The 72,089-nt window shown below is 39.8% G+C and overlaps 1 protein-coding gene and 1 pseudogene across 1 annotated transcript in view; both read right to left on the bottom strand.

Annotated features, from left to right (window-relative positions):
* The window catches only part of Oprk1 (opioid receptor kappa 1), a 17,904-nt gene extending 16,982 nt beyond the window's left edge, over nt 1–922 (bottom strand). Inside the window, exon 1 of the mRNA XM_027398939.2 lies at nt 666–922. Within this exon, the coding sequence (XP_027254740.1) occupies nt 666–922 (257 nt within the window). The remainder of the gene's footprint in view (nt 1–665) is intronic.
* Nucleotides 923–20,604: 19,682 nt separating this feature from the next.
* LOC113833779 lies at nt 20,605–60,097 on the bottom strand (annotated as a pseudogene).
* Nucleotides 60,098–72,089: the final 11,992 nt, after the last annotated feature.

Below are 72,089 nucleotides of genomic sequence, written 5' to 3'. Positions count from 1 at the left end.
GTGCTGCATAAGAAGACTGTGTCAAAAGCCAAAGGCTAAACAAATAGCTCAGGGGTAGAGTGCTTGCCTAGCATACTCATTGGGTTTGATCCTAGGCACTGTGAAATCATGCTAGTGGATATTCACAAAATAGCATGTTGGTTTTCACTTCATAAGTCACAACACCAGTCTGATGAGTCACAGAAAATTCTGAATTGTCTCCACTGCACTTAGTGGGCCTGGAATTTATTTAAAGAAATATTAACACAGGACAGTAAAGTGCTTCAATCCATAGCAGGTAAGCAAGCAAAGGCTTACATAGATGTTCTCTTTTCTTGACCAGGAGATGACCTTGTGATCAGAACCTGGGCACTTCTCCCAGTGTTCTCTCAGCAGAGGATTGGAGACTTTGCAGGTAACTCTTAACTCCTAAAGGTACCTCGGATTTACCCTGTGTGAACCCCATAGTTCCTGTAAAAGCTCTCCCAGGAAATTCTTTTAAGATGTCACCTTGAAGAACCTCCAGAACCCTGCATGGAAGAGACCCTACATCTGTCTGGCGCACTTCTACACCACACGCACGCACGCACGCACGCACACACACACACACACACACACACACACACACACACACACACCAACACCACACCACCCCTGCCACCACCACAACCTGTCCCCACACTCACCGAATGATGACAAACATGACCAGCGAATTTCCCACCAAGCCCACCACGAACACCACAGAGTAGACGGCGGTGATGATGACAGGAATGACAGGAGAGATGTGTGCAGTCTCCAGCGGCTGGTCCTCGGAGCCCAAGCTGCCATTGCTGTCCGATTCTACCCAGTTAGGGAACCAGGTGCTGCTGTTGGGAAGTAGGCAAGCACTTGGGGCGCAGGTGGGGCCTGGTTCCCCGCGGAAGATCTGGACCGGGGACTCCATGGTGAGGGTTGCAGCTGGAAAGCGAAGAATGAAGAACGGTGGCACCTGCAGGGCTGCAGGAGCAGAGGACAGATTGGACCCAGAGAGACAAACTTTGCCTGTGCAGGGGCGGCATGCAGCTGGCGGATCAGGAGCTTGCAACCCCTTGACTCAGTCTCAACCTCAGTCTGGGAAAGGGGCAGGGAAGACTGGCTTCTTGCTGGCATCCCCACCCCCACCCCCTACCTCCCCGCCCCACCCCGCTGCTAAACTGAGAGCATTTGCACCTTCGGGGAGCCCTGAGGGTACACGTTGCCTTCAGGCACTGTCCACTCCTGTGGCTGTCCCTACCCTGCCTGCTTGCACTTGCAACCACAAGAAAGTGGCCCGCTATGCAGCTTCACTGAGCTCAACAATCGCCCCACTATGCCTTGAAAGCCCCAAGCTCACCTCCCGATGGATCGCTGACTGGAGACGTAGGCTCAAGTCCACATCAGTCTCCCAGATGCCACTCTAGTTCCCGGGTGGCTGTTCTGCCCTGAGGGGTCCACGTCCCATCCTCGCTGCTCAGGACTAGAAAAGGCTCTGCCTGGTGGGATGCAGCCAAGAGGGCACAGGGGACCGGCAGATTGAGAGCAGCCACGCTAGCCCGCCCACCCCTCCCCCCCCAGCCCATCCCCTCCACACCCCCTCGGAACTAGCCCAGGCAGCCCTGGCTCTCACCAACTCCAACTTCCTCAGCTGCACACCTCTATGCTCTCTCTCCCTGGGCGCTGTGGCTTCCCTGCCGGCGGGCGGCGGGCGGTCCAGAGCTTAGCTCCCTCTGGTCCAGTTACAGATAAGAGCGCTCTGTGCAGTGACCAGAGCGCACGGGATCATTTGATTGCACAATGTATTGGAAATTTCGTGTCTTCATAGTTCGTAGAATCAGTCTCTTCTTAGGTAAGAAGAAAAGCCGTGGTAGTATTGAATTTTATTTGTTGTAGGATCCAAATAAAGTTGAGAAATAATCTAGTCAGAATCAAACAGGTCATACAGAATTAATGGTTTAAGATGTGTAAATAGAAAGTCTCTGTGCATCTGTCTAACTAGAACGGCAGGCTGCAAGTGAACTGACTTTACAGGTACTAACATTATCGCCTACAATTACTGCAACCTTACCCAGACCCCACTGCTGGAGCAGGACAATAACTATTTCTTATGTTAATCCTCAGCCATGAGGATCTTGCCTCCTCTAACAAATGCAGAGAATTCAAACCTTTGTGGAGAAACTGTTTTTATTGTGTGTTAGTAACTGACAATTCAAGTATCTCTGTCAGTCTGCTGGGTAAAAAAAAGACCCCGAGGGAGAAAAAATGCTCTGGTGGGATCCAGGGCTGGGTCCCAAAGGAAGACCCCAGAAGAGCCACCCAAGAGCGAGGCACCTGAATTTTCCCAAGTGTTCCAAGGTCTTAGACAAGCCAGGTCCACATTGTTTCCCTTAAGGCACAACGTACCCACGGGTAGGCATTTTAATGGCAGACTCTGCTCTTTTATCCATCAGATGATGATAGAAGGGGCCTCTTACACCTTCCAAAGCATGCTAAGAGAAGATTTGGCCATTTGTCCTCATAGATTACAAATGAACACATCTCTTCACTGCTACTGCAGGAAGACACTCCCCTTCACCAGTAGTGCTTCCAACTCCTAGCTCATCATCAAGTCTTTGGAACTCTCACTGAAAAGAGTGCTAGTTGTTTTTTGTCAATGTGACACAAACCTAGATGTGTCTAAGAAGAAAATGCCTCCATGGGAATGGCATGTAGGCAAGTCTAAAGGGCATTGTCTTGATTAATGATTGATGTAGGAGGGTCTAACCCAGTGCTACCTCTAGGCAGGAGGTCCCGGGGTGTATAAGAGTGCAAGCTGAGAAAACCATGGGGAGCCAGACAATAAAGAGCACTCTTAGGTGGCTTTGCTTCATTTCTTGTCCCTAGATTCCTGACTTGAGTATCTGCTCTGTCTTCCCTCTGGAATAAGCTTTGACCTGAGAGCTGTAAGCTGAACTAAACCCTTTCTTCTACAGCTGATTTCAGTCATGGTGTTCACCAGAGCAGCAGAAAACCAACTAACACAGACAGTGATGCTTGCTTCTGCAAACACTGACCTCCAGTGAAGCATGATCAATCTAAGGTTGTCCTATCCATATGGAAGATGGCAGACTCTTTCTTTATGTCTTAGGAATTTCTTCCTACCACAGAGGTGACATGTGGCCAGTAAACTAGCTCATCAAAATGTTTCCCTGGAAATGACTGTTGTCATTTTTTTTTACTGAGCAATACTGCAATTGAAAAGAAGTTAGAAATATTTTTCCAGTGAAAATATTAGTCAATCTATAACTACCATCTTTCTTATCTATTTAGTACTTACTTATCTGCCATTTTATGCATTAAATATGAAACTGCCTTTGTGCTACATACTTTTGAAGTATGTCTGTATTACCTCACATCTCTTTGCTCTTATTTACACATTGCCCACCCTCTTTACTTATATATAGGCCATTCACACAACTGATAATGTAGAATCTGGGTTCAAACATGACATTAACATGGGTCTGGTTATGCGCTTGTTGAATAGAACTACCAATGTGAACACACAAATGCAGAGCCCTCTTCCCACAACACACATGGAGGAGAGAGGTATTTAGTGAAGGCAGAAAAAAAGACACATTAATTAACAAGATATGCATGAAGTTTTAAAGATAAACATGTCTAAGCACTCATGTAATTTGAATAATTCAACCTTTTGGTTTCCCATTCTTATATACTTATGTTTATATTTGGTCCTCGGAATCTCTGGCCAATTGATTATGGAACACCACAGATAGCAAACTCTACAGATTCCCAAGTCATTTACATAGACAGTGTAGTATTTGTGTGTAGCCTGTGAACGGTGCCCCTTTTACTTCAAGTCATCTCTACATTCATCATAAAACTTAATACGAGAAAATGTACAAATAGTTGCATAGTGTTATTTAGGGAATGTTGACAAAATGTCTGTGTGTATTCAGTAGAAAACATTAATTAAAGGAAGGGTCCTTCAATTTCTGATTTCTCAGGTCTGTGACTATAAAACCTACCAATAGGAATGGCAGGATATAGAGAGTGGGGATGAAAGGACATCTCTGGGATATATTCTAAATCAGCAGGCAACTCAGACTGGACTTGTAAATGTAAAATGATAGGCTAAATTCCACCACTAGTGGGACACCTTTCCAAGTTAAGACAGCTGTTGGGAGATAGAAGAACACTAAAGCTAGTAAAAGTGATTTGTTTTATTTTTATCCTATTTCTCATCCTCTTTTAAATCACATTAAAACCAAAATAAAGAGATGTCAAGATAGAGAGAACACTGAGATGCCTGAAGATGTCCCCATTGCCAGGGGACCTGTTGGCTCTGAATGAGGTAAGCAAGGCTGTTTCTGTGGAGTCCAGTTCTCACGAGTATGAGATTTTATGATAATATTGGGTAAAATATAAAGAAAATAAACTACCAAATTGCTGTGCACTACTGCACACTTATGAAGCATGTATAATTAGCCTCACAAAGACTGAAGCTGGAGAGATAGCTCAGTAGTTAAGAGCACTGGCTTCTCTGCTAGAGGATATGTTTGCAGCATCACATGATGGCTCACCACTATCTGGATCTCCAATTCCAGGGAATCCTCTCTGTGGATACCAGGTACACACTTGGTGCACAGACACACATCCAGGCAAAGAACCATACACATAAGATATTAAAGTAAGTAAATAAATATACTCACTAATACTCTATGCAACCATCATGGTGAGACCTACAAAGAAAGCACTTTTACAAAGAAAATGTTAGCACTATGAAGCACCTTGAGTGACGGGCAGCTTTGACATTTCTGCCTGAAAGACTGGAGAACTCCCAGGCAGCTGTGAATAATTTGATTTCTCTTGACTCTCAGGGCACATGAACCAGTCATGGATGCAGAGGTAGAGGGTCAGTGTTAAGTCCCAGCTGAGCTACTACAGCCCACTACACTAAGCCAGGGTGCAGGCAGCACTAGCTTCCCAGTGTCCCCAGATGGTAGAAGAAAAGGCAGGTCCCAAGAATGTGACAGCAAGCTAAACAAAACCAATCTCTCTAAACCGTGGTGTATGTTCAGGTGTGACAGACTGAATTTAAAAATTAATGAGTTTATGGATAATTAATGGCAATTATGCCAACTTTGCTAAGGGTGCAATGTGGGAAAAAACAGGGTAACTGATAGCCAATGAAGTAAGCTTGTCCAAGATTTTTTAAATGGCTTCCTGTTTAGTGATACCTTGCTTACATCTTTCAGTACAGTGTCACTATTAATGTACAAATCCCTTGTCTTGGGAATGAAAGCATCCCCTGAGATGCTGTCCTCCTACTCTCATGCGTGCAGAGGAAAAGGAAGACAGGATACCAAGAATTCACAGGCCGTAAGAGAAGTTAGGGGCATCATTCTGGGAGAAGCAATATTGAAGCTGCCACTTGATGGTTAGTTACTATCCAGGAGAGAGGGGAAATAGGGTCTGGATACCTGAACTCAGGTCATCATTCTTGCTCAGCACTTTACCTATGGACCTAGACCTTAGGCCCCAGGTGTGGATTTTGACACCCCACTTTCTTCACTTTGGAGGGGGTAAGTGGGGCATCCCATACTGAATCAGCATGTTCACTGTTGTGACTAAAAGTCATCTCTGTGTGATGAAAGATCCCTCCCATCTTCTTAGACATAGGCCTCGATCTTTTACATTAATTCTCTTTGGGGAGTCAAATCTATTCATGTGAAATGTGTTGCCAGTCATGTGTCAGACAACAGAATCGGGAGTGGGAGAAACTGTGGCAACATGATGTCAGAATGGCTTATGAGGCATGTCCTGGTTAGTTTTTGTTAATGTCACACAAGCTAGAGTTAACCTAACTGGGGAGAGGAACTGCAATGGAGAAAACACCTCCATTAGATTGCTGTTGGCCAGTCTGTGGGGGCATTATGTTGATTAATGATTGATGTAGAAGGACCCAGCTTACTGTGACTGCTGCAACCCTGAGAAAGAGTTCTTGGGTGATATAAAAAACAGGCTGAAAATGAACAAGCCATGGGGAGCAATCCAGTAAGTACCACTCCTCCATGGCCTCTACTTTAGTTCCTACCCCTAGGTTCCTGCCCTGCTTTAGCTCCTCCTGCCTTAGCTTCCCTGGTGATGGTCTGTGATTGGCATGTACAAGGCAAATAAATCCTTTCCTCCCCATGTTGCTTTTGGTCGTGGTCGTCATCATATCAACAAAAAAGCAAAGTAGAACAGGACATTTGGACAAAACTGGCTCAAAGGCCATCAGAATTATCCATGGTATGTAGCAAAAATAGGGATCAAAATGTGAGAAATATTTTACCAAGAAGAAAGGGCCCAGAGACAGATGTGTGGCAATGGCGAAAGAGCCTGCTGGGGTGTGGAATTTGCTGAGTCACAAATGCTTCATGCTGCCATTGTCAGAGCTGCAGCCCCAGAACACTCCAGCACAAAAGAAATCAGGCTGGCTGCAGGAGAAGTGGAAGGAGAGATGGAAGGAAGAGCCACTCCTTGGCCAGAGGAAGCCAGCAAAGCTCTCCTAATGGCCTAGGAGAGGGATGGCTCCTTACTAAAGCATTGCAATTGCTGAGAAGATGAGGAGGAGAGTGTAATTTCGAGAAGTATTTAGGGAATTAAATTGGTAGGACCTGTAGTTCTCAAATGAATTTGGAAGCTAGGGAGGCTAAAGAGCCTAGAATTACTTTAGGATGATGCTTAGGTAACCAGAAAGAAAACTCAGGGAAATAATGCGAGCTTTGGTTAGAACATAAAGAGCTCTGGCTTTGGAAGATTGGGTTTGAGGCACCAGTGACATCCTCTATCATGTATGTGATGTGGGAGAGAAGGTTGAGTGTAGTCAACACTGAGCGTGTTTGAATATAGGATAGTAAACATGGTTTTCCGAAGCTGGAGCTGATAAGACAACTCTGAAGGTGCTGCATTGACAGTGACCTAGCAGGGAAGACTGATAAGGAGTGGAACTGAATACATGGAGGAGAGAAACCCAGAGAAGAGAGATTTGGGTGAAGATGAGCTCATCAACACAAGAGAGAAGGTAAATAAGGTATTTGACAAGGAGGAAGTCACTGGGTGCCCAGCATTATCTGCAATTTATATTAGGGTTATGTCTGACCATTACAGCGGGAAAGGAACAGATAATGAAACTTAATGAAAACTCGAATGTGGCTTTCAAGTTCTCTACTGAAGGGGGTCTCACAACAGGGCAGGCTGGGTGATGGTGGCTGTTAAGTTTCCCCCCACCCCATCAGTGACTAGAAGTCATTCCTCATTTTATATCACTACTGTGGGAACACAAAAGCCCACATGGATGTGGCAGTGACAGAGTGGACCAGTGCTCAACATTGGAGGCAAGGAGTGCCCTTGCTCTGCCAGGGAAGGTCTCAGTTTCTCTGGCTGTGCATTGGGCTTCCAGGGCTAGGACTGGGAATAAAACAGTAGCTTTCCTGTTTGCCCAAAACTGTGCTTCCTGTACATGAAGCCGTTGGTTTGGACACAGCTGGAGGCTTTTGACTTTTTTGGTTTCTGAGAACTGAATTGGAAAAGCTTAAAGAACTAGGCCTAGGCTTTAGAGAACAGTATTGTCTTGGGTCTCTTAATGACTCATTTCTGTCATATCCTTGAACAGCTCAGGAGAGTGTGAAGGACTCCCAAGAGGATACTCAAGCAGCCAATGGGTGATAGACCTTCCCAATAAGCTTTTTGTTGGTATGAAAGTCTCAGTGAAGGCAGTGGTCCACACTGTCCACTCTGCAGAGGGAAGGTATCTCAACTCATGATCATTCCTTCTCCCAAGCCTAAAACAACTAGCCACTCAGTGCTTTGGAAAATCCATGGTGGATTTTGTGGACACTCTTAAACTCATCATCTCCACTATCCTTTATATAAAGAATGAGCAGTATTTTAACTTAATTAATTTTCATATTTATGTTGATTACTTATGTTTTCAAAACAATTTCTGGAATCTACAAAGATATATAGCCTGATGACTTGAGAATAGCAACAGGTAATATGTTACATCTCATACAGAAGTGAATGCCAGTGAAAGGTACTAGAAATGGTACTCATAGACTATTGGAATGTGTCTGGAATGTGGCATTACCCCCAGACAGTGCTTACACTTAGTTTACCAACTTTGTAATGCTTCCTTTTTCTTTTGCTGTATCTATCATAAAACAATGTTATGACCAGTAATAGACCTCAAGGGTTAGTAAACCAGGAGAAAACAAGCTGGTGGATCCCTTCAAGTCCTACACAGCACTCTATACATTTTTTAAGGGCCGATAAATTCACTGAGCTTAGCAGAACTTAAGATCTCAGGACTCCAGACAGGTCACAATAATCTGAAGACAGAGTTTGTCCAAAATGTTACTTATTTTGCAACAAATCTCATAATTATTCATCTAGTACTGAGAGTCTAGAAGCAAAAACTTCCTGAATGGAATAACCCCTTGTTGGTGCTGTGAGGCCATTCTGACTGACTCTCATCTTATGAGAAAAGAACTCTTCCAATTTCTAGTATTTTACTACATGTGCCATTAAAATTAATGCTGTAGACCATACCTAGTGTGGTGATTTTAGAGGATCAGAGCACACTTCTGCAAACTTCAAAAAAAGGGAAAATATTTCAATAGCCTACAAGCAAAAAGAAAGAAGAGGGAGGGAGGGAGGGAAGAAGAGAGGGAGAGGGGGAAGAAAAGAAAGGGGAAGAGAGAGAAGGGAGAGTACAGGATCTCGTTGGGTGAGGCAGGTGAACTCTGTTGGTTTTATTCCTGTTTTTCCCCTAGTTTAACAAATACGCAAACAGGGACATGTGAAGACGTGAAGGAGTAGGTTCTGTGAAATACCACTTTCAGCAAAGAGAGAAAAGTAAACAAAGACAGAACCTATACACACACTCTTGCACTCTCAATGATTCAGAAACCCTGGAGCCAGCTTTGCTTTAAAGATCCCCTTTGTTCTAAATCTGTGGAGCAGATTAAATCACCTCTTTGTGGCCACGGTAATAAGAATATCATCAATTTCTAAAAGCTTTTGATTTCATCAAAGCTCATCCTACCATGATAACTCGTTTGGTTATAATATCTTCCTGACCTTCATGCAGAATAATCCTACTGTCTTTTTTTTTTTTAATAAAAGTAGACTAGGGAGAAGGGAACTGGAATTTTCATGTAAAACAATCTTGTTTCTAATTCAAATAAAAAAATCTGAAAGAAAAAGGGGAAAAAAAAAGTAGACTACAAGAAGTTAAGATACACAATCCTGACCATTTAATAAGTGGAGGAAGTAGGAATAGAAACTGTCTTTGAAGTCCCAACCCAGTGACCTGTCCACCTTCCCAGGTTGCATGAAATGCTTACTTCATATGAAAATAGGCGGGCATAGGAGTACATTACAATCTGAGGAGAATGGCAGTCACATAGCTCTGGGCTGGGCCCCCAGTATTTCTTGGGAGAAACTTAGTGATATTTATGAACCAGAGACTAATTTCCACATGGAAGCCATTTTCAAAAGTTGTGACAATGTGAAGCACCACTGTAAAAGAAATGCATTTAGACAACTAAGGAAGGCCAGAAATGAATGATCAATTTTAGTCATTTAGAGGGAAAGCATTAAAACACATGAATACTGGGGTGTGTTAATTTAGGAGAAAATAATCGACATGAACAGGATTGTCTAGCATGTGTGAAAAATCACACCTAAAATTCTAAGTGTGGTAACATTTATCAAGCTTGGAAGATAACCATTAAGAAAATTCCTTTATAGCACAGGATAGGCAAAGACTCCTTTTCATTGTTATAAAAAGAATAGTTGTTCTGCTGATACACTCTCATGAGCCACACGTTAACTCTATACAGAAACTGATTAAGTTCAGCTCCTTCTGCTTCCATTGTTACCCTCTCATATCTCCATCTGATATAAGTCACCAATTTGGGGCATCATGTACACATGCTTCCTGGTATGAGCATATCCATTACTGGCATGTGTTGTACGTGTACCGAATGGAGAGATTCCTGCAATCAGACACGATCTTCCTACCCATTTTAAAAGTAGTTAACTTCTTCAGAACCTTCCTCTTTGTGTAACCAGTCCTTCAGAAATAGAAACATGGGCTGTGTTTGAGCCTTGAGAAGCTAAAACAGGAAGATCAAGAGTGAGGCCAGGCTGCGCTAAGAGCAAGACACTGGCTCAAAAGCACAAGAACTGAAAACACAAAAATGTTGTACTATTTTGTCTGCTTCTATGTGGCACACAGCTGGGAGTGTGTGTGTGTGTGCGTGCGTGCGTGCGTGTGTGTGTGTGTGTGTGTTTGTCTGTGTGGAGCTGATTTAGATAAAGTAAAAGTGGTGTATTGGAAACATTCATTAAATTAGGGGCATCTTTGAATTGCTGTTAAAAAACTGGCACCACTAAAAATTAAATTTATAAAAACTTCATTTCTCTTTTTTGTTTTTCTAGGTTTTTTGTTTGTTTGTTTGGTGTTTTTGTTTGATTGCTTGTTTTTTGTTTGTTTTTCTGATTATTTCATTATCATCCTTTCCAGAAGTTCTCTCATTTTTTTTTTTACATTTCATGTTTGATGCAGAATTTAATAAATGAGATTATTTTAATGTTTGTAAACGTGATACTTTCTGCATTTTGACTTCTAATATTTCTTCTATTTTTTGTGGTATTTTGACCAAAATGTTGAGGTTGTCTGAACTTCTTTCTCTTCCTTCCTTCCTTCCTTCCTTCCTTCCTACCTTCCTTCCTTCCTTCCTGTTTTTGTTTTGTTTGTTTGTTTTTTATGATATTTTGGTTTGGGTTGGCTTCTTTTATTTGTATATGTTAAAACTTTTTCTGACAATTAATAAAAGAGAAATATAAATGATTCATGAGCTTTTATAAAGATATTTTCTTTAGTTCTCAGATATAGATTAGCACCTGGCACACTTCATTGCTTGTGATATTTAGTGTCTCACATGCGTGCAAGTTTACTCTATTTTTGACATGGGATATAATAAGGAAACTAAATTCTTTTCACTAAGTAACTATCCACTGCTCTTCCTGGGTTTTCACAAGTTTGCTTCATGAACATACTACATCATTTCATAAGTTTTGCATCATGAATATACTGCATCACTTTGTTGCTGGCTATTCACAACTGTTTCATCTTTCTTGTGAGTGAGAAGCAAGGCTCAGATGTAGACCTTGGAGAGATGCATTTTGGAGGTGGGGAGAGAGACCAGAGATCATGGAATGAAAGATGCTGAAGGAGGCAAGGAAGTTAATTCCTCCTCTTAGAATCCCAGCCCTGCCAACACACTGATTGTATCTTGGTGAAACTGATACTGGACATCTGACCTCCTATAATGTAAGAAAAACCTTGAGTGGTTTACATCACTAAATTTTTAGCAGTTTGTAATAACAGCACTATAAGATTAAACAAATAAAAAAATTAACCTGTCTCTATCCTCCTTCATTGATCACCTTTCCTCAAGATAATTGTATTTCCTCAACACCTACAGTACAAAGCCAGGCATCATTCTTCTCCAGAGAGCTCCATGGGGCCTGACTGTGTACTAGAGCTCCTGGAAGCTCTAGTTAATGGTGAACCAGACAGAGGTGTTCCTGGAGCTTAAGATCAGGAGAAAAAGCAAGCTTGCCAGGATCCAAGTCCTCTTCTCTAGGCCGTTCTCCAGTTTTCCTGCTTAGCTCAGGGGAGTTCTCCTGAGGATCCAAGTCTCTTGATATCAATAAGATGTTGGTCTTAGCAGTAGGTGAATGCTCTTTTTTGTGAGTAGTGTGAACTATGGTGGAAATGATTCACTTCTGCACTGTGGCTCTGTCTCCTCTCTCAGTCACACCCTGGGTGACCCATGCCAAAGTCCTAATGGTGCCATATAAATACACACACACAGACACAGACACACACACACACACACACACACACACACACACACACATATATATATATATATATACATATATATACACACACAATATATATATATATATAGAGAGAGAGAGAGGGAGAGAGAGAGAGAGAGAGAGAGAGAGAGAGAGAGAGAGAGAGAGAGAGAGACTCCCAGAAAAAAAAAGAAAGAAGAAAGAAAACTGGGTCAAAGGAAGACAAAGTAATTTCTTTTTTTTTCCTTCCAGATTTTTTTATTTGAATTAGAAACAAGATTGTTTTACATGACAATCCCAGTTCCCCTTTCCCTCCCGTCCTCCCCTACCACCCCCCAACTAAAACCCTACCTATCACATATCCTTTCTTCTGTTCTTCCCCTGACTCAACCTTTCTGCTCCCTCATGACCTCTGCATCCTTCCTCTTCCCTTCTCATTCTCATAGCTCCCTCCCCCCTCTTCCCATGCTCTCAATTTGCTCAGGGGATCTTGAACCTTTTCCCTTCACCAGGGGACCATGTATGTCTCTCTTAGGGTCCTCCTTGTTTACTAGCTTCTCTGGCAGTGTGGATTGTAGGCTGGTAATCCTTTACTCTATGTCTAAAATCCACATATGAGTGAGTACATATCATGTTTGTCTTTTTGTGATTGGGTTACTTCACTCAGAATGATTTCTTCTATTCCATTCATTTTCCTGCAAACTTCAAGATTCCATTGATTTTTTTTTTCTGCTGAGCAGTACTCCATTGTGTAAATGTACTACATTTTCTCTATCCATTCTTCGGGTGAGGGGCATCTAGGCTGCTTCCAGTTTCTGACTATTTCAAATATTGCTGCCATGAACATCATTGAACAGTTGTCTTTGTATGAATGTGCTTCTTTTGGGTATATGCCTAAGAGTGGAATTGCTGGATCTTGTGATAAACTGATTCCCATTTTCTTGAGGAGTCGCCATACTGATTTCCAAAGTGGTTGTACAAGTTGGCACTCCCACCAGCAGTGGAGAAATGTTCCCCTTTCTCCACATCCTCTCCAACATAAACTGTCATTGGTGTTTTTGATTTTAGCCATTCTGACAGGAGTAAGATGGTATCTCAGAGTTGTTTGGATTTGCATTTCCCTGATGGCTAAGGATGTTGAACACTTTCTTATGAGTCTTTCAGCCATTTTAGATTCTTCTATTGAGAATTGTCTATTTAGTTCTGTACCTCACTTTTTAATTGGATTGTTTGGTGTTTTGCAGACTAGCTTCTTGAGTTCTTTGTAAATTTTGGAGATCAGCCCTCTGTCAGATGTGGGGTTGGTGAATATCTTTTCCCAGTTTGTGGGCTGCCGTTTTGTCTTGCTGACTGTGTCCTTTGCCTGACAGAAGCCTTTCAGTTTCAGGAGGTCCCATTTATCAATTGTTGATCTCAGTGTCTGTGCTATTGGTGTAATGTTCAGGAATCGGTCTCCTGCACCAATTAATTCAAGGGTATTTCCCACTTTGGAAGACAACGTATTTTCAACAAGATCATAGAAGAAAATTTCCCTGACCTAAAGAAGGAGAAGACTACGAAGATACCAGAAGCATACAGAACATGAAATAGATTGGACCAGAAAAGAAATTCTCCTCAACACATAATAATCAAAACACTAAATGTACAGACTTAAGAAAGAATATTAAAAGCAGCAAGTGATAAAGACCAACATATACTATATGACCAGTGTAAGATGTGTTTACTGAAAACTCAGAAACGTCGATGGAGAAAAAGTAAAAACATCAAAGCACAAAGAATGTTTCACACTTGAGGAGGTGATCTTCAATCTCCTTCATGCCATGGCACATTCTCATCTCCAAACCTATAACAGATCCTTACAAAGGCATGCCCTTCCTCTCTGCCTTCACTCCCAGGAAACTCCACAGAAGCTTTTGGGGATCCAAGACTTCCTCCCTCACCCATTCCTTTGTTTCAGTCACCAATACCTGGAGACACTGTGTATGTAGGAACCCACTGGTCATGCCTGCCTGGGAGTCGGGTAAATGATCTTTACTCTCCTTCCTGTTCTTCCTTTGCAGTTCCCCAGTCTCAACCCCAGCCCTGTAGCAGACCACCTGCCCTCCTTCTCTGACTCCTCTCTCTGAAGATTCATGAAACCTCCCAACAGACCCAGCTTTTCTCTCTCTTGCAGACACTATCAGTCCTCCTCTGACTTCTAATCCATCCTCATTTCTTTGTGAACACCCCCCAGGATCTGGAAACACATTCAAGCCAAAACCACCAGTGAGTGGCATACCTGGCAGGGACTCAGAAGCACTCTCTACCAGATAACTCAAAGCCACCATATATTCTTAAGGTCAGTGGAGGGCAACAGAAACCAAGGAACGGAATGGAGCACTCACCCAACAAAGACAGGACCTGATTAATATCAACACCTGGAATTACTATTATCTCAAACACAGATGCCTAGACACATATGCAAAGACACAATAATTAACACCAAGACAACATGCCTCCCTCAGGACCCAGCAAACCTACTATAATAGACCTTGAGAAATGCAATATAGGTGAATCATAACACAAGGACTTTAAAATAGCAATTATGAATGTATTCAAGGAACTCAGAGAGGATATTAATAAATCCACTAGCACTAACAAAATCAGTGAAAATGCAAACAGTAGAATAAAATGATGAAAACAGTTCAAGACATGAAAATAGAAATAGTACCTCTAAAGAAAACACAAATTGAAGAAATAAGAAGTCAAACAAAACCAAGAAGTATGCTTTATTAACAGAGTACAAAACATTCAATGAAAGGCATTAAAGACAAGATAGATGAAAATGGATACCTCAGTCAAATAAAATGCTAAAAAGAAAAATAATTTAGACATAGAAAATCAAGGAAACCTGGGACACTATGAAAACACCAAATCTACAAATAACAGGAATAAAGGAAGGGAAAGAAAACCAGGTCAAAGGCAGAAAAGATATTCTCAACAAAATTATAGAAGAAAATTTCCCTAACCTAAAGAAGGAGGTGCCTCTCAAGGTACAAGAAGTGTAAATAACACCACACATACCGATTCAGGAAGGAAATAATCTACAACACATAAAAATCAAAACATTAAACATAGAGAACAAAGAATATTAAAAACTGCAAGGGGAAATAACCAAGTTACATATAAAGGCAGGCATATTAGAACATCTAACTTTTCAGTGGTGACTCTAAAAGCCAGGAGAGTTTGGAAAGATGTACAAACTCTAAAGGACCAAGATGCCACCCCAAACTACCATACCCAGAAAATCTTTTAATCATAATAGATGATGAAAGCAAAATTTTGTATAATAAACCAAATTTAAGCAATATCTATCTACAAATTCAGCTCTACAAAAGGCACTAGAAGGAAAACTTCAACCTGAAGAGGTTATCCACAACTAAGAGAACACAAGGGATAAATAATATTAGACCAAAAAATTAACAATAGGAGGGACCCAACACCTCAGCAACACAGTAATAAGAATCAACAGATGTTGCTCACTAATAAATCTGAATATCAATGGTCCCAATTCCCTCAAGACACAGACTAACAGATTGGATTCCAAAACAGGATCCATTCTTCTGCTGCATCCAAGAAGCACACCTTAACACCATGAATACATGTCACTTTAAGATAAAAGGATAGGAAAAGGTAGTCTAAGCAAAGGGACCCAAAGAAACAAGTTGGTTTAGCTTTTTCAATATCTGACAAAATAGATGTCTATCACCGCCTAGGGGCCACCCTCCCTGCAGCAGAGGGATTGAGGGAAATCCACAGAATTGGTGTTTTGGTTTTTTTTTTTTTTTTTTTTTTAATCTGAGGGAGTTAGAAAAAAAAGACACTCACAATCTCTCTTGATAGTTTACTTCTTTATTCTCTGTTCTTTTGTATTCTTTCCATGTTCATTCATTGTCAATTTAAGAGAAATGGCACTCCAAGATGAAATTTTAAGGCCTATGTGACATCAGAAAGGTCAGGACTCTTCTAGTGGACTGAACTGGACTGGACTGGGCTTGAACCCCAAACAACCATACAAAGGTGTATTTATTGATTGTTACACAAAGTATTTCCTCGTACTAATGTCCCTAACCTTAATTTACATGACTTATTGAAGGGGAGCATCACGTGCCTCCACGACTCTAGTCCCTTTTTATGAAATATGTACAATGCACAATAATATAGAGCCTCAGGTATGCCTGAGGTATCTTGTGACCAAAGTCATGGAATGGCCATAAGGCACTCTTAACAAAACAATCACTGTTTTCCACAAGGATTCTTCAAGGTCACGGTACTTCTAAAAAACAGCTGTTCATTCTAATGCTTACTCCATACAGTGATTCTGCTAAATTCCTATAGAAATAAATTACCGATGAAAACACTTTGTTTCAGGTAATGATGCACACTGAAACCTGTGGCTTTGTCTTCCAGCATTAGCATCTTTCAGCATTAAGATTAAAGGAGTTTGAGGCAGCCTGGCTCCGGAACTCAACTGTTTCTCTTAATCATTAACTTATGCTTTTTCTAGGCAGCTCCTTAAATAAAACTCACAGGATCCTGTAATGTAACATTTCCTTGTATTTACTTTTATTCATCAAAACTCTGTATAAGCTAACATCATTATCAATTAGACAGTACAACTTATGGAGGAAGTCATCTTTATAATAATTCTCAGGAAAAAAAATCCCCAGTAGAACTGGATGTTTCCATGATATAAGCACATTATCTTACAGGGAGTGAAGGATCTCCCCGCATCCAACTTAACCATGCCAGATACCAAAGAAAGATAGCAACAGCAAACATGTAAAGGAACAATAGATTAAAAAGGACATTTTCGGGTCTTTTGTCTCAGGGTCTTGACTAACCAAGATTGATCCATCAAAGAGTCTCCTTGTGGAGTAGCAATTGAACTTCAATTGCTACCTCTGACATGGTTGCCTGCAAATGTCCAACTAAAACTAATCACAGGAGATAGGGAAGGAGACTACATACTCATCAAAGAAAAAACTCCACCAGGTTGTCATTCATATATTTTTTAAATTTTTTTAAAGATAACTTTAACCTTTATTTATTTTGAAGATTTATTTATTTAGTTATTATGTATGCAGTGTTCTGCCTGCATGCTTGCCTGCAGGTCAGAAGAGGACACCAGATCTCATTACAGATGGTTGTGAGCCGCCACATGGTTGCTGAGAATTGAACTCAGAACCTCTGGAAGAGCAGCCAGTGCTCTTAACCTCTGAGCCATCTCTCCAGCCTGGTCATTCATATTCTTAAGATGTATGAATGAAACACAAGGGCTTCCAGAAGAAACTCTACTACAGCTAAGTCACACATTAACTCTTACATACTGATAGTGGGAAACTTCATTACTCCACCCCCACCAATAGCCATATCATTCAGAATAAAAACTAACAGAAAAATGATTGAGCTAACTGAGGTTATAAAACAAATGGAGATAAAATATATTTACAGAATATTTCACTCAAAGAGAAAAGAATATACCTTCTCCACTGCACCTCATGGAACTTTCTCCAAAGTCAACCACATACTTGGACACAGAGCAAGTATCAGCAGATATAAAAAAACTGAAAGAAGACCCTGCATTCTATCAGACCACCATATATTAAAAGTGAGTATCAACAACAAAAGCAACAGAGCACCTAGAAACTCATGGACACTGAAGTACTGAAATAAAAATGGGTCAAGACAGAAATTCAGAAATAAATGAAAGACTTTTTAGAATTGAATAAAAAAAAAATACAATATACCCAAAATAGGGGGACAGAATGAGGGTGGTTCTAAAAGAGTGGTTCATAGCACTGAGTGCCTACATAAAAAAATATGGAGAGATGTCATACCAGCAACATAATAGCACACCTGAAATCACTAGAACAAAAAGACAAAATTACACCCACAAGGAGTAGACATCAAGAAATAATGAAACTCAGAGATGAAATCAATAAAATAGAAAAAAGAAAAAAATAAACTCACAATAAAGAGTTTGTTCTTTAGGAAATAAGTGAGATTGATAAAGCCCTAGTCATTTTTTACTGATAAGCTGTACACAGTATACTGTTTTGCTGGGTAAAAGAGAATCACTCTTTTTTGATGATGTGGTCACTCATAGGTTCCCCATGTTCCAGTGGATAGACCCACACTTATATACATATGGGCAGTGCTAACTAGTCTTTGTGGGATATGGATAGTAAATAAATAAAAAATGCATGAAATGGTCAGTCATGCTGAGGGAACACAGGAGAACTAAAGAGAGAAATTGGGGTGTAGACATGATCATATTTCATTGTATATATGTATTAAAATCTCAAAAATGAAATACTTAAAAGACCAGGTAAATTTCTTGGCTCTTTATGGGAGAAACACTATATAGTTGTTCTTTCTATTCCTTGTGCAGTAAAAGTCTCTGGAATTGACTCCTGGATTCATCATAGCCACCTTAGATTTTGGAGGTCAAATCTTCTCTTCTCCAAGGATGCCCTAGTTCCAGAAGAGAATTATACTTGTGAACCACATATCTAAAATGTCTCTTTAGGAGAACATGCAAACATAAAGATGCTACATAAGTACCACCAGAAGGTCGACTCTAAAGCTTTATCTACATCTCTAGAACTATCATCATCTTCTTTTTGATGACTCTCTTGCTCCATTCTCAAGGCATACTTTACTTCAGTAACCACCCTTGGTCTATACCTTCCCAGACTGGCTATATCACGTTTCCTTTTCCTTGACATCCAAATTTTAGTTAATTTAGCCTTTGTATTCTCTATGAAGAAAAATATCTCTTTTCACCTTCCCTGGAGCTATCAGCTTTTACTCATGATGACCACTTATTTTCTTCCCTTCTTCTACTTATTAACCAACTTGCTAATCTGAACTATCAGTTTCCAGATATGTTTACAATGGGACTCTTCTTTACTTGGAGGGATATTGATATCTATGCAAGGCTAGATGCTGGCCATTGGAGATTGGCCCAATCTCAACATTCTGGATTCTGATATATCCTTTATTCTAATTCCACAATAGGAGAGTGTGAAAGATGATCAAATTCAGTCTAATGCTGGTAAATAGAACCTTCTAACCGAGTAGGATGGGTATGCTTCAGAAGGTATCATTTGCTTTCAACACAATAAGGGACCTTGGTTAAGAACTCATGATCATTCCTTTTACAATCACACCCTAGTGTTCCTTTAGAACATAATCAGTGAGAATCCAATGTACCAGATCCCTGGTTGTCAGCTTGTGGATGACTTAGACTTATGGGAGCTTGGGAGTTGAAAATCACATCATCTCCACTTGGTAGGGTAATAATCAAAATAATTTCACATGGTCTTTCCATGGCTTCCTTTAGAACTAAATAAATCAGTGGGCCCAAATCAATCTTACAGTTATATGAAAATTTAGAAAAAAATACAAACTGCTATTTTAAAAAATATAACTACCTTCCAAACCTCAGAATCCCCTCACCCTTTTGTTCCTCACAATGCTCTCATAGAATTTGACCTTGGGTCAACTCTACATGAGTGATTATTTCCTAGAGTTCAGACCTTCAGATTTCAGATCACAGGGCCTCTAGAATCCTTTCCTAACTTCATTTATGTTGTTGTGACAAATACCTTGACAAAAAACAATAGAGGAAGAAAGGGTTTATTAGTTTACAGTTGCAGGTTTCAGTCTATCATTTCAAAGCAGCAATTTAAGCAGGTAGTCACACCACAAGCAAATTCAAGAGTAAAGGGAAATTAACATACCCACACTGCATGCTTGATTGTTTGTTCATTGCTTTTTAAATCATTCTTATAAAGTTTAGTCCTAGTAGCCATGAAATGGTGCTATAAAAAATCAGAGTGAATCTTTGCATCTCAATTTACAACCAAGATATTCCCCTCCACACATGTCAACAGGCCAACATGACCTAGATAATTCATTAAAACTCTCTTCCCAGATGATTGTAGGATGTGGTGTGTTGACATTTAAAACTAGCCAGCTAAAATCTCTCCATCTGAACTAATTGACCAGAAATATACTCTACTGAAATCTTTATTTGGATTCAGGGCCTATTACTATCATTGGTCTAAAGGCAACAGGCTCTTTTTTCTTGTGTAGATCCAAAGATCCAATCTATACCTATTGCTGTCTACTTACTGGTGGGGCCAACATACCACAATAAATACCTTCCTTGATGCGTGTGTTCTCAAAACTTTGAACTTTCTGAGAAATCATTTTCTTTTCCTTCCTTCCTTCCTTCCTTCCTTCCTTCCTTCCTTCCTTCCTTCCTTCCTTTTTATTGTATTTTTCTCTGTCTTAGCATTTACTTCCACCCACATTCTTTTTTCTTTTCTTTTTCTTCCTTCCTTCCTTCCTTCCTTCCTTCCTTCCTTCCTTCCTTCCTTTCTTCTTCTTTTTTTGTTTTTTTGTTTTTTTTTTTTGAGACAGGGTTTCCCACCCCACATTCTTGGGACTGTCTTCATCCAAGCTGAACAGGAGATGGCACTGGTGGGGGAAAATGCTGGCTCTACCTCCAAGAACTACTGTTGGAGCTGCTTGGAGGAAATTAACATATCAGGAAATTGGGGAGATGCTGTTAGGGTGGGGAGCTTCCTGAAGCCAGGCCTGCAGCTCCTGGAAGAGATGCTGGGTTGCAGACCAAGTCTTTCAAATAGGTGTCTGCAGGGTCTGCACCTCCTCCAGACACTTGTCAAAGGCCTTCTGATATTCTTCATGGAGCTTCAACATGATCGTGCAACTTGAGGCTTGAATCCTGCAGCTGCACCCAATTCCATCTTAGAGGGCATAGCTGTACCCTAATTCATCTTAGAGGTCATAGAGACGTAGGACGAGTTCTGGTCCTCCCACAAACTAGAAGGTGACAGTATACCTCAATAGGCACCATGTCTCCTGCCAGAACCATGATCCCTTTCTTGCTCTTGTTGACAAATCTTCACCCTATGCCAAGTCTGATTCTGCTTCACTGCCTTATTTGTGCAATGGTAGAGTTTGTACATCAGGTGGCAGGAAGCCAGTGGCTGTGTAATGGGGTTCAGGCTGACCAGTAGCTCTTGATACACGCACTCCTTGCGGCAGTCCTCTGCCTGTGCCTCAGACTCCCCATGAACAACCTTTATTTGTAGGTCATCATGGCAACTGCAGCAATCCAGTCAGTGCTACCCTATGACCAATGAGTGAGAAACATTTTCTAACTTAGATTCCTTTCTAAAACCCTGTTTTATAAAATGGTTCTTTAAATGTGGCTGACTCTCCACTCCCCTAAAACAGTGTTTCACTTGTGGTTGACCTCCACTTTCCTAAGCCATTCTTTAGAACCATCTATAGTGGATTCTTCCATCTTTAAAAGTTTCTTAGGTTTAATTTCTTCACTATACTTAAACCTAATTAAGTATTCATAACTCCCCACAGATCTACAATCTACCTGAACCTCTAAATCCAGGCTATTAAATTTCAACATCAGCCTGAACTCATTTGCCAACACGGTCTTTCAAATCTGGGAAGCCTTAGACTTTCTTATCACTGAGGTAGGTGTCACACATGCTCTTAGTAATGAAACCACTTGTTTCTGGGTAAACAATATGAATTTGGTATAAAAAATATCAAAATTAAAAGCAACATAATGATGGTAAACAACAGGTTTAAAATCTCATGACTGGGTCAGGGTCCTTTCTATCACATATAATTTTCCTAACATGACTATTTTAATTTGTAGCTTTGGTCCTTGTTCATTTAATATTGCAGTTTGCTTTGTTTCCTCCTGTTTGGAATCCCTCAGACTCCACATGCTCTTGCAGCCTAAGATGGCTCTTGCAGCTAACTTCTACCATGGGCAATTAGACAGAGTTCTGAGCAGAGGCCCTGACTGCCATCAATCCTGAATGGCCCTCTATTATTCTTGAGCTTTGGCGTATTGGTTGTCAGCAGTGGTACAGCAGAAGACACATCCCAGAGCTGTCTGTCCCCAGCAGCCCAAGGGATTGTGTAGCCTTTAGGGTCCTATACTAAAGTGACACCGATTTTTTTTTTACTTCACTGTAGAATTTTAGAATTGGAGTTAGGGCTTATAAAAGTGGATCTTTTACATAGATTTGAGCACATGAACTAAGTAAAACAGAGGCATTTGGGGAAATAAGACAAACCTCAGGGAAGGGTATAGGTTTCTTAAAGAAAAGTCATACTTAAGTGGCAATTGCCAAATGTGGTGATTTTGGTGAGGATGTCCCCCTTAGACTCATATGTTTGAATGCTTGGTCCCTAGCTAGTGATACTTCTTGGGAAGATGAGGAGGTGTGGCCTTCTCAGAGGAGGTTTGTTACTACGGGTAGGTTTTGAGGTTGCAAATGCCTACTCCGTTCCTTTCACACACTGTCTCACCCTCTGCCACATGCTGGTGAATCAGATGAAAGCTTTCAGCTCTCTCTCAAGTGCCAGGCCTGCCTGTTTCCATGTCCACTTTATGGTGGTCATGTCCTCTAACCCTCTGGAACTGTGAGCCCCAAGTTAAATGGTTTTGTTGTTGTTGTTTTGTAAGTTATCTTTTGTCATGATGTTGCTTTACAGAAATCAAGAAGGAACTAAGACAGAAGTTTGTACCAGGGCTGCACTATGTCTGTAGCAGGCATGACCATCCCATTACTTTTAGAAGAATCTAAGAAGATAAAGGACTCTGGACTAGGAAAGAGGTAAATATCATAAGTGGGGTTTAATGGGCCATCATAGTAGGATCTTGCAAGACAATAATGTTGAAAGCAATGTGGATTTTGGAGGCCCAGTTCAAGAGGTTTCAGAGGGGAACTGTATTACCAACTGGGCTAGAGACCATTCTTGTGATATTTTGGCAAAGAATGTGACTAAATTTTGCCCTTGTCCTAACAATCTGCCTGATGCTAAATTAAAGAGTTTTGGACAAATGTCATTGGCAAAGGAGACTTTAAGGAAACTTTGTATTGACTGTGTCCATGGTTATTAGTGATAACTCCTACAATGAAAAAGAGTAAGCAGAGTAATAAAAAGTATCAAATGTACAATTTGAGAAGAAAAAGAGCAACAGGAAATTTATTGTGGGAGCCATGGTTTATATTGAAAGAGACAAGGAGAAACAGAATAAAATGAATGGTACCTTCAGGGCAAGACCCCCACTCATCTAATTGTGTGACTTATAAAAAGGAAAGGCCAAAGAGTTATTTTCTGTTCCTAAAAATCAATAACAAGTCAAAACTTAAGCAAATATATTTCAAAGAGGATGCAAGATCCGATCTCAAGCAGCTAGCAGGACTTGGCAGCATCAGCATATGTTTCTGGCTTTAGAGTCATGAAGGATACAGGAATTAAAAAGTTGTGGAATATTTCACTGTTAAGGAGAGTCAGTGAGGCCACTGTGGCATGTGAGTCCCTACATAGAGATCTGGAAGGTCACTGAATGAATCTGCGAAAGTGAAGCCTGGTTTGCCTTGGTGATCCCAAGATAATGGAGATGCCAGAGCTGTGAGACATCTACCAAGGAGATCTTTAGACAGAGAGTGGAACCAGGCCAGGAGACTGATGTGTTTTGCTGCCAGCAATGCTGGAAGAGAAGAGCCATTTAAGCCATTTGACACCCTACACAGAGCTATAGAACTTTGAGTTTGTCGTGCTGTGTTTCAGACTTGCTTTAGTATAGCATTTGTTCCACTATATCCTTGTTCATCCCTTTTGGAATGGCTATCTATATTATTCTGTGCCATTGTATGTTAGAAATACATAATTTGCTTTTTTATTTCAGAGAAGTTATAATTAAGAGACTTCCTTGAGTCTCAGAAAAGACTTTGGATTTTTAAACAGTCCCAAAACAAAGACTATGGGAACTTTTGAAGGTGGACTAAATGAATTTGTATTATAATGTGGCCATTCCAGTTGTCTGTCTGTCTGTCTGTCTGTCTGTCTGTCTGTCTGTCTGTCAGTCTGTCTGTCTGTCTCTGACACATGCTTGTGGATCAGATGTAAACTTTCAGCTACTTCTAGCACCATGCATCTCTGCCTGCTGCCCTGCTCTTCAGCATAATAGTCAAGTACTATAACTGTGAGCCTCGAATAAAAAGTTTTCTTTTATAAGTTGCCTTTCTCTTCATAGAAATCAAAAAATAATGAAGACACTGAACTCTTTTAGTGGCTTTCAAGCTACATCTCAAAGGATAAGACACTCTCTTTTCTTTTTTCCTCTTTTTGATCAATAAGATTATAAAATGGCCCCATAGGCATCTTGAATTCACATTTTTCATCTGATAAAGACATGAGTCTCAAGGATCGAATACTTTTTTTCTGCTACAAAGGAGGTTTCTTGAAAAATTCTGATATGAAATGATACAAGCATATCTGGAAAAGAAGAGCCATGTACAGTCGGGTCTAAGTGTAGGCAGCCACAGCTGTTGTAGTTCAATACATGCAATATACGCACCGACAGCATAATCAGAAGACAGCATCTTGCAACAATCCTCCACAGCCTCTAACTTACATCCATTCTTTCTGTTCTCCATTCTTCAAGTTCATTTAGCCATGGGTTGGTGATGAGGGTTATATATGGCCACTCTGACCAGGCAAGCAGGTAGGCTAGCTGCATATCTTCACCTCTCCCTCCATTCCTTCAATTCCAATCCCACTCTTAGCTCTTTGGCAAACCTGCAGATGTAGCTTCTTCTCACCCTCTGCCCCCATGCCCAGGGGACTAACTAAGCAGACTCTAGGGGAACACCTTGCTTCCTCCCTCTTGAGATGTTCCCTCCACCCCCACAACCCTTCCTCATTCTTAAGTCTTGGGTCCAAACACACAGACAAACCTACTTGGAACACCCAGTGGCCACACCTTGCAGGATCCCAGAAGATTTTCCTACAGGCAATGCAATCACCACACTCCCCCCCTAGAACCAGAAAGGAAATAAAAATCAAGGGACAGAACACCTGCCCAACAAAGACAAGGGCAGAGATTAGCATCTAGAATAACAATCTTCCCAAACCCAGATGCCTAAACATCAGTGTAAAAACATAATCAACAATAGCCAGGACAATATGTCTGCACTTGAGCCCAGAAACTCTACCACAGCAGGCTCTGAATATTCCAACATAGCTAAAGCATAAGAAAAGGATGATAAAACAGCCTATATTACCAGCTTTTCAATTTCACTGATTCTTTCTTAATTTCTAAAACTTTTGTCCTACCATTTTGTAAAATGTCCATTTTCTGATTGGTTATCTTATTTCCTGCTCATATCTCATTTCCTTCTTCATTTTATTAAGGGTTCTGGGGACGGAGAATGAATATGCAGGAGGAATGGGAGTCTTGGGTGGAAAGGACATGGAACCCTGCACCTGAGCTCTGTTCTGTGCAGTCGGTAACAGACATATGCCACCGTGCAGAGTCCCAGCATCACTTCTCTCTGCTCTTAGTCAAATGAGTCTCAATAACATCCTATAATGTGCTGCTCTTTTCTGAAAGTCCATACATTTTGTTACTTGAAAAGTTTATGTGTTTGCGCTATGTACTTCCCTGAAAAAAATATAAGAACATATTTATATTTTATAAAGGCCAAAGTGATGATGTTCTAGTTTGTTTTCAATTGTTGTGATAAACATCATGACAAAAAGAAATTTGTGGAGGAAAGTGTTTATTTGAATTTACATCTCTCAGGTCACAGATCATCGCTGAGATAAATCAAGGAGGAAACTCAAGCAGGAGGACCCTGGATGCAGGAACTGGAACAGAGGCCATAGAGCAACACGTTTTACTGGATTGCTCTCATGCTTGCTCAGTCTGCTTTCATGTAAACCCCAGGACCACTTGCCCAGGGGCAGCACCATAAATCAATCACTAACTGCAGTGCAATCGTTCAGCTGCCATTACATGGGACCCCTCCAGTAGACTGCTCATCTGTGCAGGCATGCATCCAGAAGCATGAAGAGTGAGATCTTCTGAGCAGCCTTTGTCCAATGAATAGTAAAGCTAGTCTGTGGCAGCTGCTCTCTTTAGCCTCACATGGAGGTATCTAGGCACTCATCAGTGCTCAGAATTCTGGGCAGGAGTGCCATTGTCCACAGAGTGACCAGTTCAGTCAGGAACCAGTGGCTCCTCAGACTGACTTTCAACTTCTCCATTTCATTTCTCCTGATCCCCCCATGCATCTTTTTCTTTGTGGTCACATTTTAAGAGACTTTGCTGATTCCAGCTGCAGTGAAAACTGATGGTTTCTGCTTCCTTCCTTCCTTGGAAAAGGGACTCATTCCCAACTGGTAAAGAAACTTTATATTGGCAGCTCTCTCGGCGGTGATGGTACCCAAAGCTTCATTTCTCATAGTTACACTTCTTAGCAAGACCCAAGTATGATCCAATGCCTGGTCAATATTGGAGATCAACAATCTTGTCCCTGAGTCTCCATTTTGAACAATTTTCCAAAGCCATCTCGAATTTAGAGCTCATGGTGAACTTGGATGCTTCCATGCAAACAGTAACATAGCTCCAAGTCTCTATTTGCCTAAATCCATTTTTGCCACTACTTAATCTGTGTTAATATCAAGAACTCATTAACAAAATTGCTTAACATAGCTCAGTACTGTTTTGAAATCATCTAATACATAAACATTTTCCTTAAGCTGTCTGTGTTTTGCTTTCAGTGGAGAAGGATGGAAATGCATGGCAACTGCCCCACCGTTCAAAGAATTCAATGTCAGCTTGGTGGTGGTGGTGACACCTTTAATACCAGTACTTGAGCAACAGAGGCAGGCAGATTTCTGAGGCCAGTCTAGTCTATAGAAAAAGTTCCAGGACAGCCAAGGCTACACAGAGAAACTTTTTATTAAAAAATAAGACAAAGAAAGACAAAAACAAATAAAAAGAGGAAGAATTCAATGTCCACTCTCATTCAGTAGTAGTCCCCTAAGGTTTTCACTACATTGTCTGTAATACAGGCAGCATATCAAGAAAAAGGACCATTACTTTTGAAGATGCTAGTAAGATCCAGATGCAAGAATCCTAAGTTTTATTGTCTAGAGAATTAAATTTCCACATCTTACTGAAAATCATATTTTTTAACTTTATTTGGGGATCTTACCAGCAGGAAGGGTCTAAGTTTATACTATTCTTTCACTTTTCACTTAATTTATTTTCCCTCTTCTCTTGAATATTCCTAGAAATCCTTGACAGCTTTGCATTTCAGCTGTTCTTAACTTTGCTAAGAATTATTCACATTTAAATGAGCAGGCTTAATACTATTTTTTCAAAGTTACTAATAAATCAGTAGGGATGCCAAGTTCAAATCTAAAACTGACTCCCATAGATCTATTTATTTTTGGCATTTTATACCACCTGCCTACATGGGAAATTGACTATTTCTTTTTCTTTGATTATTTTTAATGATGATATAAATAGACTAATTGCAAAAAAAGAAATAAATCACAAAGAAAATGGAAACAGAACTGCACTTTTGGTAATTTGTGACTGTTCTTTCTTCTCTTTTTCAATGAGGTGCAGAAAAACTGAGAATCAAGCAACAATAATATGATTATCACAAGTATGAGCCAACAATTTAAACAATCATGCTTCAAGGCAATGCATTTCCTTTTTTTAAAAAAGGATTTATTTAACTTTATTTATGCGCATTGGTATGAAGTGTCAGATTCCCAGGAACTGGGCTTATGGACATTTGTGAACTTCTGGGAATTGAACCTGGTTCCTCTGGAAGAAGAGCCAATGTTTTTAACTGCTGAGCCATCTCACCAACCTCACATTTACTTTTAATAGAAATAAATTTAAACAATATAGTCAACTATCTACAATTCTCAATTTAACTTACTTATACTAAGCTAGTTATCATCAAAGAAAAACAAGAAAATATTTGGCTGTTATTTTCCTTGGGTCTTATATATTCCATTTAGAATACTAATATCACATTCCATAGTTATGACAACTGTGTCAAGTAAATAATGTTTCTAAATCTTATTGAGAACTGCTTGGGTTTTCTGAAGACATACACACACACACACAATGTGGAGCTTGCACTCTTGGCCACTATATCTTTAGTGTAGAGAAGTAATCACTTTAGGTAAATGCAAATAAGACGGGTCTAGATGATGCAAATAATGACAAGTCTAGATGATGGCTAAAGCAAACTATCTACTTACCTTCCTAGGTGTTCTTGTCTTAGTGACCACATGCTTTCTCCATCATAGGGTGGCCTAGAGCATCCAAGAACCCTGTTCAGTCTCTGGTGATTCCACTTTCTTTTCCCTTTTCTCTTAAGTCATATATCTCACTTTCCAAATTGTCAGTCAGTCCTTACCTAGAAGTGACATAGATGTCCAAGTCTATGTGATGCAACTGGGAGAGAGTGCTCTTTTAGTGTGAACTTGCCATAGTAAAGAACTCCCTTAAGGCTCTTTTATTTAACTTGTGTTATTTTAGACTTAAATGTTCTTCTTAACATTTTGTTAACATTTAGGGTAGTTAAAAACAGCTAACACTTTTTTACTGGCATTTAGAGAGCAATACTAACTGAGAACAGCCATGGATGCCAAACCTAGGTAGACATTTATGCAAAGAGGTGATTGACAATAATGCCAATCTCTGAGATAACCTCATCTGTCTTGGTGTAAATGAGAGGATGCTGCAAAGGATATCTGGACAGTGAGTGGAACTGTATGTTGACAGCATGATATGACAGACACCGACTGACAAGATAATATGACAGTTGTTAGAATCATGCTTGACCAAGTACACAACTGCTACAGAACATGTCCCCTGACTTTACAGAGTTCCTCCACTTCAACCTTTTATGAATAGTGTAATTATTGACTAAGTCATATTTTCACTCTTTCAATTTGGTCATTAACCTCAAACTAAAGCATTTTCCTGGTTGCCCAAAATGACGCAGTGCTTTTCCAGGTAGAAGTAAGTGATGGCTACATCCACTAACTAGACAGATGATTGACAGATACAGCTGATCCATAACAAATCATTATTAAATGAGGTGCTGCTCAAAACGTCCAGCAGAGAAGACTAGAAAGTCCCAACTGAAAGCATAAACAAAAGATAACATCATCTAATTACAAACATCCAGCAGAATATTCACTAGGCAATCCCCATAGAGAGAGCCAGCTGGAGTTCCTGAATGATTAAGAGATTTCTGGGTGGAGCAGAGTGTTAGGATGAGACTTCCAAGTAAAGGAACAAGCAACAGCATATAGAGAGCAAAATGTCACTTGGTATACAGTTTTTAGCTTTGGTCTCTGGCTCATTCTTCACTGAAAGAGCCCTTCATATCTGCATACCACTTCCAAATCTCTTTTTTATATTTAACTAATTACATTACCCACTAGGAAAATCCATGGGATATAATTATCCTTGGTGTCTAAATTTCCCAATCAATATTTTGGAGGATTCATAGCAGGGTGCATGGAGATGGATTTCAGCTTCACTGTACAGAATGGATTTCTTTTCAAGTCTCTCTGCCTTTGAAATGAAAGAAAAGGCACTCCAATTATGTCTGGTACAGAGCCTGGCTCATTACTTGGTCTTTACTTTAAATCTCCACCACATACCATATCTATCTATATTTGTCACACAACCAAAAATTCATGGTATTTTGAAAACTCTTATTGACTATCTATTCTATTCCAAAACACTTTCCAGATTTACACAGTGATTTTGGGGGTGCAATGTGATTATCTTTTGTAGTATGTCAAATTTTGTCAATAGTGAGCAAGAAAAAAATTACTAACATGTTAGTGCTCTTCCTGCTGCTGTGATAAAAAATACTCTGTAAAAGCAACTTCAAGGAGAAATGATTTATTTTGGCTCAGAGTTTGTGCTGGAGAGTCTTATGTCAACTTGACACCTAAACTAGAGTTATCTGAAAGGAGAAAAACTCAATTGGAACCTCCATGAGGTCCATCTGTAAGGCATTTTATCAATTGATGTGGAGGGCCCAGCCTATTGTGGGTGTTTCCATCCCTGGGCTGGTAGTAATGAGTTCCATAATAAAGCAGGCTGAGCAAGTCAGGTGAAGCAAGCCAGTAAACAGCATCCCTCCATGGACTCTGCATCAGCTCCTTCCTCCAGGTTCCTTCCCTACTTGTGTTTCTGTTCTGACTTCCTTCAATGATGAACAGTGATGCAGAAGTGTAAGCTGAATAAGCACTTACGTCTCCAACTTGCTCTTTGGTCATGGTGTTTCATCATAGCAATAGAAACCCTAAGTGAGTCACAGTTCAAGAATAACATCCATCACAGCAGGGAAGTCAAATCAGGAGCTTAAAGAAGCTGTTCTCATTGCACTGATACTCAGGAAGCAGAATGAATGGGGCAAAGTATTTAGTTCCCATTCCTCTTTTTATTCAGTCTAAGACCCAACCCATGAAATGGTGATGCTCACTTTTGGGATAGGTCTTCCTCACCTGAATTAGCATAATCAAGATACTCCTCACAGGTGTGCCTAGAGGGTTACCTCATAGGTGACTCTATATTGTGTCTGTGTGACAATAGTAACCATTGCAATATGTGATCAACTTTGAGGCATATCTTATTAGTACGATCAAACATTAACAGATAACAAAATCTTAAGGAGCACCCAGAAAAGACAAAATAATTTACAATGGCAAAAGGAAATAGACTGACATAAGACTTCAAAATCAGCATCCAAACAAGTTAAGACCAAATTAGACATTTCAAATGAACAGCATGAACTGTGAACTGATTTTCTTATTTCAGCCTTGAAGTCCTGAGTCCCCAGGCTCTACAAACTGTCCATGGCTCCGAAGTTCTAGAAATTCCCAATATTTTTCTTAAGCCAATTTAAGGTTAAAATTTAAACCTGACTTTAGAAGATAACATATACAGCTAAAAACCCTATAGACAAATAATATTTACAAACATCAGTCAGTAAAAAATGATTTTAATTATTAGCAAACAAAATCCTCCTGTATTTTATGAATAAATTGCAATAACTTAATGGTATCTGTAGACATAGTTTCTGTCCTTACAGGTCCCGTAGCCTTTTAGCCCCAAATAAACACACAGAGGCTTATATAATTATAAACTGTTTGCCTTATGGCTGAGACTTCTTACTGGCTAGCTCTCTCTTAATTATTAACTCACAACTACTAATCTATGTGTTTCTACATGGTCTTATCTTACTGGACAATGTCCGGACCTGTTACTCCTTCAGTGACTACATGACATCTCTCTGGCAGCTCCTCTCTGCCTCCTCTCCCCAGAATTCTCCTCTTCTGGTAGCCAGGCATATCCTTCCTGCCTGGCTACTGGCCAATCAGCATTTTATTCATCAACGAATAAGAGAAACATATATACAGAAGGACATTCCCCCCACCCCAATCAGGTATCTACTTAAATTCAATATTAGAATACCCATTACCAGACTGTGTCATGTTAATAGACCCAAAGAAAAAAAATATTTGGTAGGTTTTGATCCAGTTTGATACATAGTGTAAAACTCTGAGAAAACAGTAACAGAAATATTCAATTTTAACTTACTTTTAATTAAGTTAAAACTTATGTTTTAATTAAGTTTTAATTAATAATAATAATAAATTTAATTAATTATTATTAATAAATTTAATTAATTATTTAATTAATTAATTTAATTAATGTTTTAATTAAGTTAAATCACTGATGCTCAGACCTGTGGGTGGCACCTTTACAAGGCCTGGGGTCCTAGACTGATTACTATGGTAAGCTGAGCACAGACATTCCTCACATTCTGTTTTCTTTACTGTGAACACAATATGAGAGCTGCTTCCTCAAGACCCTGCTGCTGCACCCTTTCCACAGCAACTGACTGTATCCTCAAACTGTGAACCAGAATAAGCCCTTTCTTAAGTTGGTTCTGTCAGAATATTTTATGAGAAGCAATATGAAAAACAAGTTTCAGGTGCTTTCCTAGTATAAACAACAAGGCACAAATATATAAATTAAAATCCAACAGTCTACTGTATATATTCATCCATTCAATAAAGCAGGTGTGAAATAAATGCAGAAGCACAGAAATTAACAAAGAAAGAGAACAATTTCCAGAAGACATAAAATTCTTCCTGTAAAATTCTGGAGAACAAATGAAACACCACGTTGACAAATGTAATTCAATCAGTATCTAACATACAGGATTTAACAGCCTTTGCAAATTAACACACACTGGGTTTGCAAATGTTTTCCATACTCTTTATGTTACACTTTCATTTTCTTTACTATTTCCCCAACTCTTCAGAAAAGTTTAGTTTTATACATCTCTTGCTTTTTTGTTCCATGCTTTTGGAACCTCACTGAGAAAGTCATTGCCAAGACCAATGTCACTGATGTTTGCCCAGATGGGAATTTGGGAATTCTGAATTACAAGAAAAAAATTCCTTCATAATAATTAAAATGCTTCACTGCCAGAGAAGCTAGTAAACAATGAGGACCCTAAGAGAGACATAGGTGGTCCCCTGGAGAAGGGGACAGGGACAAAACCTCCTGAGCAAATTGGGAGCAAGGGAGGTAGGGGGAGGGGGCTAAGAGATGAGAAGGGGAGAAGAGGATGGGTGAGGAGGACATGAGGGAGCAGAAAGGCTGAGTTGGGGGAAGAATAGAAGAATAGAAGAAAACAAGAATGGAGATACCATAATAGAGGGCGGCATTTTAGGTTTAAAGAGAAATCAGGCACTAGGGAAAGGTCTGGATAGCTACAAAGACGACACCAACTAACAATCTAAGCAACAGAGGAGAGGCTACCTTAAATGCCCTCCCCTGATAATGAGACTGATGACTGACTTATATGCCATCCGATAGCCTTCATCCAGCATCTGGTGGAAGTAGAAGCAGACACCCACAACCAATCACTGAACTGAACTGGAATCCAGTTGCAGAGAAGAATGAGTGATGGGCAAAGGGGTCCAAAACAAGCTGGTGAAACCCACAGAAACAGCTGACTTGAACAACATGGAGCTCTTGGTCCCCAGACTGATAGCTGGGATACCAGCATGGGACTGATCCAGACCCCAGGAATGTGGGTTTCAGTGAAGAAACCTCGGAAATCTACGGGACCTCCTGTAATAGTTCAGTACTTATCCCTAGCATAGGTGTGGACTTTGGGAGCCCAATCCACATACAGGGATATACTCCCTGAGCCAAGACACACGGAGTTGGGCCTAGGCCCTATCCCAAAGGACATGATAGATTCTGATGACACCTTATGGAAAGCCTCACCCTCCCTGGGGAGCAGAAAGGATATGTGATAGGTAGGGTATTAGTTAGAGGGGTGGTAGGGGAGGAGGGGAGGGAGTGGGAACTGGGATTGACATGTAAAACAATCTTGTTTCTAATTCAAATAAATAAATAAATAAATAAATAAATAAATAAATAAAAGAAATTGATAGCATCCTAAAATGATGCTCTCATGAATCAGTGCTTGACAAAGTTCAATAACATTTAAAAAATGAGTTCATTGCCATTGTGAAGTTGAAACAAAATAATAAGAAAAGATAGGGCTGGAGAAAAGAGCTTGGCTGTGCCTTACCTTGCGTATCACAAATATACCAGTCACAACAACCTGAGACCTCTTAATCCTGAAAAGGCAAAAGCAGGGTGGCCTCAAAATATTCATTTCGCTCAAAGCTCCTCCAAAGTCTTCAGCTTCTACTTAGCTCTTGTCACAACATACTGGCTCACAATAAAGCCTTGGCTTCCTTAACATGGCACATTACTTTTAAGCTGCACTCACTGTCACTAGTACCATTTCCAACTCTATATTTAAGATGCTGTACTTTTGTCTGTCACTCATTTATCTGTGTTGAGCAGATAGTTGTTCCTGTCTCATCAGGAGAGAAAATCATGCAACACTTGAGATGCCCACTTCTCTAGCCCTGCAAATTACAGTACATATGACCTCTCTCTTTGGTGCCATTTATCATCTGCAGCTTTGTTGGACATATGTCCCATGTTGCTGTCATTGCCAGTATTCTGAGGTTTCCATTTCAATTTAGGGTTTACCCTCAAAGCTTATACATAGCCTACTCAGGGTCTCCCTGCAGGGGATCAGCTCTGCTACATTGCTGCCTCTATTCAGCAAAGTTTTTCTGTGGAACATCGGTGTAAGTCTCCATGCCTGCTGAGTAGCAGCACGCAGATAACATCACATTCAGCTGCTGTGTCACCTTAAGAGATATCCAGGCCTCATTGGGCCAGGGCTGCTACTGTCTCTGAGTACCTGCTGAACTTGGGGAAATATTTCCATGGTTAGGCCTGTTTGAGCAATGTACCCTAAAGGTATGTGGTGGCTTGAAAGAAAATGGTCCCCAAAGAGAGTGGAACTATTAGCAGATGTATCTTTGTTAAAGTGGATGTGTCCTTGTTGGAGGAAGTGCATCACTTTGGGGGTGGCTTTGAGGTATCCTATGCTCAAGCTACACCTAATGACACAGTTCACTTCCTGTTGCCCAAAGATCATGATGTAGCACTCTCAGCTCTTTCTCTAGTACCATGTCTGCCTGCATGCCACCATGTCCAGCCATGATGGTAATGGACTAAGACTTTAAAACTCTAAGTAAGTTACCCCAATTAAATGTTTTCCTTTATAAGTGTTGCTGTGGTCATGGTGTCTCTTTACAGCAACAAAAACTCTAATTAAAACAAGGTACTTTTCTTTTGAGTGAAAATGCTTCAAAGCAGTTTTCCAATTTATATTCTGAAGTTTTCAATGAGTGAGGACTTACCCTCAAAGCATGTTTTCTCCTGTTCCAGTGCAAAGTGCACAGCTTATTCTTAAACTGTAATCTCTTTAATAAAATAGTCACCTTGTCCCCACTTGCTTCACCCAGTTGCCTTTTTCAATTTCATTTTTGGTGTGTATCCGTGTGTGTGTGTGTGTGTGTGTGTGTGTGTGTGTGTGTGTGTGTGTGTGTGTGTGTGTGTGTGTAAGTATATGTAAGTCAGAAGCCAACAGTGGGTATTATGATGGCTACTACTGTCAAATTGACAGATTCTAGAATCTCTTGGAAGATAGGACTCTAGTCATGCCTATAAAGGGCTCATGTTAATTTCACCAAAGAAGACATACTCCTAGAGGTGGCACCATTCAACTTGTGGGAATCTCTAACTACATAGAATGGAGAAAGGGAACTGAACACTAGGGTTCATTTCTCTCCTCATTTCAGAAATCACATGATCACTCTCTCAAGCTCCTGCTGTTGTGATATACCTGCCATCATAGACTGTAACCTGAAACTCTGAGTCAAATAAGCTTATTGTCCCTTAACTGGCTTTTGTCAAAGTATTTTATCCTAACAGAAAAATAAAGTAAGACTAGTGTTTTAGTTGATTGCTCTCCAACTTTATTTCTTGAGACAGAGTCTTTCACTGAACTTGAAGATTATTAACAGTCAAGCTTCCTGGGCAATGAGCTTCAGGCATCCTCCAGCCTTTACCCACTGCCACCTCTCCTCAGTGCATGACTCAAGAATTGAGTCACCAAGCCCTGCTCTTTCTATGGGTTCTAGGGATCAAATTCAGTGGCATTTGTTTCTTCAAAATCAAGGATGTTACCAACTGAGCCACTTGTCTTAGTTTGGTTTCTATTTCCATGAAAAAAGACCACAACCAAAAGCAAGTTGGGAAGGAAAGGGGTTATTTCATCTTAAAATTCCTGATCATAGGCCATCACTGAGGGAAGTCAGGGTAGAAACTTGAAGCAGGAACTAGAACTGAGACAATGGAGGAATCTGATTGCTGGGTTGCTACCTAGGCTCACATTTAGCTATTTTTTATACCTCCTGGAACCGTCTCCTAGAGGTAGTGCTATTCACAGTGAGATGGACCTCCGCCATTGATCATTATTCAAGAAAATACCCCACAGACTTGCCTACTGTCAAACTCATCAGAGAAATTTTTTCAGTTAAGATTTTCTCTTCCCTTGGCGATGAAGATTGTAGGCTGGTAATCCTTTGCCCTGTGTCTAAAATTCAGAAGGACTATAAGAGAAGAATGCATGGACCCTAGAAAAGGGGAAGGGTCAGGATCTCCTGAGCTAATTGGGAGCATGAGGGTAGGGGAGAGGGAGCTGGCAGAATGAGAGGGGGAGAAGACGAGGGGAGAGGAGAGGAGGAAATGGAGGAGCAGGAAGGTTGAGTTGGGGGAAGAATAGAGGAGAACAGGATGAGAGATGCCATAACAGAGGAAGTCATTATAGGTTCGAGGAGAGATGTGGCACTAGAGAGATTTCCAGAGATCTACAAGGATGACACCAACTGACAATCTAGACAATGATGGAGAGGCTACCCTAAATGCCCTTCCCCTATAATAAGACTGATGACTACTTTATATGCCATCCTAAGCCCTCATCCAGTGGCTGATGGAAGAAGAGGCAGACACCCACAGCTAAACACTGAACTGAACTCTGGAACCCAGTTGCAGAGAGGGAGGAGTGAAGAGTAAAGAGGTCAGGACTAGGCTGGTGAAACCCACAGAAACAGCTGACCTGAATAAGGGGGAGCACATGGAGCAGACTGATGTCTGGGAGGCTAGCACAGGACTGATCCAGACCCCTGAACATGGAATTCAATGAGGAGGCCTCAGCACTCTATGGGGCCCCAGGTAGTGGATCAGTATTTATCCCTGGCATAAGAAGGGACTTTGGGAGCCCATCCCACATGGAGAAATGCTCTCTCAGCCTGGACATATTGGCCTAGGCCCTGCCCAGGATGATACGACAGACTTCAGGGCCTTACCCTCCTTGGGGAGCAGAGGGGAGATGAGGTGGGGGACTGGTGGGGGGTTGGGAGGAGGAAAGGGAGAGGGAGAAGGGATTGACATGTGAAGCAGTCTTCTTTCTAATTTGAACTAATAAAAATTAATTTCTTGGAAAAAAAAGATTTTCTCTTCCAAAATGACAATAGCTTATGTCAAGTTGACAAAAGTACTAAATAGTACCCATGCCTCTAAAGTATCATTATGTGGTTTACAAAACAATCTATTTTAATGTAGGAATACTTAATATTTTAAATAAACAAACAAATGAAACAAAAATCAGATGACTTGGAAATAGATAACTCAGCAGGGAAGAGCACTTCGTGCTTTTCAGAGGACCTGAGTTTGTGGCATGTGGCTCACAACCACCTGTAACTCGGGCTTCTGGGAATCTTATGTCCTCTTTTGACCTTGACAGGTATACCCATATACACACTCATGCACAGAGGCACATACACATAAACATACAAATAAAATAATTTTTAAATGATTTTTTTAAAAAAACAGAGTTTTTAAAGTTGTATAAAAACCTCATCCATATTCTAAAGGTATTTTATATGAACAGCTCTGGGGCAAGTGTCCTCATCAAAGAAGCACAAAACGAGGTGAGTTAATTCTGAAATGGAAGTATGATAACCATGTTAACAATTTGTCCCCTGGAGCCTAGATAGTTTATCTCTTTCTGCATTAAAAAGTGCCACACTTCCGCATGAGTGCACAGGAACACACTACAAACCAGCACTGGAAATTTTCTCCAGGCTTTCTTTTTCCACTTGTCATTTTCAAGTGTGTGTGTGTGTGTGTGTGTGTGTGTGTGTGTGTGTGTGTGTGTGTTAGCTAGATTTTCTGGCCAGTGAGCTCCAGCGTTCTGCCTGCCTGCACACACACACACACACACACACACACACACACACCAATGGGATCACACATTAACACCATGCTTGGCTTTGATGTGTGTGCTGAGGATCTGAACTCAGGCCCTCATGCTTGCATGACAAGTGCTTTATTCCTTGAGCCATCTCACAAGCCCACGGATTATTTCATTTTATATGGTTTTATTTTATAATTTCTTTTGTTTTGATAGCTTCATATGTGAGTACTACACCTACTTTCTACTACATCTCCTGTTCCTCATTCTCTCCTTCAACTCCTTCTGTGTCCTCTCTCTTCTCAAATCCCTAATATCCTCACAGTTTTCACATATGTCTGCAGGCATATGTGAAACACACATGAAACACACATACATACTTAAGTAAGATTATAAAACAGTATGCTCCTAGCTCCCTCTCCCCTTCCCCCACGCTCCCAATTTGCTCAGGAGATCTTGTCCCTTTCCCCTTCTCCGGGGGACCAAGAGTCCTCCTTGTTTCCTAGCTTCTCTGGTGGTGTGGATTGTGGACTACGGAAGCCCATTCTACATAGATCCAATTCCCAAATATGACAGGCTCTGAAGACCCCCTGTGGAAGTCCTCACCCTCCCTGGGGAGCAGAAAGGGTATGGGATAGGTAGGGTTTTAGTTGGCGGGGAGGAGTGGAGGCAGAAGGAACTGGGATTGTCATGTAAAACAATCTTGTTTCTAATTCAAATAAAAAATGGAAAAAATAGTATGCTTGCTCTCCTATGTAATTTTTCAACACATTACTGTTATTTATTTCTTTTTCTTCCCTCTTGCCCTCTGTTACCCCCTCCATACACACACACCCTCAACTAAAGTCCTCCTCTCATTATTTCCATTACTTGCTTTATGGGACCTGGTTTAAATTACTCAGCAGTTTAACATGTTTATTTCTCTTGCTCTAGTTTGCAGTATTTTCTTTATGACTGTTTGATTTTTATTTATTATCTCTTTATTTGGCCTGTGTTCAATAAAATGCCCAGTGTTTTTTTTTTTGTTTTTTTTTCCCTGTGGTATCACTTACATAATAGTCAGTAGAAAGGGCACTGAGACAAAGCCATACTCCGTGGTTGGAATTTTCCTTCTAGTACCTAGTACCATAGTACTATATATATATATATATATATATATATATATATATATCATATATATATATATATATATATATATATATATATATTGACCTGAAATAAGAAAGCCTGATAATGCAGATTTGTGGGAAGAAACCCTCCCAGTTGCTGGCTCCTGGTCCTCTGTCTATGTGACAAGCAAGCACAGCCATCAGGTTCTTCCTCCTCCTGTTCTGTGTGACAGTTGTCTTATGTGAAATATATTCTCAGGTGCTCTCCATTGGTGTTATATTTGTGTTAAGTACTGATCAGGTGCTCAAGGCCTAGTCATGTCCTGTTCTCTGAAGAGGGCTGAGAAAAGCAAGACAAAGTGCTGTCTCCTTCTATCTTGTCTGTAATGAACCCCAGGTAGGTGGCATCGAAGATGGCCCCTCTTGTCTGGTCTCCTGTGTTGCTTCCCATTACCCTTCTATGATTGCCACTGACAGACACCTGTTTGCTAGCCTGTCTGTGATGATCTCTGAGTGTTGGCCATTTTAGGTACTCTCTCCTTCATTCTGTGAAGATCAATGTGTTGGAGCTATCCCACAATGTTGTACGCTTGACTTTTCTTTCATGACTGCTGAGTAGCCCCATGTCAGATGTGGTCTTTTGCCTTGTTTGCGATGGCAGGGCCATTTCCAGTGTTCCCTCCTGATCTCTGGTGTTGGCAGACATCTTTCATTATATTTCCCCTGATCAGTACAGATAATTGTGGATGACTTCCTTTGCTCATAATAGAAATGATTCAATCAAAAACATACTCACTACCCCTGTTTTTGGTTGTTTTGTACCAAGTAGACATGCTTTTGACTCTATTCAAAATGAATTGCTCCTGCATCTGCTGTGTGTTTATCATTAAAATCACATGATAAAATTTTACTGTCAGTTCATTTTCATCACTAAACTCATTTCCTGGAGAAGCAAAATACTGAGCACTGTCTTTGCATGGTAACAACCCCACATCTGACAGAGGGCTGATTCTAAAATATATAAAGGACTTAAGAAACTAGAAATCAACAAACTAAATAATCCAATTTAAAAATGGGTGAGATCTAAACAGAATTGTCAATAGATGGATCTCAAATTGCAAAAAAAAAAAAAAAAAAAAAAAACACTTAAAGAAATGTTCAACAACCTTAGCCATCATGGAAATGCAAATAAAAATGACTCTGAGATCCTATCTTATACCTATTAGAATGACTAAGATCAAAAGAACCCAAGTGACAGCTCATGCCTGAGAGCAAGGGGAACATGCCTCCATTGTTGGTGGTAATGCAAACTTGCATAGACATGTTGGAAACCAATATTACAGCTTCTCAGAATATTGTTAATCAATCTACCACAAGACCCAGCTATACCATTCTTGTGCACACACCCAAAGGATGCTCAATCATAACACAAGGATGCTTGCTCAACTGTGTTCATATCAGCTTTATCTGTAACAGCCAGAACCTGTAAACAACCTAGATGTCCCTCAATTGAAGAATGGATAAAGAAAATGAGGTACATTTACACAATGGAATATTACTCAGGTGTTAAAACAATGAAATCATAAAATTTGAAGGCAATGTAAGGAACTGGACAAAAATCATCCTGAATGGTATAACCCAGAGCCAGAAAGACAAGCATGGTATGTACTCACCTAAATGAATATTTGCTGTAAAATAAAGGGTAGCCATGCTTCAAACCATGGACCCAGAGAGGCTAGTTAAAAAGGGGGCTTCATAGCGGAGGCCTGGATCTCCCTGAGGAAGGGAAATAGAAGAGATTCCTTGAGTGTATTGAGGGTGAGTTGGGATAGGAACATGAGAGATAGGGGATGGGAGGTGGAGGGCAAGGAGAAGGCAAATACTGAAAGAGACTACTGGAAATAGGGGAGATATTTTTGGGTCAGGTAAAAACCTGGTACAAGAGAATATCCCCAGAATCTACATGGATGACCCCAGCTAAGACTCCTAGCAATATTGGTTATGTAGCCTGAACTGGACATCTCCTGTGACCACGTCAGAATTCAGGTGGAGGGAGTAGGCAACTAACCCAACTGCATAAACTTCAACCTACAGTCTCTCCCATCAATGGGATGTGCTTAGATAAGGGTGGCCTAGAGATTGAGGGAGTAGCCAACCCATAGCTGGTCTAATCTAAAATCCATGCTGGGAGAGTAAGCTTACCCCTGACACTGCCAGGAGCACCAGGACCCACAGGCTGAATGACCCAGAGACCTGGGATAGAACCAAAAACAACTAGAGAAAAATGTCAATGTATTGATGCCTAATAATATTCTGCTATACTCATAGACTGGTGCCTAGCCCAAATGTCATCCAGCAACTGACAGAAACAGATACAGACACATAGCCAAACACCAGGTGGAACTTGGGGAATCCTGCAGAAGAGGGAAGAGCCAGTGGAATCAAGGACACCACAAGAAAACTCATAGAATCAACTAACCTGAGCTCACAGGGGCTCATAGAGACTGAACTGACAACCAGGGAGCCTTCACGGGGACTGACCTAGGCACTTTGCACATATGTTACAGTTGTATAGCTTGGTCTTCTTGTGGGACTTCTAACAGTGGGAGCAGGAGCTGTCTCTTACTCTTTTCCTGAGTTTTGGGACTCTACTTCTCATACTGGATCACTTTGCCCAGAGGAGGTGCCCAAGAGGAGGTGCTTAGTCTTATTGCAACTTAATATGCCATGTTTTGTTGATATCCATGGGACACCTGCTTGTTCCTGAACAGAAATGGAGGAGGAATGGATTGTTGAGCAGGGTTGGGAGAGTAGGGGCTTGGAGGGCATAAGGGAGGGCAAACTGTGGCTAAGATGTAAAATGAATGAATGAATGAATGAATAAATAAATAAATAAATAAATAAATAAATAAACAGTTGTGATTTTCTTATCTTCACTTCATGAAGGAATAGCCATGCATCAAGATAGATTCAATTTTAATTAATCTTTCTCATTGATTCACCTCATCACATGATGTTCTGAGAATAAAATACCTGATATGATTGCTTCCTTATCTGAAGATGACTTCAATATTTGTTTAAATTACAGAGTAAATTTCTACTGTAGGCCCAAAATTTCCTTCTTGATTCTAATATTGATCAAGTTAAAAGAGTAACAGTCACAGTTCACTCCTGACCTTTAAGGCAATCACAATCTAAAGATTACATAAAAACAGTTTGGGTTGAAAAAGTCAAAAATCACATAGAGATGGGAGTACCTCAGTGCTCCAGAACAGCCTGGTCCTGGGCTTTGAGAACTTAGACAAATTGTATTAGACTAAAGAAAGCACAGATGAATACAGGATCTCACAGTGTACAGTTGGCTTGGGGACTTCCTGACAAGTTCTGGGCTGCAGGACAAAGCAGATTTCCACAGTCTGGGTCAAAAGAAAGCCACAAATGTGACTACACAGCAGTCATCATATACCTGGTTCATTGCAAACTAGCATTAAAAAGTCAGGCAAACCCCTGAGTTGGGGTCCTGCTCTAAAGCTCCATATACCACATGGGTGGTTTTGTATATCTTGCACTGGTCAGTAGAGCTGGTATGATTCAAGATGGCTGCTGTCTCTCCAAGCTGAATCTACACAGAGCTGCTCAGCTGTGTTCCTTCCTTTCTAGACCCTTACCCTCAGAATGTAACTCTAATCTATTTTTACATCCAGATGAAGGAAGAATGTGCTTTGTGTCTTTTAGAAGGATGCAATATAATTTTCTAGTGATATGCTCTGTAAATTCATCTAGACATTTTTCTAAGAATGGCTTGTGAGAAGTGTAACACCTTTTAAGTAAAATAAATAAAACTTTAAATAATAAGGGAACAAGAGAATTCTACTTGTGAGATAATAACCCAAACCATGCAATGTTGACAAACTCTCTCATCCTGGTTGTCAAAGCAGTTGGGATAACAAAGCACATGCCATCTCAATTATCTGTTAATGCTCTGCTAAGTAGTTCCTCCTGCCAGATGTTGGCTAAAGGGATATGAATAACTCTTTGCTGTCATTCTGGAGCCTATGCTGAGACTAGTAACAGAATCAAAGACATGAATTTATGAGGTGTTTTTAAGCAGAGCATGAACAAAACACTATCACGGCACCAGAAAGGGCAATTGGAATCAGTGGACTAATGAGAAAGGTTTCTATAAGTAAGCAATATATAAGCTAGAAGTTGATAGAAGTTCCCTGGGAAAAGAGAGGAAACCCCAACAATAAACAATAATTCAGAAATATGCTGTAAGCTTGCTGCTTTCAGAAAGAGGTATACACTGATCACTGTGACTGCCAACCTCATCGTTAGATGGACCAGGACCCTTGGCTGGATTATTCAAAAGCTGTTGCTGTTAGGTTCAGATGTGCTTCACAGCTGGACACAACTTCCTTTTTGGTGGCTTCTGACACTCTTGCTCACAGAGCAATGATAATATTTTATAGTTAGCTAGTTCTTTTATTTTAACACCTCTTTTAGTCTACATTGTCTTCCTTGCATATTCTAGTGGTAGGTTTGTGCTTCTGGGGCTGATCATTTGAAAAAGCTGAAGAAAGGGCAAGCTACATAAGTCATGCTAGCAAAATAATACTTCTTTAAAATATTTTCTGGAAAGTTTGAATAGTATATTGCTTGTTTCAATCATACTATTATTTTACTATGTATAAAAACATCCCATATCACACAGATATCTCAGAAGTAGCATTCAGCTACCTTGGACCCTTGGCATTTTGAACATGCTTCCATGAATAGGTAAAACACTAATAAGGTTTAACATAAAAAGCACATGTAAGATCATGGATCTGTCCGTCCTTCCTTCTCCATTTTTCCATGCTCTCCTTCCTATCAACAAGCTACCCACCCAATGCTGTGCCAGTTGATAGTCTCCTGGTGCTGAGTTGGACCTCACTTTGTTTCTAGGGGAACACAGACAGAAGCAAATGGTTTGTCAGTTTTGTTTCAAGAGCATTATAAGTGACTATCCAGCACACAGAAATCTAGGCTGTATCTAGGAGGCTCTAACTCACAGCCTCTGTTTTGCTCCTTGGTTTTTGAGCTCACTGTTTTTAATATGCTTATCAACTGCTACCATGTGAAATTTTGCATGCTCCTAGGATCTCTTTTCAGCCTAGGAGATGTCTGGTACAAGCTTCCCTCATTGGCACTCTTTGCCTGGTAACAAGATCTCTCCTCTTTGTTATAATACAAGAGAATGAGCATGGATCTGACCCTGAAAGGCATTTGGCAAGCCTGATAGCAGGATGCTTAAATGACAACTCAAAGCAAATCAGAAACCAAATTCATTTTATACTAATGCCACTCTTTATTTCATAAAGCAGAAGAACAGAAGACATTTCCATTACTCTCTTGGAAACCAGGTCTAGGGTAATAGTCTATCCCTCATTAGCAGGAATGAAGCAACACAATCTGATACAACACAAAGAAGATTCATACCTTTGTCTCTGTGTGCATACATACTGATAAGCAAAAATAATGGATTATTCATAATGCCTCAGTAAGAAACATTTCCAAGTGTGCTGTGCCTCACAGCTGCATATGGAGCCTAAGAGAACACTGGTTTAAAGAGGACAGTCATGAGAGAACTTGTGCTAGCCCTGTTAACAATAGAGTGTTGAACCTTTCAGAGTGCCACAGAGTATGCACTGCTGATTGGGAACAGTCAGGGCACAGAGAACACACAGAGCTCTCTATAGGAGAAAAGTGAGAATGACAGCATTTGTGCCGCTCCATGGGTGAAAAGAGGGACTGAGCACAGTGGGCAGAGAGTGATGAATGCTAGTACTCACTCATTTTCTCATTTTAAGCCCTGGACCAGCATGTAGAACGGTAACCACCCACATTTAAGATGTGTCTTCCCATGTTAATTATCCTAATCTACATAATCCTTCAGAGACACCAAGAGGTTTGAATCTATGGTGACTCTAAGTCTCATCAAATTGACAATCAAAATGAACCCAGCATGTCAGATTATTCTAGCATTGTGCTCACACTGTCCTGGATCCCATGGCATTCCTGCCTCAGCATCTTACATATTGTTTTTGAACCCTGCATCAACTGTTTGTGCTCAACATTGAGTGATACACTGCTAGATCCATTTACCTCACTATTTCAAATGTGTTAAAATACAAGAACTGGTGACCATATCAAAGAATTCCATGGGCAGCTTTTGGGTCACATGTGCTTATCTGAACTGTCCCAGTGGTTGGAGGCTGCTATAAGCAATAGGAAGAGTTATGACCACTTGTACATTTGGAAGACAACAGTTTGGGGCCCATCTTAGTTTGTTTTCATGTTACTGTGATAAAATACCCTACAAAAATACCTTCAAGGAAAAAGTTTATTCTGGCTTCTGTTTCCATTGTGGCAGAGAAGACATGGCATCAAGCTGGGAAGGTGTGGTAGCAGCAACAGGCCGCTGGCTGGTTCCCTTACATACACACTTGGAAACCAGAGTAAACAGGAAGTAGGGCCAGAGTAGAAAACCTCAAAGCCTGTCATGTCCTCCAGCTAGACTCCCTGTCCTAAAGGTTCCATAGCCTCCCAAGCAGCAGCAATAGCTGAGAACCAAGGGTGCAAGCATGTGAGCCTGTGGGGGAACAGTTCCCATCCCAAACCAACATGTCTTGTGAGTCTGTGGGGAATAGTTCCCATTCAAACCACATGGACCTCAGGATAGAATATGGGTTAAAATAGGTAAGGTAGACACAGAAAAGTCATTTAGAATGCTTTTAAATACTAAGAGACAACAAAAAGAGCTATCAGAGGAAGGAAGACTCTTGCTGAAAGTTTTGTGTAGTTAGTGTATCTCACCGGATCTCTTCCTAGAGCCGTACTTTCTCTGATTCTTAGTCTGGGAAATGAGGAGCTCTGTACTATCAGCCCTCCCCTACCCATGACATACTAATACCTCTAAAGCCATGAGCTGCAATCCTTCCTCCCCTAAGTGGTTTTTGTCACAGCAAATGTGACTAACATGAGCACTTAATAATGTTACAGAATCAGCAGGTTAGATAATTTACCTGATTGTAGACCTAAATATGTTTTCTGGATCCATTTAGGGTAAACTAATGTGTTATGATGTTCTGTGGGCTAGATGTATTAAATGAATTTTTGGCCTAAGATATTTTTAACATGGATGAATTTACTACAGCATAAAGTCATCAAAAGTCTGGAAGCACCTGCATGAGTAAAAGGAGTAAATATTTACATATTTGTGAAGATGTAAATATTTATAAATAAAATAATTTATTTACAAACACTGTGCTTGCAAATTATAAGTAAGCATTGCAAAGGTAACTTAGGATAATAGAACATCCATGAAGGGCTGCCAAGTGTCTTCTTTGCTATGTCCAGAGAATAGAAACTTGATGGTTTCTTGGCTCTAAAGAATTTCCTTTCTTTTATGTTGAAACAATCCAACTACATAAAATTGGATGACCTGAAAAATCTGCCTGAAGACCAGTTGGTAAAGTTTTGGTTGAAACTTGAGGAAAGCAGACACCTTTGCTACTTTTGTTGCCTCTCTCTCTTAAATGCCTGGCAAAGTAGTTGAGGCACTAGGTATTTAGTCAACAGTTAATGAATAGAAACATTTTACTCATTGTTAAGATAATAGCATTTTTGTTTACAATATATATTTAAAAATTAGAGTTACCTACTTTCAACAGTCTTACATTAAGGACCACAAAACACACACACACACACACACACACACACACACACACACACACACACACACCAAAGCACATAGGCTAAGGTAATTGAGAAGCATGACAAAGAGGATCATGGAGAATATAGGGTGAAGAGGCTTTGCTGTTGCTTTTGCCTCCTGGGGAAATATTTCATCAAGAGGACAGTTTTATCTGCATATTCTATAATGCCCAATTTAGGAAAAATGCAATACTATCATGAATTTGCTTGCCCAAATAGGAAAATCACAGTCAGAAATTTAAAGATATCCTTATGTCTCTATTATCTGCCACCCAGAGCATCAGTGGCTACAGGATGATGCCAATCATCCTTCAACAGTCACAGCCACAGAATTACTCCCCACAACTTCTCCTTGGGAGCTGTAGTGAAAGCTGATTTGTATCCATTGACTAGGATACATCCCACCTCTGTGTTAGAATACATCCTGGTGGAAAAGTGGTATTCCTCCAGCAGAGGTGACTCACCCAGTGTTTAAAGTGGAATTTTCTTACACACACACACACACACACACACACACACAAAATCTGCATGCAACTCAGTTCTCCTGTAATACCCATGCACGGTAAAACCAAGATGTCTGTCTGAAGTGATGTGTCCACTCAATCCTGGAATTCTAGCCACTAAAAGTATTACCTAAATATATCTCTTTGAGGGGTCCAGTGAGGAGGCTCAATGGACAGGGTACTTTCTGCTGTACTGACAACATGAGTTCAGTCTCTAGAGACCTATAGAGTAGAAGTGCTTCTTATAAACTGTCCTCTCACTCCCATATATACTATGGCAAATGTGCATTCATGTGCACACACATGATTAATGAATGCAATAAAAGTAAAACATAATAAAATCTTTGCTTTATACTTTATCCAGCCTTGCATGCTTTCCAATAGCAACAAAAATCTGAGTAATGCAAGTAACTTTCTCTATTTTTGATTGTTTAGATGGCACAAAATTGTAGGCCCTCTCCATTTTGTTCTATGCTAGTGTAATATAGCTTCTTATCTATTTAGAGATAGAATCTCAGTCAAAATTCCTTTCTTTCCCAAGTTAAAGTGTTAAGAAAAATCCACAGAAATTCAAATTAATTTAGGGTCAATTTGAACATTTGCTTAATTTAATTTTCATTATCTGTTTTATTAGAAATCTTTTAATGGCTCCCATTTATAAGTTTTGTTTTCAATAATTAAAATTTTTCCAGAAGCCTCACAAGCTTAGATTTAGGTGCCCTATGAGTTCATTTTGGTCAATTTTCTAACTCAAAGTAAACAAGTACTGGTGAGGGTGTACAGAAAAGGTAAGTGTTGATGGGCAGATGCTGAGTACAGCCACTACTTATTAAAAAATAAGCAGAGCTTCCCCCAAACACCAGAAGCAGAGATACTGCATTATAAAGCAATTCCACTTCCAGATGTGTGTCCAGAGACGTTGGTGTCAGCATAAGCACTCCTGTGCTCTGTAGTTACTATTTTTACTCTTTACTGTTTGGGGGCAGGGCACAGGGACTTATTCTTACTTATGAATGCCCAACCTTAGCTTGGTTTATTTCTAGCTTTCTTAAGTTAAATTATTCTGTCTTCCTTTTGCCTCTGGGCTTTTACCTTTCTCTACTTCTGTATCTTTTCTTTCCTTCTTATTCCATGTCTGTCTATGTGGGTGGGTAGCTGATCCCCAGCATCCTCCCCTCCTTATTTTTCTCCTTTCCTTGCTCCTCTCTCTTCTATTTTTGTTGTTGTCTTTATTCTCTGTTCCTGGCAGCCTCACCTAATCCTCTCCTGCCTAGCTATTTGCCATTCAGCTCTTTATTAGACCAAGCATATTTTAGACAGGCAAAGTAACACAGCTTTACAGAGTTAAACAAATGCAACATAAAAGAATGCAACACATCTTTGCATTATTAAGCAAATGATCCACAGCATAAACAAATGTAACACATCTTTAAATATTACACAATAGTGTGCATACCAGAATTATTCAATTTAGGCAAGAAACATAAATGATTCAATAATGTCCACCATCCTGAAAAATGGAGAGAAACAACATGCACATTTGAAATATCATCGGTTCTTTCTCCAGCCATCTGCCTAGGTGGATGGATGAAATGCCCAAGCTAATGGGCATTTCGTTAAACAACTGCAATGAAATACCATTCGACTTTTTAAGGATGGCAAATCCTGTTATCTGAAACATGAATGAGACAATATGTTAAGTGAAACAAGCCAGGCAACAAAAGACATGTAGTATGTGACATTGCTGGTATATACTATCTGAAAAGCTTGAACTCAGAAGTAAAAAACATCATGGAGGTAGCTGGGGTTGAGCATGAGAGGTGTGTGGGGATGGAGGTGACATATATCAAAATACAACATTATATATCATGAATATAAACTATCAGTATTTGGTAACTAAAATAAAATAAACTTCCAACATTTTGAAAAAAAACATCAATCATCATGTAAAGGGTTCTTTTGTGACTTTGCTTTTATTTCAGGATTTACATTTATAAATTTGCAAAGTAGCCCTCTGGGACTGTGGAGTGTGTGAATGGGGAGAACAGGCCGCAGCCCAGTGTCTAGGAAGCTTTGGCCACCATTGGTCAACATGGGGACATTGTCAAGACAACTTCTATGCACTGTAATTATGCCCCCCCCCCCGGCTCTGGCCAGATATTGGTGTTATCAAGGATCACCAGACACTTGGAAGTAAAGATCCTCTTCAGTGGTGGTGGGGTCACTGTGTTGACCAAGACATTCATTGACTAAGGGAAGCTTATCCTGGATGATATCATGACTGACCTGGCCTTTCACGAGCTGAAAAACTTCACCCAATGTAACTGGCCATTGGATGGTTTTCCAAGGACACTTCCATAGGCAGGAGCCCTGGACAGACTTTGTCAGATAGACACAATGGTAAATATTAACATGACCATTGAGCTCATTAAACGATCCTAATAGTGCTAAGTGTACAACATTGGCTTCAACCCTGCATCAAGGCAAAGTAAATCAAACTCACTAAATCATTGTGCTGTAATCAACCTCAGTGGCAATGTTGGAATTTGCGATTTGATTTTGATTCTATGGAGTATATACATAAGCAAATATAATATCCTCTGCAATGGAAAAACACACTCCTTCCCATGAGCAAAAGTACACATATTATGTGTCTCCCTCTCTCCCTGGCCATTTCTGAGACTGTTTTCTGCTACATGGGTGTCTTAATCTAATAAGAATATTGTGCACATGATGATGTTACAATTCACTAAAATATTTATTCCTGTTATCATGGCAAAAGTCAGATTTTATTTTCAATTTTCAACTGTTTTCCTAAAGTAGTTTAAACTATATTCCTAAAAATTCCCACTGAAATGGTCTTCCAAGAACCTCAGTTATATCTCAGGAATTAAATGGAAGAAATCTAATTTTTATGGTAAATAACTGGTTTGCATCTTCTAATACTGAGACAGAGGTGACTTCACTTAGTTTCTGCAAGGCTCTACTGACAGTGGAACCAATTTGTTAACAGCTTTTGTTTCATATTTCTTCATTTATTTCCTTAAAATGCTTAAAAGAGAGAACACATGACGTTAACTTAGACCACCCATGTGGCTCCAATGCTGAGTCCCACTGTGCAGGGAGCTATGATCAGCACTCATACACTACCTTCTGTGAACTGATGACATGTGGGGCAGAAGCCTGTTTGGTGAACTCTTCCTCCCCATGTGTAGTCAGTGATAACACCACACATCACACAGAGAAAAATACCAATTACACAATTTTTATGTTACATTTTCTCATCAGCTTCCATTTTCATTATTTCATTTTTCCTTAAACACAGCCTTTTACTTTTGCACTTTTAGCTCATTGCCACCAAAAATGCCCATCAGGTGGGGTGGAAAGCTTCACTGACTATTATTAACTATAGATTTGCATCGCATGGTAAGTGAAGGTCAAGGTTACCAAGACCATTCAGAACTGCTCAGCTTACTGGTCTGCCATAGTCCACTTACACACACACACACACACACACACACACACACACACACACATTTTAACTAGTTCCCACTGACCTTGCAAAAGGCTGGCCTGAAAAGTTCCACAGGACTCAGGTATCTGCACAACTGGGCAGAACAAATTACTCCATGTGTAGATGACTAGAATATCATATTCCAGAGCCAATGAATCAGCACCTGTATCCGATCAGATCCCAGGTGTCCAGTACATGTGGCAGCATGGAAAACATTGCTATAGTTTCCCTTATACCACTAAAACCAGAGAAGCTGAGGAGAAATGCCTTGCCACTGGCTCCTGAGATGCTGTGATGTGGAAGGAGGACTCAACTATACTGCATGTTCCAGGGCAGGCTCATTGGAAATGGCAGCTTTCACATTGTGTTAAGTTGAGAATTATTCATAAAATGAATCCTACTGATGAATCTAACTGGTGCTACCACAGATATTAATTAATGAAAAATAAAGAACTCAAACAAATGTAAAACCAGAGACGATTATTCCAAACAGAGAGCCATGATAGTCTGACCTACAGTGAGGATGCTCCCCTGGTACCCATCCTTAAATACAGGTGTTTTGTAAATCCTGTATACTGTCATCTCAGCTACATCAAAACAACACAGAGAATTTTTGCATCTTTTCACTTGCTAATTTATTCTTTTCTTTTAAAAATATTTACTTCTGCTTATTATATATATATATATGTGTGTGTGTGTGTGTGTGTGTGTGTGTATGTGTGTGTGTGAGTGTGCATATATATATATATATATATATATATATATATATATATATATATATATGAGTATTTTGCCCATATGTATTTGTGTGCAGCATGTGTATACTCGGTGTTTATACAGAGCAGAAGAGAGTGTCAGATCCCCTGAAACTGGAGTTGCACACAGTTGTGAGCCACCTTATGGTTCCTGGGAACCAAATCCAGGGTCTCTGAAACAGCAACAGGTGCTGTTTCTTAACCACTGAGCCGTCTCTCCAACACCCTTCACAGCTTTTCTCAATTAAGAAATATTTTGGAGACCAACTCAATTCAACCTCACATAAGCGTGTGTGTGTGTGTGTGTGTGTGTGTGTGTGTGTGTGTGTGTGTGTGTGTGCCTGTGTGTATATGTGCATGTGTGGGAATGTTGTCTGTCTGTGGTGTGTGTGTGTGTGTGTCCATTAGGCATTCAGCTATATCAGCAAGTCAGATTTGTGATATGAGGAATCCTCTAAGCAGTAGTGTGTTGATTCTGGAGTAGCCAAGTACCCTAGGGATACAGTAGCTGAAAGATTCAAGCCATTATTGGACTCAGTAGCACAAATGGAGATGCACTCTTGAATATGTAAAGATTCTAACCATCCTTCCTAATGACTATGTACTGTTAACAGAAATCGCAAAGTCCCACTGACATTTAACAGATAAAATTAGATTTGCCTTTCCCATTTTCCTGTTTTACAAGGATGTATGTGAAATCAATCAAGGAATAGAACAAGATAAAAGGCCATTGGCATAAAACACTGTAGCTGAGACAGCAGCCTAAAACTACAAAATTGAAGGCTTGAACTATTTTTCACATCTGGAGGTTAAAACAAGAGAGGGTGAAGGGTTGCTACTTCTAAATAACTGGTGATTTGCAATTAAATTCAATGTAACATTTTCTACTAAGCTCATCAATTTAAACCTTGAGCCTCTAGTGTTTTAAAACACATTAAATGTTATAGATAGTTTAGATTCTGCAGTCAAATAATTTTAAGATATTACAGTTATTTTTTGAGTTCTTTCTGATGTTCTTTTGTTTTTGTCTTTGCTTTTTGATAGATTATCCAATACTGATTAAACTTCCTAAACACTACTGTGATTTAGGCCTTCAATGCTCATTAACACACAGTTGCACAGTCTTCAAAGTTGATGTCATTTTATGTTACAGAAAGCATCACTGAGTTCCAGAGAGGTTAACTCTTTTTCCCTAATCAGATTCCTTGCAAGTCAACATTCATTTCTGTATATATTTGTTCTTATATATCTGGTGGTGGCAGCATTTCTGCTTATTTTGTTCTAGCTGTATAATTTTTTAGATATTCTTTGAAGAACTCACTATTCCAGCAATAGAGGTAAAATTGCTATTGCAATTGTAATTGTTACTGTTGGGGACTTCATTAACATATCCAACAAGATGATTCAATAAAGTTGAAATGCAAGTAAATAATAAAGAAATACAACTCAAATTTTAAGAAGAACCTGTCCCGAGCGATATTCTCGCCGGCAAGAATCACACAGGACATTCGGATCCTTCTGCAGGAAAGCTTTAATGTATCTTGAGAGAGAGAGAGCATACGCTTACCAGAGCCGAGACCCCGAGCCAAGAATCCTGTCCCCTAATAAAGGCTGGCAGCCCCACCTGGGACGTGTCATCCTATGAATGGCTTCAGCTCCTCAGGCCATATGAGCCATGGGATAGGCAGAGATCAAAGAAATGGAAAATTACCCAGCGCCTGCGAAATAATTTACATTCAGTGCCTGCAGGCACCATCATTGTAATGGAGAATGCAGGGACGGCTCCCTACAAGAACCAATACTTTGGAATGTATTCACCCAAATTATATTTTTGTTAAACCCTTGCTAAATAACCTTCTGTGCTGACTAAGGACACACTGTGCTAGCAGCCTATATCAGTGGGAAGTCACACACATAGGTGCATACTTTTATAAGAAATTAGCATTAGTCCCACCTCTACCAATAGGGAGAGGTAAGTGGGGGTGGGTCTCTGGCCCGCCTTCCACTTGACCTTGCATGGAGTCTCCTGGCCTGGGGCCTGCATGCAGATGGACTCGACCAAGAAGGACAAGCCATCTAGAGTCTACAGACACTACAGTGCTAGTTCTGCCTCCACCCATGGGGAGAGGTGAGTGTGGGCCTTTCTCCAGCCTGCCTTATGCTTGCCCTCCTTGGTGTCTCCTGATTTGGGGACTACCCTCAGATGGAGCTGCCCCAGCAGGCCAAGCCATTGAGAGTCTGCTGACATCACATTGCTAGTCCTGCCTCTACCCACCAGGAGTAGGAGAGTCTCAGACCTGCCTTCACACACCGGGAGAGCCATCAGAATATTGGACTTGCTTGCACTGACCAGAAGAGAACTTTGGACCTGAACAAACCAGGAGAGGACGATACACCTACCTGTACCCACTGGAAGAAGGGATGGGAAGACAACAATAGAAGAACATATTCAACAACAGAAAGACCAATATGGTGCCACAAAGTCTAGGCACTCTACAGCAACAAGAACTGAACATCCCAACACAGATGAAGCAAAAGAGAATGACTTTAAAAACAACTTTAGGAAGATAATAGAGACCCTCAAAGAGGAAATGAGAAAATCCCTTAAAGAGATGGAAGAAAAAAAACAAACAAAAAAATTTCAAGAAATGGAGAAAAAGACAAAAAATGCAGGAAATAAATAAATCTCTTAAAGAAAGCAAGGAAAGCCAAGAAAAAAAAACAAAACAACAAAACAAGTGAAGGAAACAATTCAAATAGTTCAAGGCTTGAAAGCTGAAATAGAGACAATTAAAAAAACACAGTCTGAGGGACTACTGGATATAGAAAAGCTGGGTACTACAGATGCAAGCATAACTAACAGAATACAAGGGATGGAAAAGAGGATCTCTTGCATTCAAGATACGCTAAAAGAAATAGATTCAATGACCAAAGAAAATCTTAAGTCCAGAAAATCATTAACACAAAATCTCCAGGAAATATTGGACATCCTGAAAGAACAAACCTAAGAATGATAGGTATAGAAGAAGGTGAAGAAACCCAACTCAAAGGTGCAGAAAACATATTCAACAATATCATAGAAGAAAACTTTCCCAACCTAAAGAAAGACATGACAATGAAAGTACAAGAAGCTTATGGAACACCAAATAGAGTGGACCACAAAAAAGTCCCCTGGCCACATAATAATCAAAACACAAAACATACACAATAAAGAAAGAATATTAAGAGCAGCAAAGGAGAAAGGCCAAGTAACATACAAAGGCAAACCTATGAGAATTAAACCTGATTCCTCTAAGGAAACTTTGAGGGCCAGAAGGTCCTGGATAGATATACTTTTTTTTTTTTAATCTGTTGGTGCTTTATTCTTTTTTACCATTTTTTATTTGAAATAGAGACAAGATTGAATTACATGACAATCCCAGTTTCCTTCTCCCTCACTTCCTCCCCTACTACCCCCCACGACTAAAACCTACCTATCAATATCCTTTCTTCAATTCTTCCCCTTACTCAACCTTTTTGCTCCCTCATGACCTCAGCATCCTTCCTCTTCTTCCCTTCTCATTCTCATAGCTCCCTCCCCCCTCTTCCCATGCTCTCAATTTGCTTAGGGGATCTTGACCCTTTCCTCTTCTCCAGGGGACAATGTTTGTCTCTTTTAGGGTCCTCCTTGTTTACTAGTTTCTCTGGCACTGTGGATTGTAATCCCTTACTCTATGTCTAAAAATCCACATATGAGTGAGTATGTATCATGTTTGTCTTTTTGTGATTGGGTTACCTCGATCAGAATGGTTTCTTTGAGTTCCATCCATTTACCTGCAAATTTCAAGATTCCATTTTTTTTTCTGCTGATTAGTTCTACATTGTGTAAATGTACCACATTTTCTCTATCCATTCTTCAGTTTAGGGGCATCTAGGCTGTTTCCAGTTTCTGGCTATTACAAATAATGCTGCTATGAAAATGGTTGAACAGATGTCCTTGTATGAATGTGCTTCTTTTGGTTATGTGCCTAGGAGTGGAATTGCTGGATCTTGTGGTAGACTGACTTCCATTTTCTTGAGGAGTCACCATACTGATTTCCAAAGTGGCTGTACAAGTTGGCACTCCCACAAGCAATGGAGAAGTGTTCCCCTTTCTCCGCATCCTCTCCAGCATAAACTGTCATTGGTGTTTTTGATTTTAGCCATTCTAACAGGACTAAGATGGTATCTCAGAGTTGTTTGGATTTGCATTTCCCTGATGGCTAAGGATGTTGAACATTCTTATGTGTCTTTCAGTCATTATAGATTCCTTTATTAAGAATTGTCTACTTAGTACTGTACCCCATTTTTTAATTGGATTGTTTGGTGTTTTGGAGACTAGCTTCTTGAGTTCTTTGTAAATTTTGGAGATCAGTCCTCTGTCAGATGTGGGGTTGGTGAAGATCTTTTCCCAGTCTGTACGCTGCTGTTTTGTCTTGCTGATTGTGTCCTTTGCCTTACAGAAGCTTCTCAGTTTCAGGAGGTCCCATTTATCCATTTGTTGATTGTTGATTTCAGTGTCTGTGCTACTGGTGCTATGTTCAAGAAGCTATCTCCTGTACCAATTAATTCAAGGGTATTTTCCATTTTATCTTCTAATAGATTGAGTGTGGCTGGGTTTATGTTGAGATCTTTGATCCATTTTGACTTAAGTTTTGTGCAGGGTGAAAGGCTTGGGTCTATCTGTAGTCCTCTACATGTCTGCATCCAGTTATGCCAGCACCATTTATTGAAGATGTTCTCTTTGTTACACTGTATATATTTGGATTGTTGTCAAAAATCAGGTGTTCACAGGTGTGTGGGTTAATATCAGGGTTTTCAACTCTATTCCATTGGTCTACCTCTCTATATTTGTTCCAATACCAAGCTGTTTTCAGGACTATAGCTCTGTAATAGAGCTTGAAATCAGGGATGGTGATGCCTCCAGAAGTTCCTCTATTGTACAGGGTTGTTTTGGCTATCCTGGGTCTTTAGTTTTTCTATATAAAGTGGAGAATTGTTCTTTCAATGTCTGTGAAGAATTGTGTTGGGATTTTGATGGGGATTGCATTGAATCTGTAAATTGCTTTTGGCAAGATTGCCACTTTTACTATGTTGATCCTACCTATCCAAGAGCATGGGAGATCTTTCCATTTTCTGGTATCTTCTTTAATTTCTTTCTTTAGAGAGTCAAAATTCTTATGGTACAGGTCTTTCACTCTTTTGGTTAGTGTTACCCCAAGGTATTTTATGTTGTTTGTGGCAATTGTAAAGGGTGATGTTTCTCTGATTTCTTTCTCCACCAATGTGTCATCAGTATATAGTAGGGCCATAGATGTTTTTGAGATAATATTGTATCCTGCCACTTTGCTGAAGGTGTTTATCAGGTTTAGGAGTTCCCTGGTAGAGTTTTTCGGATCACTTATATAGGCCATCATATCATCTGCAAATAGTGAGAGTTTGACTTCTTCCTTTCTGATTTGTATTATCTTGATCTCCTTTTGTTGCCTTATTGCTCTAGCCAGAACTTGAAGAGGTATGGAGAGAGTGGAAAGGCTTGTCTTGTCCCTGATTTTAGAGGAATTGCATTGAGTTTCTCTCCATTTAATTTGATGTTGGCTGTAGGCTTGCTGTATATTGCTTTTATTATGTTGAGGTATGTTCCTGTTATACCTGATTTCTCCAAGACCTTTATCATGAAGGGGTGTTGGATTTTGTCAATGTCTTTTTTGGCATCTAGCGAGGTGATCATGTGGTTTTTTTCCTCAGTCTGTTTATTTGGTGGATTACATTGATGGATTTTCATATGTTGAACCATCCTTGCATCCCTGGGATGAAGCCTACTTCATTGTGGTGGATGATTTCTCTGATGTGTTCTTGGATTCAATTTGCCAATATTTTATTGAGAATTTTTGCATTAACGTTCATGAGGGATATTGGTCTGTAGTTCTCTTTCTTAGTAGTGTCTTTTTGTGGCTTGGGTATCAAGGTTATTGAAGCCTCATAAAAAGAGTGTGGCAATGACCCTTCTGCTTTTATTGTGTGGAATACTTTGAGGAGAATTGGTATTAGGTGTACCTTGAATTTCTGGTAGAATTCTGCACTGAAGCCATCTGGCCCTGGGAGACTTCTGATGACTGCTTCAAATTCATTAGGGGTTATAGGTCTATTTAAGTTGCTTATCTGTTCTTGATTTAATTTTGGTAAGTGAAATCTGTCCACATAATTGTCCATTTCCTTTAGATTTCCTATTTGAGAGGAATATAGTTTTTCAAACTATGACCTGATGATTCTTGGATTTCCTCTGTGTCTGTTGTTATGTTCTCCTTTTCATTCCTGATTTTATTAATTTGCATGTTCACTCTTTGTTGTTTTGTAAGTTTGGATAAAATTTTGTCTATCTTGTTGATTTTCTCAAAGATCCAACTCTTTGTTATATTGATTCTTTGTATTGTTCTCCTAGTTTCCATTTTTATTGATTTCAGCCCTCAGTTTGATTATTTCCTGGTGTCTGCTCCTCCATGGGTATTGGCTTCTTTGTTTTCTAAAGCTTTCAGTTGCGCTGGTAATTCTCTAGTGTGATTATTCTCCTGTATCTTCATGTGGGCACTTAGGGCTAAGAACTTTCCTCTTAGCACTGCTTTCAAAGTATCCTATAGGTTTGTATATGTTGTGTCCAAATTCTCATTGAATTCTAGGAAGTCTTTAATTTCTCTTTTTTATTTCTTCCTGGACCCATGAATTGTGAAACTGGGTTTTACTTAATTTCCATGAGTTTGTAGGTTTTCTGTATTTCGTGTTGTTGAATTCTAACTTTAAAGCATGGTGGTCTGATAAGATACAGGGGTGTTTTTTTTTCTTCAATTTTTTGTACCTGTTGAGGTTTGCTATGTTGCCAAGTATGTGGTCGATTTTAGAGAAGGTTCCATGTGGCGCTAAGAAGAAGGTTATTATTTTGTATTTGGATGGAATGTTCTATAGATATCTGTGAAGTCCAATTGTGCCATAACTTCTATTACTTCTTTTGTTCTTTGTTAAGTTTCTGTCTGGTGTTCCTGTCCAGTGGTGAGATTGGAGTGTTGAAATCTCCCACTATAAGTGTGTGCGGTTTTATGTGTGATTTGAGTTTTAGTAAAGTTTCTTTTACAAACGTGGATGCCTTTTTATTTGGGGCATAAATGTTCAGAATTGAGACTTCATCCTGATGGATTTCTCCTGTGATGAGTAGGAAGTGACCTTCTTCATCTCTTTTGATTGATTTTAGTTTAAAGACCAATTTGTTGGATATTAGGATTGCTACCCCTGCTTGTTTCTTTGGTCCATTTGATTGGAAAATCTTTTCCCAACCTTTAATTCTTAGGTACTGTCTGTCTTTGAGATTGAGGTTAGTTTCTCGTATGCAGCAGAAGGAAGGATTCTGTCTTCTTATCCATTCTGCTAATCTGTGTCTTTTTATAGGGAGTTAAGACCATTAATGTTGATGGATATTAATGACCATTGGTTGTTCATTCTTGTTTGTTTTTGATTTGGTGATGGTGGTGAGATTATGTGTGGGATTCTATCCCTTTTTCCTTTTGGCTGTTGGTAAAGTGGGGTTATCTATTGCCAATGTTTTTCTGGTTATAGTTACCTTCCTTGGGTTGCAGTTTTCCTTCTAGAATTTTCTCTAGGGCTGGAATAGTGGATATATATTGTTTGAATCTGGTTTTGTCATGGAATATCTTGTTTTCTCCATCTATATTGAATGAAAGCTTTTTTGGGTATAGTAGTCTGGACTGGCATCCATGGTCTCTTAGTGTAGATAGAATATCTATCCAGGACCTTCTGGCATTAAGAGTTTCCATGGAAAAATCAGGTGTGATTCTGGTAGGTTTGCCTTTATAGGTTACTTGACATTTATCCTTTGCTGCTCTTAATATTTTCTCTTTGTTCTGTGTGTTTGGTGTTTTAAATATGTGGCGAGGAGACCTTTTTTTTGGTTCAGTCTATTTGGTATTCTGTAGGTTTCTTGTATTTTCATTGGCATGTCTTTCTTTAGGTTGGGAAAGTTTTCTTCTGTTTTTGTTGAATATCTTTTCTGCAAATTTGAGTTGGTTTTCTTCATCTTCTTCTATACCTATTGTTCTTAGGTTTGGTCTTTTCACGGTATCCCATATTTCCTGGATATTTTGTGATAGGGATTTGTTGGACTTAAGATTTTCTTTGGTTGATGAATCTATTTCCACTAGTGTGTCTTTAGGTCCTGAGATTCTCTCTTCCATCTCTTGTATTCTATTGGTTATGCTTACATCTGTAGTTCCTGTTGGTTTACCCAGCTTTTCTATTTCCAGCATTCCCTCAGATTGTACTTTCTTTATTGTCTCTATTTCAGTTTTTAGGTCTTGAACTGTTTCCTGGACAGATTTATTGATATCTTGTATTTTTTGGTTTGTTTTTTCTTCCATTTCTTTAAGGGATTTTCTCATGTCTTCTTTGAGGTTCTCTTTGAGGTCCTCCATCATTTTTCTGAAGATGCTTTTAAGGTCATTCTCTTCTGGTTCATCTGCATTGTGATGTTCAGGTCTTGCTGGTGTATGGTTCCTAGTCTCTGGTGGTGTCATATTGGGTTTTCTGTTGTTGAATGTGCTTTTACCTTGTCCTCTTCTTATCCTTTCTTCTGGTGGGTATAGCAGGAGTCTCTTGCTCTCCTGGTGGTTATGGGACAAAGGTTCCCTTCTGGTAGATGCAAACAGATACAATATTCTGATGTCTGTCCTCTTCTCGTGGATGGAGGTGGCACTGTTACCGGGGCCTTGGCAGTGTCCGGTGTGCTGGGTCCTGCTAGGCTGGTGGATGGAGTTGGAAGTGCCTTGGGAGTGTCCAGTGTGTCAGATTCCTCCATTGAGTTCAGATCTGGTGAGCAGATCCCTGGCCTAAGATGTCTCTGAGCGGTGCTGCTGAACGGGACCCGGAAACAGGCCCTGGACTATCTGGGCTGGTGGATGGAGGGAGAACTACTAGATACATATTATACCAACACTAAGAGACCATGGATGCCTGCCCAGACTACTATTCCCAGCTAAGCTTTCAATCACTATGGATGGTGAAAAGAAGATATTCCATGACAAAACCAGATTAAAACAATACATATCCACTAATCCTGCCCTACAGAAAGTACTGGAATGAAGGAAAACTCCAACCCAAGGAAGTTAACTACACTCACAAAACCATAGGCAATAGATAATCCAACTTTACCAAAGTCAAAAGAAAAAATCTGGAGGGGGATTCACACACAATACCACCACCAACAACAAATCCAATACAAACAAGAATTAGCAATCAATAGTCATTAATATCCTTTAATATCAATGATGTTATCTTGCCTATAAAAAGACACAGTCTAACAGAATGGATACAAAGACAGAATCCATCCTTCTGCTGCATACAAGAAACACAACTCAATTTCAAATACAGACAATACTTCAGAGTTAAGGATTGGGAAAAGATTTCCCAATCAAATGGACCCAAGAAACAAGCTGGTGTAGCAATCCTAATATCTAACAAATTAGACTTAAAATGAAAATCAATCAAAAGAGATGAAGAAAGTCATTTCATATTCATCATAGGAATAGACCATCAAGATGAAGTCTCAATTCTGAACATCTATGAAACAGACACAAGGGCACCCATATTTGTAAAAAAAACATTACTAAAACTCAAAGCATACAAAAAAAAACCCTGACACACTTATAATCATGGAATTCAACACCCCACTCTTAAAACTAGACAGGACTACCAGACAGAAACTTAGCAAAAAAAAAAAAAAAAAAAAAAAACACAAAGGAAAGAACAGAAGTTATGACCCAATTGGGTTTAACAGAGATCTAGAGAACATTCCAACCAAACACAAAAGAATATACCTTCTTCTCAGTGTCATACAGAACCGTCTCAAAAATTGATCACATACTTGGCAACATAAACCTCAACAGATACAAAAAAATGAATAAACTCCTGTATTTTATCGGATCACCACGGTTTAAAGTTAGAATTCAACAACAACACAAAGTTCAGAAACCCTACAAACTCATGGAAATTGAACCATGCTCAGTTGCATCACTCCTGGGTCAAGGAAGAAATAAAGAAAGAAATTAAAGACTTCCTAGAATTCAATGAAATGGAGACACAACATATCCAAACTTAATGGACACTTTGAAAGTAGTGAGAAGAGGAAAGTTCATAGCACTATAGTGAGAAGAGGAAAGTTCATAGCACTAAGTACCCACATGGAGAAACTGGAGAATAGTCACACTAGAGAATTAACAGCAAAACCGAAAGCTCTAGAACACAAAGAAGCAGACTCACCCTGGAGGAGTAGATGCCAGGAAATTATCAAATTGAGGGTTGAAATCAATAAAGTAGAAACTAGGAAAACAATAAAAAGAATCAATATAACAAAGACTTGGTTCTTTAAGAAAACCAACAAGATAGACAAACCTTTATCCAAACTAACCAAAAGGCAGCGAGAGAACATGCAAATTAACAAAATCAGACATGAAAAGAGGGACATAACAACAGACATTGATGGGGAGACTGCTCATGGTTTTGGATCCCATTTGGCAGGATCCAGCCCACCCAGAGACAGCCAACACCCCAGTACCACTCTTGCCTCCATCCATGAGACTTGGTAGGCTTGGGCCTCTGTTCTGCCCCCTTACTCTGCCCTGTTCAGGTATACCTGAGGCCAGGAGACTGCTCATGGTGGCAGATCCTATTGGGCTGGATGTAGCCCACTCAGAGACTGCCAAAGCTCTGGTACCAGTCCAGCCTCCATCCATGGGACTAGGAAGAGGAGAGACATCTGTGTATTGGATCTGTTTGCACCTACCAGAAGGAAACCTTGGTTCCATACCCACCAGGAGAGGAAGAGATTCATTCTGTACCCACCAGAAGAAGCGATGGGAAAAAGACAATATAAAAACACATTCAACAACAGAAAAACCAAACATGACACCACCAGAGTCTAGAGACCCTACAACATCAAGACGTGAACATTACAATGCAGATGAAGCAGAGAATGACCTTAAAAACATCTTCATGAAAACGATAGAGGGCTTCAAAGAGAATATGAGAAAATCCGTAAAAGAAATGGAAAAAAAAATACTAGAAATCAACCACATACTCAGCAACATAGCAAACCTCAATAGATACAAAAAAATTGAAATAACCCCCTGTATCTTATCAGACCACCATGCTTTAAAGTTAGAATTCAACAATAACACAAATTGCAGAAAACCCACAAACTCATGGAAATTGAATAAAGCCCAGTTGTACCATTCCTGGGTCAAGGAGGAAATAAAAAAAATTAAAGATTTCCTAGAATTCAATGAGAATGTGGACACAACATACCCAAACTTATGGGACACTTTGAAAGTGCCCACATGAAGAAAATGGAGAATAGTCAAACAAGAGAATTGACAATACAACTGAAAGCTCTAGAACAAAAGGAAGCAAACTCTCCCCAGAGGAGGAAAGACCAGGAAATGATCAAACTTAGGGATGAAATAAATAATATAGAAACTAGGAAAATAATACAAAGAATTAATATAATGAAGAGTTAGTTCTTCGAGAAAATCAACAAGATAGACAAACCTTTACCCAAATTTACCAAATGTCAGAGAATGAACATGCAAATTAATAAAATCAGAACTGAAAAGGGGGATATAAAAACAGACACTGAAGAAATCCAGAGAATCATCAAGTCATACTTTGAAAACCTGTATTCCTCAAAATTTGAAAATCTAAATGAAATGGACAATTTTCTGGATAGATTTCACTTACCACAATTAAATCAAGAACAGACAAGCAACTTAAATAGACCTATAACCCCTAATGAAATAGAAGCAATCATCAAAAGTCTCCCAACCAAAAAAAGTCCAGGGCCATATGGCTTCAGTGCAGAATTCTATCAGAAATTCAAGGAACAGATAATACCAATTCTCCTCAAAGTGTTCCACACAATAGAAGCAAAAAGGTCATTGCCAAACTCTTTTTATGAGGCTTCAATAACCTTGGTACCCAAGCAACACAACAACACAACTAAGAATGAGAACTACGGACCAATATCCTTCATGAACATTGATACAAAAATACTCAATAAAATACTGGCAAATCAAATCTAAGAACACATCAGAGAAATCATCCATCATCATCAAGTAGGCTTCATTCCAGGGATGCAGGGATGGTTCAACATACAAAAACCCATTAATGCAATCCACCATATAAACTGACTGAGAAAGAAAAAGCACATGATCATTGCACTAGATGCTGAAAAAGCCTTTGGAAAAAATCTAACACCTATTCATGATAAAGGTCTTGGAGAGATCACTGATAATAGGAACATACCTACACATAATAAAGGCAATGTACAGTAAATCAATATCAAACTAAATGGAGAGATTCAGCGTGATTCCCCTAAAATCAGGAACAAGACAAGGCTGTTCAAATTGGAAAGGAAGAAGTCAAACTTTCACTGTTTGCAGATGATATGATAGTCTACATAAGTGACCTGAAAAACTCTACCAGGGAACTCCTACAGCTGATAAATACCTTCAGCAAAGTGGCAGGATACAAGATTAACTGAGTAGCCCTACTATATACAGATGATAAATGCACTGAGAAAGAAATCAGAGAAACATCACCCTTTACAATTGCAATAACCAACATAAAATATCTTGGGTTAATGCTAACCAAAAAAGTGAAAGCCCTTTTGAGTCTTTCATAGGAATTTTGGGTCTTTAAAGAAAGAAATTAAAGAAGACACCAGAAAACGGAAGGATCTCCCATGTTCTTGGATAGGTAGGATCAACATAGTAAAAATAGAAATCTTGCCAAAAGCAATCTACAGATTCAATGAAATCCCCATCAAAATTTCAGCACAATTCTTCACAGACATTGAAAAAATAATTCTGAACTTTATATAGAAAAACTAAAGACCCAGGATAGCCAAAACAACCTTGTACAATAAAGGAACTTCTGCAGGCACCCCTGACTTCAAGCTTTATTATAGAGCTATACTCCTGAAAACAGCTTGGCATTGGCACAAAAATAGACAAGTAGACCAAAGGAATAGAATTGAAAACCCTGATATTTATGCACACCCCTACAAACACCTGATTTTTGACAAACAATCCAAATATATACAGTGTAACAAAGAGAACATCTTCAATAAATGGTGCTGGCATAGCTGGATGCAGACATGTAGAGGACTACAGATAGACTCAAGCCTTTTGCCCTGCAAAAAACTTAAGTCAAAATGGATCAAAGACCTCAACATAAACCCAGCCACACTGAACCTATTAGAAGACAAAGTGGGAAATGCCCTTGAATTAATTGGTACAGGAGACCACTTACTGAACATTACACCACTATCACAGACACTGAAATCGACAATCAATTAATGGGACCTCCTGAAACTGAGAAGCTTCTGTAAGGCAAAGGACACAGTCAGCAAGACAAAACAGCAGCACACAGAATGGGAAAAGATATTCATCAACCCCACATCTGACAGAGGGCTGATCTCCAAAATTTACAAAGAACTCAAGAAGCTAGTCTTCAAAACACCAAACAATCCAATTAAAAAGTGGGGTACAAAACTAAATAGACAATTCTCAATAGAGGAATCTAAAATGTTTGAAAAACACATAAGAAAGTGTTCAACATCCTTAGCCATCAGGGAAATACAAATCAAGACAACTCTAAGATACCATCTTACTCCTGTCAGAATGGCTAAAATAAAAAACACCAATATTAACTTATGCTGGAGAGGATGTAGAGAAAGGGGAACACTCCTCCACTGCTGATGAGAGTGCCAACTTGTATAGCCACTTTGGAAATCAGTATGACGATTCCTCAGGAAAATGGGACTCAGTCTACCACAAGTTCCAGAAATTCCACTTTTATGTACGTACCCAAAAGAAGCACATTCATACAACAAGGTCACCTGTTCATAGCAGCACTATTTGTAATAGCCAGAAACTGGAAGCAACCTAGATGCCCCTCAACTGAAGAATGGATAGAGAAAATGTGGTACATTTACACAATAGAGTACTACTCAGCAGAAAAAAAATCAATGGGATCTTGAAATTTGCAGGCAAACGGATGGAACCTTAAGGAACCATCCTGAGTGAGATAACCCAGTCACAAAAAGACAAACATGGCATGTACTCACTCATATGTGGATATTAGACATAGAGGAAATGATTACCAGCTTACAATCCACACCTCTAAGAACAGTTAGGATAGAAGCAGGACTCTAAGAGAGACATATCTGGTCTCCTAGAGAAGGGGAAAGGGACAACATTTCCTGAGCTAATTGGTAGCATTTGGGGAGGGGACAGGAAGTTAGCAGAAAGAGAAGAGGAGGAGAAGAGCAGGGAGGAGGACATGAGGGAACAATAGGATTGAGTCAGGGGAAGAATAGAGAAAAGCAAGAAAAGAGATACCATAATAGAGGGAGCAATTATAGATTTAAAGAGAAATCTATTGCTATGAAAATGTCCAGAGATCTACAAGGATGACCCCAACTGAGAATCTAAGTAATAGCCGAGAGGCTACCTTAAATGCCCTTTCTTTATAATGAGATTGATGAATACCGTATATGCCATCCTAGAGCCAGTAGCTGGTGGAAGCAGAAGCAGAGACTCACAGCTAAGCACTGAGCTGAACTCCTGTAATCTAGTTGTAGGGAGGGAGGAGTGATGAGCAAAGGGGTTATGACCAGGCTGGGGAAACCCACAGAAACAGCTGACCTGAGCAATGGGGTCCTCATGGACCCCAGACTGATAGCTGGGAAATCATTATAGGACTGAACCAGTTCCACAGAATGTGGCTGTCAGTTAGCAGACCTGGACATTCTATGGGGCCTCTGGTAGTAGAACAGTATTATCCCTAGTATACGAATTGACTTTAGGAGCCCATTCCCTATAGAGGGATACTCTCTCAGCCTAGACACAGCAGGAGGGCCTAGGCCCTGCCCCAAATGATGTGATAGACTTTGATGATCCCCCTTGGAAGGCTTCACCCTCCCTGAGGAGCAGAAGGGGTATGGGAGGATGGGAGAGAGAGGGAATTGGGATTGATATGTAAAATCAGATTGTTTCTAATTTAAATAAAAAAGAGAGATACAAAAGCCTGTGTCCACACTAAATATCTAAACTATACATTTTGATATGTGTTTGCATCAGCAAACTGGCACCATAATTTAGGTAGTTAACATTCCTACTGGGAAGTTGTGTCAAATATTTATTATGAATAAAGCAAGCAAAAGTATAACAATAATTTTCAGACATCAGACCTCCACAACTTTCAGTTTTGCATACAAACATACACTATAAATAATTAAAAAAAGAAATTAGCATTAAACAAGTACCAGTAAAATAATTAGTTACCAATGTGATAACAGCTGTAAGAAAGTTTTAATAAATGCCCAACTCCTTTGGGAAACATTTGGTTCTTTAAATTAAAACTAAGATTGCTGGACTATGAAGAAATAAAATACGAAGACGGAAAGGGTCAAAGCAGAGAATCCACTAGAACATGTTTGAGCCTGCTGAGAGGCACACAGACAATTCTAAAATTACACTCAACTGAAAAGTCTGTAGGTTCACACACACATTTTTGGATTCCTTTTGTCTTCTTTTGTTCTGTGAAAAAAAAAAAGTCTTCCTCTTGTTCAGGTAGATCTTGAACTTGTGCACTCAAGGGATCTTCATCCTTCAGCCAGCTGAGCAACTGTGGTTACAGATGTCTGCCATCAGGCATGAAGTGATCACAAACGCATTTTAAAAATGATTCTGAGCATGATGGTATCCTTGGTCCTGCTGCGGCTAGGGATCATGAGGATTCCCCGGTCCATATTACTACTGAAGGCCATATGGATGTTCATGGTCTATAAAGAGACAGAAATCCATGTTGATGTCTGTGGTCTGCATTACTGCATAGACAAACAATGTTGGTGTCTGTGACCCTGCTTTGTGTGTGTGTGTGGGGGGGGTGGCATGCTGATGTCTGTGGCTTATGTTACCATTAAAGGCCATGGGATGTCTATCATTTGTGTTGCTACCTGAAGCCATCTTGATGTCCGTGGCCCATGCTATTGCCGGAAACTCTGTGGAAGTCTTGTTTCATCCTGCCACTGACCACAAAGGGCAAGGAAGCTTCTTCTGCAGTGGTATGGATGACTGGAGACTCACAGTTAAGAATGAGAGACAAAGAAACGATCTAGACAGGAAGCCCTTGAAAAGAACTCTGGGAACTTGTGACAGGAATGCTAAAGTGTAGCTCTTTGCAGTTGATAGCTTCTGGCAGGTGAGGGGATGAACAAGGGTTCAGCTTTCCTTAAGGGCCTGCCTACTGGGAATTTTTGACTATGCTCCAGTGAGTATATGGGCATCACAAATTAGACTTGGTTTTTTCCACTTTTTTTCTTCTTTCTTCTTCTTTTGTTTTAAGGGAGGTCACAAGTCTGGTGGTGGATCTGGAGAACTTGGAAGTGAACATGATCAGGGTGCATTATGCGAAATTTCCAGATGATCAATAAAAATATGTTAAGAAAAATAATAACATATTTTTTTCATATAAACTTGCCAAATCCCTTTACTAGAAATGTAGGCAGAAAGATTGAGGCAAAGTTTTGCATTCCTCTTAAATCATCAATCTTTTCTTTGTTTCTCTAGGAAGAAAAATGAAAAAAAATGATTCTGACAAAAGACTGATGGTTTCTAAGAGCTTAAATATGAGCGAATAAGAGTAGTGTGATTTTAAAAGTATTGTAGCAAACCATGTCACAGACCAGAATGCTTCAGCCTGAGGGGGACAAACAGACTCTGGCATGTCATAGGCAAGGCACTACAAACTGGAATATATCTTACCATTGGATGTGTGGCTGCCTTTTCCATGTTAATGACCACTAGTTTGTACTTTATTGGATAGATGTTGAAACATACATGATTTTGTTAACTAACCATGTATTCTTGGGTGTTATTATATAGTTTAGATATTGATTGTCCCAAAGGCTTTTGGGAACATGATCTCTAAGAAGTCCCTTTTGAAAGATCACAAAGACCACTGGTGTTGCAGAATATTTGCTTACAGTATAAAGATGTGTCTTTGCCTGAGGTACCTTATTATTGGTTTAATAAAGAGCTAAATGGCCAATAGTAAGGTAGGAGAGAATAGGCTGGACTTCTGAGCAGAGAGAGAGAAACTGGAAGGAAGAATCTAGGCATAGAATTTTGTCAGCAGCCTCAGCGCAAGCCAGATGTGCCATACTAATAAGAGGTAACTGAGCAATGTGGCAGGATGTAGTTTTAAAAAATAGGTTAAGTTTTAATTAATCAGAAAATGCCTCAGCTAAGGCCAACTTTCCATAATTAATAATAAGTCTCCAGGTCATTATTTGTGGGTGATTCAAAGATAGTCTCACAATAAAACTTGCTGTACAGTGGAGGTAAAGAATTACCAGTGGCCTTTGGGTCACTGGGAGGGAGCTCCCACAGGAGATCCTAGAACCTGTCTCCTTCTTCACTTTCTCATTTTTTGGCTATTAGGTGAATGGTTTGCATTCCATCACTCCTGTCCTGATATGCTGTTTCACCACAGATCTACAGTGTAGATAGCCAATCACCAACTGAAAAAAGAATTAAGTTCATGATCTCAGTTATTTGTTATGATAGGAACTGATGACATTGATTTTTAAATTTCTGTATTAGAAAAGAGTGGCCTAACTTGTCCATATACCCTGCGAGATCTTCCCATTATTTCCTTCTAATAAATCTCTAGACTTGAAATTGATGCTTCAAAGGACAAGGCTTCATTGAATAGTGCCACAAATTATTCAACACAATGCAATGCATATTTAGATAAGAGTGAGACAGTGACCATTTTCTTCTGTTTCAGTGCTTTTTATTCCTCTGATTTTTCCCATTTTGATGGCAATTCTTTCTCCAAAGACTGAAAAGTTTGAGAATCTTGCATTATTTCTATGATGGCCTCTATCTCTCTCTGCTTCCCTTCTTCCTGCCCTCCCTGTTTTTCTACTGGATGTTGGATTTTGTTATAGAAAAAGCTAATGCCCTTTGTTGTAGAGATAGTGGCCTCTTCTGGTCACAGATTCATTCTCGGTCATCACACCTACTTTGGTGGTCATCTTTGAAATTTGTTTCATTTTAGAGATTCTGTTAAAATGTGTGTGTGTGTGTGTGTGTGTGTGTGTGTGTGTGTGTGTGTGTGTGTAAGTGTGTTTTATGTGAGTGTGAAAGAGTGTGAGTGTATGAGAAAATTCATTTGTGAGTGATGGGAGATTGTGCATGTGTAAGAGTGTGTGCGTATCTGTGTGAATATGTCTGCATGTGTTTGTGAGTATGTGAGAGTGTGTATGAGAATATGCATATGTGAGTATGTGTGTGTGTGTGTGTTTGGGCATGAGTGTGGGTATGTGTGTGTATAGACTGTGGGTATGTGAGTTTGCATGTGAGTGTGAGTGTGTGAGAGTGTATACGTGAGTGTGTGTGTCTGTGAGTTTATGTGTGCATGAGAGAGTGTATGTTGTGAGAGTTTGTGTATGTGAGTGTTTAGGTGTGAGCATTAGTTTATATGAGAGATAGTGTATCAGAGTGTGAGAGTTTGCATGTATGTGTGAGAGTTTGCATGTGTGAGTGTATGAGATTATGAATGTGTGGGTGTGTGAGTATGTGTGAGTGTGCATGTATGTGATGTGTGAGAGTGAGTGTGTGTGTCATTGTGAATGTATGAACATTCACCTGTGTATATGTGGATGCCAAAAGTTGATATCATGGTTTTTATTGTTCTCCATCTTATGTTTCAAAGGCAGGTTTTCTTTTTTTCTGCAGATTTTTTATTTGAATTAGAAACAAGATTGTTTTACATGACAATCCCAGTTCCATCTCCATCCCCACCTCCCCTATCACCCGCCCCAGCTAAAACCCTACTTATCACATATCCTTTCTGCTTCCCCTGGATGATGAGGCCTTCCATAGGGTGTCATCAGAGTCTATCGTATCTAAAGGCAGGTTTTCTAAACAAACCTTCAGCTTGTCAGTTTGGCTGGAGTGGTTGACCAGCAAGCCTTGAGGATATTCTTACCATCTTTCACTTAGTACTGGAATTATAGACTCATTCAGTCATATCATCTTGGCATGAGAATGGGGATCAGAACTCAGTTCCTTATGCTTGTGCAGCATATACTTTACCCACTGTCCACTGTCAAAGATCTTATAGAGTCAAACTGCCAAATATTTCTTGATTCTACCTTTTTCAATAACTTTGGGCCTTTTGAATGTAGAAGGGAAATTTCCCTATTAACACTACAAGTACTATTTTTGGGTTTTGGAGACATGATTTCCTTCTCCTCCATGTGGTATCTTCAAGTCCTTGAATATTTATGGTTTGACACATTTCCAATGTTGGTTTCTTGGCTTCTGGATTTATGACTTGTCTTATTCCAGTTTATTCACTGTGAATGCTTGCATTTTTGAAAGCATGGCATGTTCTTCTCAAATATGATAGCTAATCTTGCAAGAACTGCCCAAGAATTCTAGATCACAAATACTTTCCTGGACTTATCACAATTCAAAAAATGCTCTGTATATGCATGTCTTTCTCTAAGTGTAACTGCTGAGGTCTGTACCCATGCCACTGTTATCTTAAGAGAGTGAGCATGACCCATATGCACTTCTGGTTCTATGCTTCTTCTTTAGCAATTGTGTGGTGGTTGGGACTTCTCCTGCCTGCTTCTTTTAAAGGAGCTTTGTCATCATTTTGTTTTAAAATTGTATCAATTTCTACTATATGTTTAGAAAAGTATTAGCAAATGACTAGGAAATCATCAATATTTTATGCATTCCCCCAAAATATACACTGTCCTTCAGAATAAAAGTGTCCTTCAAAAAAAGGCTAGTTTGAGAAGAGCCTTTTTACACTACATCTAGAATTAAGAACACTTCATTTCTGTAAAAATAACTTTAAAGTTTTAAAAGTCTGCAAGACAACACATTTGTTACCATGGTAATAATATATAAATCAGAATCTGTGTTTACTGAAAGTATCATTAGTTGCAAATGTTCTTTCTTAAGTTACAGAAGGGTCAGAGGCATTGCTTCTTCATGTGCATGACAGCCAAAGCTAATGAAAAATCAGGAAGGGACAATTAGAAACATGCACTAGAGATTCACTCCCAGCTCTGCAATAGAGCATTCACTGCAGCTTTACCTTTCCCCTGTCCTATCTCCTGTGGTTCTCACAGATATTCCCCATCTAACTTCCCTATCCCAACTCATTACTATATCCCAGCTTGGAAACATAGCAGACTCCCCTGCTAACCCAAAGGCCACTCTTTCTGCTCCTCTGGATCCAGTAACCCGTCTCATCCCCAGCTCTGTAGCAAAATACTTGCTGCTGTCTCCTTCTCCTCTGACCCCATCTCAAGTAGATCACAAAGATGATCTCTTCCAAACTTTCTTCCCCCAACTCATCCCATTATTTTAGTCTCCAACACCAGCAGTCATTCCCTGGGAACACACCAGCTGAGTAGACCATGGAAACAGGTCCACAGAAAATGTCCTACCTGGTGGCATGCAGCCTTTATATTCCCCTAAAATCCAGAAAGGAACTGGAAACCAAAGAAGAAAACACCCCCTCAACAAAGACAAAACCAGATGTCAGCACCCAGACCTATAATCATTTCAATCTTAGATGCCTAGTCCTCAGTGTAAAAGCACAATCAACAACAGCAAGGAAAACAAGTCTCCACAAGAGGCCCCAGAAGGCCCTGTAGATTCCAACATAGCTGGAGCCTAAGAAAAATGCCTTAAAACAGA

This window comes from Cricetulus griseus, chromosome 2 (genome assembly GCF_003668045.3).
Source record: "Cricetulus griseus strain 17A/GY chromosome 2, alternate assembly CriGri-PICRH-1.0, whole genome shotgun sequence".
In the NCBI taxonomy this organism is placed as follows: domain Eukaryota; kingdom Metazoa; phylum Chordata; class Mammalia; order Rodentia; family Cricetidae; genus Cricetulus; species Cricetulus griseus.
Note: the sequence above shows the minus strand (reverse complement) of the source record. Positions and strands in the feature narration are given on the sequence as shown.